This window comes from Gallinula chloropus, assembly GCF_964237585.1.
Source record: "Gallinula chloropus genome assembly, chromosome: 5".
Classification (NCBI taxonomy): Eukaryota; Metazoa; Chordata; class Aves; order Gruiformes; family Rallidae; genus Gallinula; species Gallinula chloropus.
The window spans coordinates 19,957,028-20,016,490 of record NC_140090.1 but is presented as its reverse complement, the minus strand read 5'-3'; the positions used below and the strand labels follow the sequence as shown (position 1 = coordinate 20,016,490).

The 59,463-nt window shown below is 35.5% G+C and overlaps 1 protein-coding gene across 7 annotated transcripts; it reads right to left on the bottom strand.

Annotated features, from left to right (window-relative positions):
* Window positions 1-3,987: 3,987 nt before the first annotated feature.
* Window positions 3,988-57,994, bottom strand: LOC311192036 (sodium channel protein type 2 subunit alpha; the record flags this gene model as incomplete). 7 transcript variants are annotated; one of them, XM_084264417.1, is made up of 26 exons in its annotated part: window positions 3,988-5,183; window positions 6,451-6,721; window positions 7,705-7,829; window positions 8,909-9,050; window positions 10,051-10,104; window positions 10,635-10,916; window positions 15,514-15,636; window positions 17,671-17,844; window positions 18,748-18,902; window positions 19,232-19,352; window positions 29,630-30,109; window positions 31,672-32,028; window positions 33,639-33,812; window positions 34,737-34,975; window positions 36,444-36,576; window positions 37,574-37,954; window positions 41,159-41,449; window positions 43,213-43,419; window positions 44,234-44,375; window positions 44,942-45,005; window positions 48,356-48,628; window positions 49,713-49,804; window positions 50,307-50,435; window positions 52,104-52,184; window positions 54,763-54,914; window positions 57,720-57,986. In XM_084264417.1, the coding sequence occupies 26 exons, from the start codon at window positions 57,984-57,986 to the stop codon at window positions 3,988-3,990; spliced, it is 6,105 nt and encodes a 2,034-aa protein (XP_084120543.1). The 7 variants fall into 7 exon arrangements, with proteins under 7 accessions (XP_084120543.1, XP_084120544.1, XP_084120546.1 ...); XM_084264418.1 differs by having other exon boundaries at window positions 37,607-37,954; XM_084264420.1 differs by having other exon boundaries at window positions 37,658-37,954.
* Window positions 57,995-59,463: the final 1,469 nt, after the last annotated feature.

Sequence of the window (59,463 nt, the reverse complement as noted above, 5' to 3'; positions counted from 1 at the left end):
CTCCGTCGCCGCTTGCAGTGGTGAAGAAAACTGACAAAACTCGTTTTCAACGTATTTGCAGGTGTTTTTACTAAATAGACAGATATGTAACAAAAACCCGGGCGGGGGGGTGGTGGGGGTGTGAGATACCCAAGCAAAACCATACGTGCTTGTCTGAGGTATTGAAATTACTTGTGTTGGTCTTCTGTTAAGTATAGATCCCTGTGAGAAGCGCATCGATTATTTTCTGAATGGTCTAATTCCTACAAACAGACGTACCTGCATTTTCCTTCAAACCTTTCCCTCCACAAAACCAACCAAACAGCCTTAACTTCGGTCCTTCAGTTACAGAATTTCAGATTCTCTCGTCTCTTCCTACCTTAGACCCTATCCTGAAACTCTTCCTTGTCCCAGACAGAGATAAAAAAATCTAAGGGTGGCCTAAAGGTATGTTACATCAGTATATTACTACTTAGCTTCGGAGTTCAGAATCCGAACAGACCGTTAGTGGTGGAGGACTCTGGAGAAGTGCACCATCCTGCAGCTCCCTTCAGAAGTGTTTCTCCTGGTCTGTGGTCCACACCCAGAGCCAGGACTTGCACATAACATACATGATTCGGTACATCTAGTTCTCCTGATTACAGAGGTCTATATCTGGCCATAATGGTGATTAGAGTTGGTACATATTTGCCTTAGCTTTTAGTTGTTCGGTGTATCCTGCCTTCAAGGCATCCCTTTACATTTATGACATAGACAAATTCTTTTTAGAAACAGTGTGCAGATGTGATTGTTACCTAAAAGTTTGGCTCTGCTGCTTTCAGTGTCACAAGTGCTGTTTTATTCAGAAACAATTTTAGCATGTTTTAGGGGATCACAGATGACTTTGCAACAATGTAAATGAAATCTCACTTTAATGCATTGAGAAGATAGTAATACATTATAGTCAAGAAAGCCCAATGACAATTTCTTGTCCTTCCATTTTTAAGGAAACCACTTTCTGTCTCAAAGTGTAAGAAGCACTGCTAGGGGAAAGAGAAATACTTTGATATCAGGCATTTTTCCAACATACTTCCAAGCATCTCATGAGAGATTCTGTAAAGTGGAGATAGATAAGGTAATTTGCATGACAAGACTGACACAATAAATATTTATATTATTTCAAAATTCTTCTCAGTTCCAATGCCTGTTCTACACCTACCTCTTGTCTTCTGGTATCAGCCCTTCCATGGGCATGTATGCATCGCTCTGATTATGCCAGCTCCTTGACAGTGAAAAGTACTGTCTGTAAATTCACCATAAAAGTTTAAAATTATAGCCTTTTTCATACAATAATTGCAGTCAGCACCCTAAGATTATAAAGCCCTATGCATGTGATGCTTTACCAAAACTTCCATGCCTTCAACTCCTCATATCTTAAAACAAAATAATAAATGTTAGAAATTGTGCAGTAAACATTTTTTTTTCTTACAACACAAAGATAATTCTTCAAATGCAAAATACCATTGAAATTGTGCATACTGGCTTGCAGCCTTGCCTGATAATTTCTTTAGCTTCTTCTCTAGTTGTCTTAGAATACCTGGCATATAAAAGGGGTATAAAGCATAATCGCATAAACATTATCCTCCTATCTGTTAGTTTTAAATAGGATCAAATAACCTGCAGACTATAAGTGCAAATCATATTAAAGATCTTTCTGAAAGCATATGGCTTCAATTTTTTTTTCATTTTCTGCAAATCTCATTATTATAATGAGTTTTAATCACTACTCCTTAATATCTAACACTTCATATGCTCCTGTATTCATGGCACCTCTTCCTTGCCAATAGCTTTTAGTGATGAAAACAAAGACAGAACAATTAAATACAATAAAAAATGAAGTCTTTATTCTTTTGGCTCAACTGTAATGTGGTTTACTGTTCTTTATGGTAATAGCATTTTCCTGCATGCAGTTCACCGACACACAAGTCAATATTTTTGTAAAAGGAGGAGTCAACATTGAATTTTTCCTTGTGTAAGAAACATAAAATGTCCTGATGTGATCGATTATACAAGTTTGCTATTTAATTCCTGTGGAAAAAAACATTGTGGATCCCATATTATATTTAGAACAGTTCTAGTGCAGCATGAATTGACAAGAATAAGAATAGTCTATGTAAACAAACACTGGTAAAGATTTCATGAATAAAAAGACTACCTTGAAACTTCTGATGCAGGCAGTGCTAGAATTTTAAACAAATCTTCCCCACCACATTTCGATTACAAGTTATATCTATTTGGAAGCAAGTGCATTTTGGACTCAGTTTGAAACTTATTTCACATTAAAATGTGTGCAAAAATACAGTACTAATAAAAAAGCAGAAACCTAAAGCTACCCCGTTCTTTCCTTTGTTTCTTATTTTGTGAAGTTCTTGAATTAAAAAGTGCTATGGATAGAAAGTAACAAAAGTGACAGTGACAGCAACCTGAAGATAATTCTCATTTCTTATTTTATGTACAAAACGCTGAAAAATAAAATAAAATGGTATTTTTTACAATATTTATATTTTCTTAGAAAATTCTATCCATGTATTTTTCAACAGATTAAGCAGTTTGCAACATATCCTGTACAGCCTGACGACACACCGTACAGCAGTCACTTAAAATTTTAGAATGCAAAGCAAAAAGTCCTTAAATAGCTGCAAACTATTGCTCGATGTCATGAAAGAATGATGACCGATTGAACAATTTGTTTCACTTAACCACTGAGATATGGCTTCCCATATTAGACTTTTAACAGTGGAAGGAGTAAAATTACAGCAGCAAAGGCAAGATAAACATGCATCAGTGATAGCTTCCAAACTATCTATAATGGTACAGAATACTTTATATCAGCTGTTGAAAGCTTGCAAACTACACTTACTGTGGTACATATTTGATGCAATAAATATTGTGCACAGGTCATTATTTGTTTGCTCAAACATGCACCACGGGATAAAATAACTATTTACATAGACGGTACTTTTTTAATCAACACATACAATGTCAACCTTGCTGAGAGCAGAAGATGGCTAAACGATACTGCAGGGTGAAGCAGAACAACTTCATAATCTTTAAGTTTTGCGGGTTTTTGGTAAATTCAATTTCCCAAGTTCAGGTAAGAGGATTTCTATAGAAGAATACTTCAAGCTGGACTCTGTGTCCCTCGGTAACTTTTTTATGCAGAGTTCATTCAACTACAGTTAAACGATGTATGAAAAAATAAAACATCTGTTCTATTATTGTAGACTCTATGGGACTTTACAGGCACATTAAGATTTGTCTGGATGAGCTGTTAGATGGATACTGTTATTAAGCACCGCAAAATAGAGAGCCACCCTGAAACATGGAAGTAGTCAGACTCTGCTGCTTTGTGCGATGTCATGTTTTTCCATGCATGAACTACCAGTGCAGCATGCCTTCATGCAAATCACTTCTGTCTGTACAGAATAGAGAATCCGAGAGTAGAACACCTGGTCCTCATACCCCCTTCCCCAACATAAAACCCATTTACAAAAATAGTCACATATAATAGTAAACAACCTGTGAATTAAAAAATGATAAGTTCACCAACACTGATTTTTGTAAAAATATGGCAAATGTGGCTGTTGAAATGCAAACAGTGGATACAATTTTTGTACTGCGTGTTTCATGTTAAACACAGAGATTTGTAGGTTCGCACCTTTTTTCTTTTCCCAACTGGTCCCTACAGTCTGATTGGCCATTTTATCTTCTCTTCAGCAGTGTCAGCTGGTAATAAAAACAACAACCTCCTGTCAAGATGTTACCCTGTTTTACAGAGCTGCAGTTTGATGACGAGGGGTCACTGTCTTGTTATAGGCACTGACCTTTTTCATATATATATAATTATATATATATATATTTATATACGTAAAAACTGTCAGTTTGGCATGTACCTCCTGCAGGAGTCCCGTTGACACAAATACATACTTTTTCAGGCTGTAAACAGTTTATCATAAATAGAATTCTATGTTACTTTTTACTTTCCCTGCTGTCTTTACCTTTATCTTCTTTTTCTGATTTGTCTTTTTCATATTTATCCTTATCTGGCTTTGTTACACTATCATAGGATGGTGGGGAGGTTGTGGAGGGGGTCATATCTGTTTTTTCTGGAGTGGAGTTCTCATTTAGTTTATCCATGATCATATCTTCTTTCATGGGAAGATCATCCTCATCTTTACCTTTATCCTGATTAAATATACATGAAACTTTTTTGACTTTTTGCCTTAAAAGGTGACGTCTGAAGGCACGCTGAATAATGACAGCAGATACCTCCTCCTGCTTTCGTTTTAATGTGGTTGTAATTGGTTCATAAGAGACTTTTGAAGGATTGGCTGCCATAAACCGATCTTCCATCTGTATTCTGAGGGCATCCATCTCCCCACTTTCCCCCAAAACGCGCTTTGTGAAAGCAAACAAGATGTCAAGGCAGTGAATTCTGTCACCGCTTACCATGGGCAGATCCATTGCAATCAGCTGGACTTTGTTTGGTTTTGCTATAAGAAGAGGAGGATCTAATGAAGCTGCAAAATCAGACAGCTTACTGAACTCTATGAATTGTGTTGCATCAGGGTCAAACTTCTCCCAGACCTCATAGAACATCTCAAAGTCATCCTCACTCAAGGGTTCAGCGCTTTCTTCAGTAGCAACACTGAAGTTCTCCAAAATCACAGCAATGTACATGTTCACCACTACCAGAAACGATATGATAATGTAGCTGACAAAGAAGAAAATCCCAACGGAAGGGTTGCCGCAGTCACCTTTCACTGAGCTCCCCGGATGATCTTTATGAGGATCACAGTCTGGCTCCCCACTGTTAAGAATCGGGGCCAGCAAACCATCCCAGCCAGCAGAAGTGGTGATCTGAAATAGGCAGATCATGCTGTTGCCAAAGGTTTCAAAGTTGAACATGTCATCAATCCCAACTTCCCTCTTAACATAGGCAAAGTTGGACATGCCAAATATCGCATAGATGAACATGACCAGGAACAGCAGCAGCCCAATGTTGAACAAGGCAGGAAGAGACATCATCAAAGCAAAAAGCAGCGTGCGGATCCCCTTCGCGCCTTTAATGAGACGCAGGATTCGGCCGATTCTGGCAAGTCGGATGACTCTGAATAATGTGGGGGATACAAAGTATTTCTCAATCATCTCAGCTAAGAACATACCTGTTGAAAAACAAGTTAAATTAGTAAAGAGTGCTATTACATTTAAAAAACACTGCTAAAGTTTTAGCCTACAAACACTGTTGAACTTTAAGAAAATTAGGATATTTGAACAGCTTTTAGAGATTAGTCATTCATTCAGTTGGCTTTACAAAACCTTTTCTGTTTGGTATGATTTGGAAACCTGTAAATCCTGATAGAAATTCTGAAAAAATTTGCACTAGAATGAAAAACTGCATCAATGACATTTCTATGTATTAATTGTATGACTACATATGCAGACACACAAATATATATTGGTCTTTTCCAAGACAAACAGATAACTAGTGTGTGTAGACTAGCAAATGCTGAATGCAGAAGAACAGTTTTCTGTTTAACTGTAACAAAAATAATCTCAGTTTATCTGAAGAAAGGTTGTGTTTATAGTAGCAATAAATGTCACGTAATCAAGTTACGGTGTTCAATGAAAATATGCATATTTGAAGAGAACTGCAACTTCTTAATAACACATGAAATAACATGATCACAAGTTTAGTATTAATGAGACAGCAATTCCAAACATCTGATAATAGAAGGGCTTCTTAGAACTGAGTACAGTTGAACCTTGTATTATGTGCCTCAAAGCAGAAAAACAACTACATCCTATTTCCATACAAAAATGGCAAAAGCAATTTGCATATTAAGGAGTTCTGAGACACCATAATGACAGAATTTCTACTCAGGTTCTTTCAGGTTTTCTGCTCTACATAAAGCAAAGACTATCTGAGCCATATATTTATTACTACATGTGCTTCAACTCTGCTTCTTGAGTTGCTCACTCTGGCTCAGGCATAAGACCTCTCAGGATCAGACAAAACTCTGAACTAAGCTGAGGATTTTCTCTTGTTCTCTGGGGTGCTTCCCTGCCAGCCTAAGAAAAGTCCCACACAGATCCTGCTCTTGGATTTTGGATTGCTGGACTCTCCTCCTGCAACTGCCACTGTTTGTTTATATCAAAATTGCCTTTCTTTCTATGGTAAAGAATTTCTAAAAAATTCAGAATAAAGATGTAATTTCAACTAATAGAAAACTGAGAGTGAAAACTACTGCTAAAAAAATGTCTTCCCACACTGTTCAGTTATTTTAAGGATAATATGAAATCAGAGGAAACTAAAACTGTGGTCAGACTTTCCAGTGACAAAGCCGACCCAAACTATAAACAGACTTTACATGCCAAACATGTTTCAGTTTTCACAGGATTAGCCATTTCATAAAAATGAATTGCTCTTACCTACTATGGAGAGAATCACAACCACAAAATCAAAAATGTTCCAGCCTATAGTGAAGTAGTAATGGCGAAGTGAAATCAATTTCAAGACACATTCTCCAGTGAAAAGTACAATAAACACCAGGTTAATCCAATACAAAATGTTTTCCATGTCTTCACTCTGGTCATCAGTTTCTACCATCATTGTGACCATGTTAAGGCAGATAAGTATCATGATACTGATATCAAACGCTTGTTTTGTTACAAAATCAAAGACCATGCCTTGGAATTTGTTCTGTGGGGAGAACAAAGATTCATTACAATATGCACTGGGGAAAATTTCTTTTTCAAAAATGGCTACTAATTATTTCAATGTAGTATGAAGGAGATTTAATGTCTTCCATGAAGTCTTCTGTTGGCATGGGTTTGCCAGTTTGTACATGTAAACACAAATTAACTAGAAATGCAACTACTGTTTTTATAAGCATTAAATGGATGATTTCAAAATATGCACAGTGTGCTTTTTTTGAAGTTGCGAAGGAGACTTTGCCCCATTTCACTGTAGCTTGTTGTGCCTCAGACTGAATGCTTAAATGAATGCTTAGCTTGGCAAAATTTGAAAAGAACTATGTAGGGGAAGGGTATGTAAACAGGCCAGAAAACTTCTGAAGTTCCGTGTTTTCTTGCCACCAAAGTTAACTTTAAAACAGTATCTTCCATTTTTCAGTTGAGAATTCACTGATGGCTGGACCACTGAGCATATTCCACAACCCAAAGCAGAACTGAAGAGTTGGAATGACTCTCTCCTCAGCCAACCCCTGCTCTGCACTGGTTAGGCAGCCCATCTCAGGAGAGCAAACCATTGTATGGATTGTGCACCAGGAATGTGAGAGGCAAAAGGCCTTTTATTCAGGCAATGATATGGTAACTTGTCCCCATACAGCAGTTTCAGATTATTGAAAAATCCTGTGCCTGAAGACTTTCAAATATTTTGGGAAATACATTGTCACATATAATTGTTCTAGTCAAACCAATGTTGTGAAAAAATGGGACATAAAATGTCATTGCCATCAGCAGACAGAAAGTGAGAGGGGAAAAAAGGAAAGGGAAGAGTCCTCCATATTTGGATAACAAAAGAGAAAATAAATTGCATTTTGAGACAAATAAGGCTTTTATTACCCATTTTTTAGCTTGCAACTTAATTCAGCCTAAGGCATAATTGAAACAACCCCTTTTTAAAATAACAGTTAATATAACAGAAAAGTTTTTTATTCTTACTGCTGGTCGAGGTATAGGCTTTTGTGGTTTCTTTGAACCCAATTTTTTCATTGCATTGTAGTATTTCTTCTGTTCCTCTGTCATAAAAATGTCTTGACCTCCAAAGTAAACCAAAGCGACAAAAACTGGTTACAATCACTTATCTCTATTGAGTACTTATAAAAAAAGATAATAATCACTCTTGTGCCTGTTCTCATCTGTGGGAAAAGTTAGTACAGACATAAAAGTCTCCATTTACCGTGATTACTAGTACTTTGGTAACAGAAGAATTGCTTTACGTATTCCACTCTTAATGTTTAGGGTGTTTTTTGATAGGCTTTTCAACTTGCAGTTTGTGGTACACCTCTGCTTTTCATTAGGGAGAGGGGAGGTACAAAGGAAGGAGAGGTACTTTTTCTTTGTTCTACTAAATTTGATCAGTGATTACAGAGGCACAAACTGTAAAATATTCCAATCCCCTTCCCATGTTTTTTCTCTAGAGTAAATTTTTGGCAGAATTTCAGGACCGACATCTATGATATCAAAGGAGAATTAGAAGGTATCCAGACATTCATATTTTACAACCTCCTCTTCTCCCTCCACTGGGGCAGGACTTGCAGCAGAAGATCCTGGAACAGCTATATGGAACGAGTAGAAATAAAACCCAATTTCTCTCCATTTCAACCCATTTCAGCCCATGGATGCAACAGCAGTTCCACCACTCCGGTAACAATTTGTGTGGCTAGATACTTCAGTTAAATCCTGCAGCTGAAACACTGATACCTTTTGAGACAGTGTTGACATAATATGAAGACTAAAGAGAGTACAAAAGATAATACAAGATAAATTTAGATAATACAATGTTTATTATTAGAGTTCAGAAATCTAAACTGCTGAGTTCTGAGACGTAAAGGCAGTATAGATGAGGGCCCATACAGCTACATTTAGCTATTTTGATGGTTAGCCTTTTTATGAGTCTATTACAGACTCGAGCCCCAAATCCACATCTTCACAGAGATGATACTGAATATTTTGCTAACCATGGACAGGCATACCCTTGTCCATCCAACCCTCATCGAGCCAAACTGTAAGCTTTAATAATTTAATATATTTAATATGCAGAGCACATATTAATTTATCTTGATATGAAAACATGACATTTTATGAGTATGTGGACCAAAAATAAGCTTTTCTCTTTTTTTTTAAGCTTTCAGTTCAGAAATACTTATCTTCTTTTTCTGCTGGTTGAAGTTGTCTATGATGACACCAATGAAAAGATTCAAGGTAAAGAATGATCCAAAGATGATAAAGATGACAAAGTAAAGATACATGTACAGGTTATCTTCATACTTAGGCTGATCCAAAACCTGCAAAAAAAGGCATAGAAACTAAGCCTTAGTTTAACTGTGATCACAGAATCAAATATTTGCTGAACAGAATTTAGGGCACTATCCCTCGGATCTTCGCTTTTTAAAGTCAAGTTCCCACATACCCATCCCACTGACCTTCAGTCTTAAAAAATATAACTGGCCTATATAAGAGCAGAATAAGTACTGAAGGTGGAATTGATTTAAACTAGTACAGTAGCATCTGTCTGAGTCTATGGACAACCAGAAACACCAGCTCATAAAGCTGTAAAGTTTTCTGTGTATTTCATGGGGGGCCCCTGATGTGGACTTGTGGAGCTTTCACTGCTATAGACACATAAGAAACTGCCCTGAATTATGAGAGAGGCAACCAAGCTGTGTTTAGAGTAAGCATATTTTCTTGGTACAGCTATGCACATTTACTGTATTACAGCAGGCCTCCTGGTGTGAATATAGTTTAGCAAGAAAGCTGGAGCTTTACCAGTACAGTTTATTCAGTTGTCTAATTAGAACTAGAGGGCAACTTGCACCAAGGGAGCAAGCGAAAGGCCAAAGGGTATGAAAATGGACAGGTCAAGTTAAGAATAGGAACCGTGTCCTGAAGAAAGGAGTCAGGCAGCTTGGCAGAGCACAGTGAAAGTCTCGACTTCAAAAAAAGAAGAGATTAGTGTTACAAAAAAATCATCTCTGAGCTTTGTATCAGTGCCTGTTTTCAAATGCAAATAATACCTCAATGCACATAATGAGAGGAGGAAAAGGCATTTCATGGCAATAGTAAAGTCTGTTGTGGAATTGAGAAATTTCGGTCCAAATGCACCATAGAGAACAAGGAATCTTTTAGGACTGCTTCTCTGATTTCTTTGTCTCTTTTATTTTGTTCTTTAACAATGCTATAACTTCTCCTTATTCTCACATTTTTACTGTTATTTCTGAAAGATTACATTCTTAAATCTTGGACCTGATACAGTCAAAACAACTGGAGTCAAGGGACTGTACTTACATTACGAGAATCCACAGCTGCATACATGATATCCATCCATCCTTTAAATGTAGCCTATAAACAGAACACTGGTGTTTACCTCATGCTTTTCCTGGAAAATGGTTTGTCAGAACCATTATTTGAGAGCTGAAAACTAAGTGTCTTTAACTCTCATCACAAATGCTGGGACACTGTGATGCTCATAGGTGACTCTTGCCTTCTATTGTATGTTTTATTCATACACAAGAATTTCAGGGAAATGCTAGTATCTGACTACAAATGACACAGAATCTATTAAGAACTTGAGTAACATGATATAAAACTTATTTTCTGTGTGTGAGCAAAGTAGATGTACTTGATATAGATTCAATGCAGTGAAAGTGAATTAGGTTTGAATTACGTATTTTTTCTCACAGTCAGTGTAGCCTCTACGCTCTGTATTATTTCACAGAGTCATGAATTTAACCCATATTTTATAATTCCAAACCAAGAAGTGAGAGGCAAGCTTTCTAGATTAAAGAAACAATGAAAAGTTACTTTTAACTGGTACAAGGAAACAACAGAGACCTAGAAAGAGATAAAGAAATTAAGGAGTGGTGACTTACCACTTGAAGCAGAGAAAGATAACCAAGGCCTACGTTATCAAAGTTAACCTTCACATTCTTCCATCGGGCAGTTTCATTATTTTTTATGAGCTCCTCACATTGACTGTAGTTGTTGATTTGGCTGATATCAAATCTTTCATCAGTTGTAGTGTTAACACAGTAGTAAAATTTTCCAGCAAATAGATTTACTCCCATAATACTGAAGATCAGCCAGAATATAAGGCAAACAAGAAGCACATTCATGATGGATGGAATTGCTCCTAAGAGAGCATTTACAACCACCTAGAGAACAAATAAAACCAGAGACAGTGTAACAACACAGCCACTAGTATCTTACAAATGCTTCATCAGCCTTTCTTAAATGTAACACAATTTTAATTCAATTAGCTGTGTTACACCTTTATAATTGTTGAAAGTAACAAGAAAAGCAATATAGAGGAAAGATAAAAGGCATTTTGAATGAAAAACATACAAACAGTAGCAAATGGTAGCTTTAAAGAATGAGACAAAGGAATAACAGGTATAATTAACCAAAAAAAAATCCAGAAAAATTCAGCATTTATTATTTCTTTTTAGAATATTTACTTAATGTATGTCTGCAAAAACATATCCATAATATTTCTAATGACTGATTGGATCAATAGCCTTCTTCAATTACATTTTTACTGGACAGACAATCCAAATTGATATTACTGAGAAAATTTTTAATTAAAAATAATTTTCAGACTTCTTTTAAGTAAAAGAATACTCGGGGATGTATGCATTTTCATTTGGATGGTTGTGTATATACAAATCAGAAAAGCAGATGTGTTCAAACCAGGAAGCCAGCTGAGTATCTGACTGGAGAAAAGCTGGTAGTGTTCAGGCAAGTGGCAGATAAAACTTGAAGAAGGGACTTAGTTCCCAAATTAATTTTGGGGAAAATCAGGCTTTAGGAAAGAAAATACAAAAATGAGTTCATGTATGATGATGAACAATGATTAAAAACATGTCAGAATAAAAATACAATAATAAAGAAAATAAAATTAGGGAGAAAGTAGGTCCATTATGAATGAGAATGATTTATTTAATGATGAAATGTCTGATCAGCTAAATTGGTTAACTATTTTAGATTTGTTTGTAAGTCTAACAATATAAATGTTTAACTATGGAGCACTGCTGCCAATTTTGCTTAAACAACTGAATCAGATCCTTAAAACCTAATAAAGACTTTGTTTAAAAAATGCAGAACATTAGGTGTTATGTAGATGAGATTATAAACAATTAATTTAGTTTAATGATGTAGATACTGCAGAAGGTCCTCTAGCACACTGCTATTTGTTTCCATTTGAAATACAAATATGCAGCTTAAGCCTGTAAAATATTTCGGCATTACATATATATCTACAATTAATAGACTCCACAAAATCAATTACTCGTAAAATTGCTCATCTAGATAGATCACCTTTAATTCCTTGCCATTTTACAGAATAGAAAATAAAACCTTTGAATTTTCAAGCAGGTGCTGAACCACCATGTATACCATATAGTAGACTTGGTCTGAAGGAAAGGAGAAACAATTGGTTTACTTTCAGAGCTCCATTCCTGCCAAAAGAACACCTCTTTGGGGTGATACATACTTTGGACAATATTTGAGAACCTATAGAATGAAATTGTTGTTACGTTAAATTTAGGACCTGGCCCAAAAGAGGTTCATTTAAATGGAAATTACTCTATGACTCTATTAAAGCACAGAATGTTGGATTAAGCCCAAAGCTCCCATGCTTTTTTTCCCCCACACATAGTTTAAATCACATTGCAATAACTATTTATTTCTAATGGTGAAATAAAATTTTAAAATCAAAATAGTTTCTTACCGAAACTAAAAATCCCCTTAGCAATAGCTATTATAAAGCAATGAACAAAAATCACATAGCATTTTATCACTTGTACGCTGGGCAGAGAGGATTCCCTAACAAATGGATAAAACTCTTCTGACCCTGTCAACAGTGCTGCCTTATATTGACAGACCTGTACTCTCAGCTGTCTCAATGACATGACAGTAGAAGGCCATGAGCAGTAGTTTGACCTAAACAGATGAATCATTTCATAATAATAATCCTGAATTAATTTAAATTGGAAATTCATTAACTCACTGATTTCAGTGGGGTGTTCAGCAGGAATAATAAATGGCGACTCTTTTTTTCCTGCTTTGGGAATATTTTCCAAATACAAGTTAGTTATTATTTTTATATTTTTTTTATTTGAAGTTATCTCAATTCTCCTACTTAAAAATATATGTAGATTTATTAAATGTAATAACATAATTCTTCAAGAACAATTATTGAGATATGAAGGGATAGTCAATGAAGTGAAAGTCTTTGTCCTCGAGCTTTCAGTCTCATTATACCAGAGAACTCTGTTCCTCTTCCCACTACAGCTGCAGGTCGAGTCATGATGTTCTTTCTTTAATTGCTGGCTTTCTACGGCTGCCCTAATTTCTCCACTTTTTGTCTGAGTCCTAAAATATATCAGGACCAGCTTGTAATGGGAATCATTTGAAGACAATAAAAACATACTGCTGAGCATCACTGAAAACGCTTATCCAGACCCCTCCTAGCTTCCTTTGGTAGCATGTGCCCAGCACCCTATAGTAGTGAGTGATGCTGCTTGGGACAGAGCACAGGCAGATTAATTATACTCCCATAGGCTACTTTCATGAAGTAGTAAGCGCAATTTAAACACTACTCCCCCTAGCAATAGCAGTGGTGGGAAGATGCAGGGGAAACATCATGTTTTCCATGGGGGCAATATTTGCCATTAATAATTAGTTTGGGCAGGCATAAGTCCTGATGCTAGAGAACGCTATGGTGGATTAAATATTTTAGATGTATCGACTGGAATTTCTTGCTTGAATAAGGGAAGTAAAATGCTCCCTGGAAATAATTTTAAATGCCTATGCAAATATGTACACCATGCTATTTTGTCATATATTCAGTTCACTGATGTTAAACACCAATGAAATGACTATGTTATGAACAGACATCTTGAATTTCCATGTATGAGACCTTAAAATCCTCTCATAATATTTTCTTCTCCAATTTGAACTACTGTATCTTTAAAGACATTAAGCTTGAAATATACTTTAAATAAAGCAAAATTCATTATAACTATAGGAAAATTTCCTAATTACCTAACTACTAGTAATATAGGTCACATTTCCAGACTGTAGTTAACTTCATCACGACTTTTTTTTTAAATATCTTTTGCTAAAGTCATAAATCTCCTTCTTATCTGGGTATTTTACAGAGATACCATTAGCAGATCGAGATCAAATTAGCAGTAGGTAAATTTTAGAGCAACATGGAAGTTATGGGATTGACATAGGGATTGACAATTACTTCATGACAAAGTGATTGTTTCTACACTGCCACATTAAATTGCAATTTAAGCAATTTATTATGCACATTTGTAATATTTTGTATTCATTTTTTCTAATAAGTATCATTAAAAAAACGCTATTGTGTTTTTAGTGAAATACTACTGAGGTTTTAGATAGGCCTTGTATCTGATTTAAGCATCCCAAATTTTCAAATTTACTTTAGCAAATTCCTAGAAATTTGTTGAAGGCAAGGAAGTGGTATTTTCTGTTTCAACTTCTAACCTTTCATTAATATGTTTCTTTTTCAGTTGATGTCTTTTACATTCCACACACATAGATCATCACATTTTCTTCAGAAGCTCATAAATTTATTGACTTACAAATCTGCTAATCAGTTTATAACCTGGGATGCAAAAGATAGTGATTGCAATAGGGTTTCAGCTCAGGTGAATCTACTGATTAGATCTACAGCAGTTTGTCCAAGGCAGACAGATGGACCCTGAAGGTGTAAGTCAGACATAATTTTGTGTCTGGATCTAGAAATATCTACCATCTCTAGTTGTTGACTAATGGCCCTAAGAGAAATGTTTCTGGAGCTTTCATGTTTAGCAGAATATGTAAGTGTCCATTTCAATGCACTAAAGGGGGGATCTAAACAAATCAAAATGACCTTGTGTTGGAACAGACTGAGAGAACCCAGTTGGAAAGCTGAGGGGTCCCAGCTGTGCTAAGTGATATTGCGATGACAAACAGCTGGGGACAGTGATGTCTCAAATATTCCCAACTCTCAGCAAATTCTTCTGATAAGTTTTCAGGATTTTTAGTGGTCTATAGATTATAATCAACATTTTTAAATCAATATGGAAAGCAGCAAACAACCAATTTCAGCCAGAAATCATAAAGCGAGCTCCATCTTTGATATATTAGAAAAGTTGTTTTAAATAGAACGCAATAGTTCTAATCTGAACGTATTTACTTATTGACATAGGAATTTATTACAAAACTTTTAAACTGTAACAGAAATTCCCAATTAATATAAACAGAATAGTAGGTTAAAAGATATCTGATAGACTGTTCTTGACATTCTATACTTGTATGAAATACATGTGTGTACATATACATGTGTATATATGCACACACTTTTATGAAGAAGTATTTAAAAAAGAAAACAAAAAACCCCAAAAGAAACTGTTCTGACTACAGCAGGATTTATTTGTGTAGGATAAATTCAGTTTTGTAGTAACATTGCATAGATCCATGCAGTTGATAAATCCTTGGGCCCTCCAGGAAAACGTGGAATATGATGAAAGGCCAAGGAGCTTAAATAAGTGTAACAATGTGTGCAATAACACATGAACTCATATAAGCAGATGAAGCCTTTTGCTTATATGTTAGTGATAAATGTAAAATATATAGGATGAGAGTGTAGCATTTCTGCATGGATTTGTCGTTGATTATTCTGCATGCACTGTTTCTGTGAATGCATGCATTGCTTCAGATTCTTTCATTTTGTCTTACCCTCATCCCTTCAAATCGCGACAAGGCTCTTAGAGGTCTCAAAGCTCTTAGTGTCCTAAGGGATTTAATCGCACCAAGTTCTGAGTAGCCCAAGGCATTAGCTGTTAAGCTAACCAAAGAGACCTACACAAAAACAGAAAGGCAATATTGCTCATTCATCTTGAATATCCTTTGGATACATATAGTGGGAATGATGTGTGCCCTGAACTTCTCAAGAAGATTCAAGGCTGGACCTCTTTCTCCAGGAATCCTTCTATAATGCAGAAAGATCTTTCAAGTCAGACAAAGTAGAATAATAGTATATTCTAGATACCTGTTGATGAAATCATGTTGGTAGAATGGTATAAAAATGCCTTCTAAATTCATAAACCAGTCAGCATTTTGTGGTATTTAAAGAAAAATGAAATCACATGCAAAAAGAAAACTCCCCAAAGCTGGGTAAATCGGAATGGTCAATTTAGGTCAGGACTTCTTGTGATGTCTTCAGAACTTGATAAGAATGTAAAAGCTCTCAAAAACCACATCCAGACCTGGCCTTTGGTCAAAAGTAACTTTCTAGTGTCCAGAAAATCTTACTCAATAGCCATAGCTACCAGTGCTGTTCAGATTTAACCAGACTAGTCAAGACTGATAACCAAGTGTTTGTTAGACAATGGTAGAAGCTTCATTGTTAGGAATATCCACACTTCATTACATTCCCTGTGACTCCTTTAACCACTTCATCAATTCTGGCTTGCACAATGCTGGTCTGGTCTGCAGGCAGATGAGTAAATAAACTAGAATAGCTGTAAAATAAATAATACAATTATCTTTCATCAATAATCCTTAAAAATATATTTATAGCAAACCATTGGGATGGACTGGCCCTAATAAGGAATAAAAAATCCAAACCATCTTCTATTTCCCTCCATTTAATGCTTTTCCTTTCCACCCTTCCTGTTCTCTCTTATTTCTTCCATTTCCAAATTAATCTTTTCAATTTGTTATCTCAATCCTCTAACGTGTTTTTTTTAAAAAAAAGCTTCAGAGATTAATTCTTTCCTTGAAAAAATTCCACCATGAAAAACTACCAAAGTTACTTACAAAGTTCACAAAAGTAACTGAACTAAATATTGTGAAATAAGAACTAAGTATTTCTTGATAAATACAATAAATATAAATTGACAGTGTAAAGTACTGTCCACCAAGTCTCTGTAAAGCTCTACTGGTCGTGGTATTTTACACATCTGATGATTGAGCCAATAAATATTTTACAAGCATGCAGGCTCAACCCCAGAATACTAAGTGTGCATATAGTCATGTTTTATTATAGGATCTGCAATGCTGGTATGGATTTAAAAGTTACACCATTTTCCAAGTAAAGACTTCATGGTCTATTCCAGACACAGTCTTAGCTTGCATTGCATGGGAATTACATATGTGGAACTGAGAGATGCCTTATTAGCATAGCTAGATAGTCAGGCTAATGGGGTTGGAAGGGAAATTAATGCCTGCTTTATGGTTAAAGATCTGTAGACTTCCATTTATGCTACCTAGTACTGTCCGTACACTGTTGAGCATATTGACTTGAAATTACCATGCACTTCTCACTAGGTCTCCTCCAGACGATGTGTATCTGCTCCTTGGTGGTGCAGCCTTCCAAAAATCATTTGAGAACCCATTCTAAGGGAGCTCATCTACCGTTCTCCAAGTGCCGTGCTAAGGTCTCCCATGTGATGCAGTGAAAAGTGCAAGAGTACTGAACAGTACAATGGAGCTGAGAGTTCCTAGAAGAATTTTCTTTTCATGTTAAACAGAGTGAGTGACAGGAAACTTACAGTAATTGATTAGAATGTTAGCAACCATTAAAGAAATCGCTTTGAAATAATTCTGTATATAGCAGAAAGTGAAGATGATGAACAGCATCCTTTCCACATCACCAAAGAAAAAGGTAAAAATAATTTCAATAAACCATCACAACTTCATAAAACTAGAGAATCAACAACAAAATCTCTGAAGTATATCTAAATATTTTTTCTTTCCTGAACAGAATTATAGACCATACCACAGGAACAGTTTTAAAATAGTTTCCACCAACTAGAGCAGAAAGCCTATCCTGAAAACCTAATATTCTGACTGTTAGAGCCTGTCGTACAGGACATGAAAAAAAATACATACATCAACAATCAGGAAGTCCAGCCAGCACCACGCATTAGTGAAATAGGTTTGAAAGCCATAAGCCACCCATTTTAAAAGCATTTCCAGAATGAAGATATAAGTAAAAACTTTGTCAGCATATTCCAGCATGGTCTTGATAGTTTTACGTTGCTCTATGTATATATCTTCAAATGCCTGTAAAAAAGATTTTTGAAGATGTAATTAAATGTCTTCACAATTTGCAGTGTGGTATATAGTAGCTGTGAAAGAATTTGAATTGGAAAGAAAGATGTGATGACTAGGCATATATCCTTCCCTCAAGCACAACTTTTACTTTCATTCCAAACTGTAGTCTTTTCATAAAGCTGGATCCAAACACAGCATTCAACTTTTAGCTGAGCTGAACAGTGATCCACAAAACTTAGTGCAATACCATTCTCCAAATCTCATTCAAATTCATTTTCATGGATAGGAATGCCTTATTGAGATAAGGATTTCCTTTGTTGTAGCTACAACTTCATATCAAAATTATCCAAGGGATGTAAAATTTATTCTGTGATACAGAATTTCTGAGGATCTAATAACTGCAACCAAACTATAGACACTAGCCCACAAAGCAAGCCTGAACAGAGATTAATAACTTTCTTTTCAAAGGACAATACCTACATTGACAGCGAATCACTCGGTGCATCTGATTTAATATCAATCTGGTAAAATACTTGATGCAATCACATTGGCACCTTACATCTCAGTTTGACAATTCAGGTTGCTGTTGAAATGTTCCCACCTCAGCTGTGGTTTATTTTAAATGTGTATAAGACCAAAAAAGCTATTATCATCAATATGAAAACATATGAATACCAGCCTAATATATCATAGCTATATTAATACTGCATTTTGACCTTGTAAAATAATTTGTTTCATAGCCTGTAAGCAAACTCTTATGTATCCTACAATACATGCCAAATACTTGTTGATACATATTGACATGAGAACATCTATGAAATGGATACACTGGTATATTACCTGCAGCAATATAATTGTAATTCTAAACACTGGCAGTTTAAAATAGACACAATAGTTCCACATTGAATTTACCAGAGCACCGCTGCTGAGAAGAATCATGAAGACAATGAAGGTCTCAAACCAGTTGTGTTCAACAATCTTATAGCAGGTTTTCCTAAGATTCCACCAGATTTTCCCTTTCCCATCTTCTACACTGACTTGACAGCATTTAAATCTCCGCACACAGCCTAAGTGTGATAATAAATTTTGAGATGTCATAATAAGGTAAATATTTGTTAAGAATTACAATGAACAGAAGTAATTTGGCTTACTTCAGTGCTACTGCAATAGATGCTTGCAAATAAGTTCTCTCCTGCTTGAGGATTTGGGGTTTTTTTGCAAAATATGAGGTTAAAGCTTTCTAACTCCTGCAATACCTTCCAAGGAGAGACAGCGAGCAGGAGAATACATTTATGGCAGTACCTCTGAAGGAGTTACTAATATAAACAAAAAATACAAGCAGCCCAAATCAACACAGTTAGGTCTAATCATCTTGTACATAGTTTGCTTTGCTTACCTTCTGTAAAACAAGCCTCTGGCTCCAGAGATTCTTCAGGTTCTGCTTCTGGCTGTTCCCCTTCTGGAGGCAGTCCGATATCAACTGTGCTGCCTTCTGATGAACTGGATGCATTTAATTTCTGCAAATTAAACCCCACATAATTATTTATTTTTTAATATTATTTATTTTTATTAGTTCATGTTTGAAATGCATATCAAAATACTTTGCATGTATTCCGTGCTCTGACATTAAAATAATTTCTTATCTACAATCTATAATGCTAAATTGCTCTACTACAGGTAAGGTCACAAGATTAGAAACTACATAATGTGCATTTTCATACAAGGAATTGCTGAAATTTATTAGACTACTATTCTGAGCCACACATAAAAATTCTGAAATTAAATTTCAGTAAGTTAGGAATGGGTGTATTCCACGTTTTGTACTGTTTAATTATTCCAATCATGTGGCTGCATTTCAGATTACACTTCAGACAGTGTGTGTTAATAAAAATGATTTTCCAACATCATGACCAAACCAACAGCAAGCTGCACAGATGTATTTTCATGTCTCAAGTAAATATTATTCTATCGTATGTAAAATCTGAAAAGTTGGAATATAACTTTTTATTACCATTGACATGAAAACACATGTTATGAGTTGCATAGGATAGTTGAATTTTCTTTATTTCCAAAAGAGCAGCACATTACTTTGAGAGCAGTAGCTGACATTTTGCATTCTCACTTGCCAATGCATTTTTCTGATTTCATTGTGCATTTTGAAACTACTTATTACTTTGGTACAGTACACATACATGTCCAATCACTATAAAAACAAAACAAAAAACCCCAAACCAAACCAAATCTTTATCTTTGGAAGACTAAAGTAAAAACAAATGCTTTTAAAACATTGTCCTCATAAAAGCAATACTGCACCAATGAATTGTACTGATAATATAATCCAAATGTTCAAAATTATTCCTTTACACCTTTACATTTTATTGTCAACAGACAAATATGAGTACTATAATAAGTAAAAGTAGTTTGATCATGGCATTCTATGACTCTTCTAATGTTATCACTATGTGGAGTATAACATCAGTAAAATGGCTGCATAGATAAGTAGCTAATTTTATAAAGGGAATGATGTAAGCAGATTTAGAATACAGTCTATAGGGAGATGATGATTAGAGAGAGAGAGATGGTCCATAGTAACATTAAAGGTATATCTTTGCTGAGACTTAAAACTTAAGTTAGAGGCATTATTCCTTTAAAACCTGTTTGGGAATCTCAAAATTATATACCTTTTTTTTTTTAGAGGAAATGCAAACAGTATCAATGTCAATTCAGAAAGTACCATATGACTGTACTGAAATTTCACAGAGCAGACAATGTTAAGTATGTTCTTCAAACAGAAGTTTAATTCCTTTTTCCTTCATTCTGATTTTATTGAATCACACTGACAATATATCATATTGTGATTTTGACACAGGCTTAACAGATTTTTGTGCACCATGGTACACTATAGCCCCCATTTTAGAGGACGACCAAGCAAATGGAAACATTTATCACAGGGTGTAATTTCAATGATATCTGTGCATCCACTTTTATGTTTCTTTGAAAATCCCACCTTACATATTCATGTCTCATGCTTGTGCATGAGCTTTAGCATCTATGAGGTTAGATGCAACATACAGCACACATTTATGCAGACTATTATTGACAAATTTCCAATTGCAACCTATTCAAATGATAGACAATGCATGACAGTTTGGGCATTGTGGAATACTGCCTCTAAAATGGAGAAAGTGTGGGACAAATACTGTAGTCCTTAAGTAAGTACCACAGCATTTAAACATCAGTGGAAGTCATTCAGTTTGAGGAAAGGCCATCAATACCACAAATGCAAGGTACATTCCAAAGGAATTTATATAGTTGTTAAAAATTAACATTTATAAGTAACAGTAAATAATTTTTAAACTGAAAAGTAACTATTTGTATTAGGTAGTTTTCTTAAAATATTGCTTGCATCATTCCGATCTGGACAGCATTTCTAGCAGAATGCTGTAGTAGTAGCAGAGCAAACAAAAGTTATGAACTGGTTAAACCTTGAAAGACCTACTGTCCATTCTTTTAGAGGAAAATTAAGAGCTTGGTAACTCAGATATTGCACAGGTAGTTTAATCAGCACACGTTAATTTTAAGGGACAGTGAATTCCTATCATTGAAATTGCGTAAGACTAAGAGCTCAAGATGGGAGATTAGGGAGATCCACTATAATGAGAGATCAAAAAGATCAGGTAGAAAAGGTAGAAAATGGTACAGTAGAATTGTCAATTATCAGGAATGTCAGAAAGCAATCTTTCTTTATGTGGGGCAGTATGTCTGCTGGTTGTATCTCACAAGTCTCTTCTCACTGAAAATCTGGTATGCTTCTTTTAAAGAGCTGTAATAATAATCACAGGAATTAAGCTAAACAGAAAAATCCTAAATTGAATCAATGACAGCTAATACTTAAAACACAAGCAAATCCCTTATTGCACTGAGGATGCAGTTACTCTTCTGTTGTTGATGGAACAGATTACTTCCTTAGCATGCCACTCTATTGTACCTGAATTTCAACAAAAACCAATCAGTATATGAAGAAGCATATTATAAAAAAATTATTCAAGAAATTAAATCTGTAATGATTCAGCATCATTGGTGGAAGAAAATTTTTTTTTTTAAATCTTCAACAGAAATAATGACTTTTTTTGTTTCTTGGTTACTTTTAACATTGACTTTATTGTATAGCATTCTATACAATAATTATAAACTTTACTGTGCATTACAAACAGCTAGGAAGTTTTTGTGATAGAGGATCTTAAGATTTTACCAAATCAATTAAGTTGAGTATGCTAGGAAAACTTTTCAGTAACAGTCAAATATTTCCATAGCAAACTTCTGCTCTGGTATAAAGCAACTGTCCCAGAGATGTTGTACTGATTTCTATGTATTCAACACAATATCACCCAGGAACAGACCATGTTATTACTGATTATTTTTTTTCCATACGCCTTAAAACATAGGAAGACTTTGTACCACTTACTGTGACTTGCCAGTGTTCACACATGTGGAATCCAGCTGGATAGCTAGACTAGCCCTAACTGCAGACTTGGATATGTTAGGTATGTCGCCTATGTCCCAGTTCTTTACCTTAACAAGTTACCTTTGTACCTGATAAAGTCTTCTGCTCACCAGCATTACAAAAACTGGATTTAGGCAATGCTATATACTTAACATGTTTACAGCTTTTTTTAAAAAATGAACCTGTAGAAACAAGATAACCATCAAACACAAATGTTATCTTTGGTGTAACACTGAGTCCATTGTAAGTCTTTTTATACCACAGCTCTAGGTTTGAAAAGTATTCAGTCACCCAGGTTATAAAAGATTTATCAGGGTCAAGTATTAGACATTCTTCAAGAGTTATGATGCTAGCTTTTTTCTGAATAGTATGCTAAAGAAATTATTCTCAGAGAAATGTACTGTTCCAAACCTCAGAATACATATACTCCATCTCCTTTACACAGAAGACAGAAAGGGGACAAAAGTACTTACAAGGTTCTAAAGCAGCAGTATGCTGATTATCATTGAGACATATATATCTTTTATGTCACATCTACCAGCAGCCTTGCCAGTCATGCTTTAGTCAGCAATACAATCCAGTATGAGATACAGATTTTAGTTTAGCTTTCAAGGTAGAAACTGAAAGTGGAAAGCAGCTTGCCTATCAGAGCAGCATTGCAAAAAGCAGCAGCCAAGATTAGGTCAGGAAGTTTTTGATGTAATTACTTTCTGAACCTCCACAACATCTCATAGATTCATACAATTCTGCTTCACTTACAGCCAGGCCACTTTGAGCTTCTAACATTTCTTTCTTTGTTTCCAAGATGATTATCTGAGAGTAGCTGAACAGCTCTTAGTTTAACATTTTTAACAAAGCCTGAAATTTCATGATTGGCTAGTAGGTGACTAATAGCTGTTGATACCATGATTTTAGGAACAGAAGGAGCAAAGAGCTGAACAAACATAAGCAGGAAGATGGCACCAAGAGAAACCATTTTGGTTTTGCTTTTAATTTCCTTTCTCCGAAATACCTGTGAAAATGTTGAATGATGAAAATTCTATTTTCTTAGTACTGTGTGGATGTCAGTATGAAAATGAGATGTTCTATGATATAAATGGCAATATTATATCCAAACTTTTCCACTCTTTTTCAATGCAGTTATATCATCTATAAAACTGACCAAGTAGTAAATATCATGGTAGCTCCACTGGTATAATTAAGAGGAATCGGGATGTCACTCCTGCTAGTGCTTATACAGTTAGGCATAACAACTCTTCAAAAAAACAGAACATTGTAAATTAAAGCAAAACAATTTTGTGATGATTATTGTTTACAAATACTGCAAAAACCCAGGATCCCTAAATGATAATTCACTCTGTCCTTTACTGCTATTCATAATTCCTTTGACCTACTTATTTATGGACATCTAATAAGTGAAAGTATTTGCAAGAATGTTGGATGGAAGCAAAAGCATTGTAAGTAGCAGTGGAAATATTTGCAAAAGCACTCCCACTGGAAACTACTTAAAAAGGCTCTTTAATTCACACAAGCAGTAGTAAAATGATATTTCTGAAACAGAGCAAAGGATTGCTCTTTGTACAGATAATTAAGTAAATTCAATTTAAATTAACAATTCAATATCATTCACTATGAATCACAATATGCCAATACAATGTGACTAATTCAGAAATAATCCAAAACCTAAATTCTTCAGAATAATGAATATTTTGAAATCAAAATAGAGTTTATCAGATGAATTATTCCTTACAAAGTATAAGACCAAAAGCTATGTAATAAATATGTTATAACTCCTGTGATATATCAATCTGAATGCAGGATCATATACCTAAGGTGTTGCATTATGACAATGTTCAATATATGAGATGTAAACCGTACTGAAGCTGTGGACGTTTTGGTCCAAAAGCAGTAGCTTATTTGCTAGACTGCTGAACTTTATTTATTACTGATGAGAATAAGATTAAGTTTCTCAGGGCAGATAATTTTAGATGTTGGGGAAGGTAGTCAATTTGTGGGCATAAATTAAAGAGCTATGGTAAGACTGAATTGGGCCAGACCTTGCTATCAGTTTTCTCTTTGCACCTCTACACTTAGTAAGTGTGGGTGTAAGTAAGAGCAGAACTGATCTCTGAATGTTTTACAAGCCAAATACCAGCTTTGTATGAGCATTTTTAACCAAATGATGGTCACATGCTTTGACTCTTGAAATTAAATTAATTTCATGCTTAAAGGTGCTTCAAGTACTGCGTATTAGTCTCCAAAATAACTAAATGCTTATACAAGTACTGAAGAAAAGCATTTCTAAGGAAAAAAAAATATGAAAAAATAAAAACATGACTACCATGAGTTTGCAAGCTACCTCCACTGTAAGCCAAAATACAATAGTATGAAAGTTTTAGAAAACAGCTACCAGCTTTTCATTATCAACATCATTTTCAGGTGGATTTATATAAGCTTGTGATTAGAAACATAGCTTACGAGTTACATGGTCTGTCTTCCTACAGAAGGAAAGAAAACCCTTGAAAAACAGAATCCTGAAAACTTTACCATCAAGATTGGGACAGGTACATGGCATGCACTGCAAAACACTACTAAAATATCATGGAAAGTACAGCATCCGAAATACTGGGGCTGCCCACCTCGTCTGACCATGCTGGGATGCGAGTCCCGTGACTCAGCAGAGAGCAGCTGTGCATGTTTGTACTTTATTGCAATGAATGGTACAGGATCATAGCTGAAGAGCATGCAGGCCAGTCAATATCCGTTAAAAAGTGATTATAGAGTATATACATATAGATGTATAACTTGCTTAGATAACCTGTGTAAAATTGGTGACACGATGCTCTGCCTCGCTAAAAGGCACCAGAGCTGCCCGCTTGACTGATCCAGCTTGGTTCTACTCCTGTGAGAAGTAAGAATGGTAGGAAAGGAAGTTCAGGACACAGCACCTCTGCTTTTTTTTTTGCACTGAATACTGCTTAAAGTAAAATATACATTATTATGGTGTCTGCAACAGCATTAGGAGATCCCATATTTTTCAAGGCATTTAAAAATATCTTGTAGCTTGGTATATCTTGGTGTAATTGCTAGCCTAGAAGTTACACTTCACATAAAATCTAATTATCACATAGCTATGCATGCAATAGAAAATTTTCTGTATAAACCATTCCCGTAGTAATTAAGGACCTAAAAAGGAAAAATTATTTTCTAGTTTCTATGCTGAATAGGAGTTATGCAGCTCAGATCCATGGACCTTAACTGACTCAGAACAGTGGTCCCACACTTGCTAATGGCCCTACTTCCATGTTAAAGTTTTAATAAGGATTTGTTCTCTATTCCCTTATTACACTGTATTTCCACCCCCTACCATTCTTATGGACACAACGTTCCCATAATGAATTTTTAATGAATATTTTTTTTTCCCATAATGAATATTTTAAGTTTCAGGCAATTTTCTAGAAAATTCTTTGTAAATTCACAGCTACTAGCATGTACAATATGGTATGTATTGTTAATAGAAAGGCATAGTGTAATAATATTTCTATTAAAATGCTGGGAAATATGTATGTTACAGTAAAGAATTCACCAAACATGAATATACTTAATTGAAACTTGCTAATAAATAATAATTACTTTATAGAAATTCAGGTTGTTACCTTATATCACAGTGAAAACGTGTATGCACGTGTATACATAGAGAAAAGCAGAAGCACACAGACACTCATTGGCATCTGGCTATCCTGTGCAGTGTTCTCACAAGCACATGGATGCTTAGGCTGCCATTTATTTGAGATACTGCTAACTGAGTGTGGTTTGGGGGCAGTTTCTAACCTCAGTCCTTTTAATTTCTGGCATAAACAACAAAGTGACTGGCAGAACAACACTTGGCAACAGCAGAATCATATAAATGGGAAAATACAAGGGGACAAAAATGCAAGATGCATTGTGGCATGGCAAAAATGGATGCCTTGAACAAAACCCTGGTTTTAGTCACTATTTTAATTTTTAAGATGCCTTCGTTTGCTATGGATCATTTTCGTGAAAAAAGCATTAGTCTTGTGACTAATAGGCCATCACTCTTCTCTGTATCAAAATCCATGGTGGGTAAGAATTATCTAGGGACGAGTAGGGCCTAGGGTTAAGATTAAAAGACATGTAGCTTTGTGATTAAAATCTATTTGAAATTTAAGCAGTTTAGCAAGAAATATACTCCCAATGTCTTTGCTTAACTCCTGTGTCATGAAAGGTGTCTGGAATTTGCAAACATTTCCTTTCAATATCTCATCTTTAGCTTCTGCAGGAGTGAGAAAATTTGGTTCTGAATATGTTCAGAGCCTCAGGTCCGATCAGGCAAAACTGCTTGGCACTAGCTCATTCCTGATTGAATATGCCTTATTCTTATCACCAGATCAATTTTCAGTTCCTGAAACATGATTAACACACACATTTACAGGATTAAGTGCCTCCAAAAATGCAATGAGGACTTTGTTTTCTTTTTTAATATTGTTTCTGGAGGAGAAAGCCTTTCTTTTATTGTGGAAGCTTAACGACTAAAGATCATGTCTCAGATGTGGGATAAGCTGCTTAAAAAATTGCCCTATAGGAATTCAAACCAGTATTTTTGTCACTTTGTACAATAACCCAGTTGCTGTCCTTCCACTGGGAAAAGGAATGATTTGGCTAATGAAGAGAGTCTGCAGTCATACCATCCTATTATACAATGAAGAAATAGCTGCACCACTGTCATTGTGGCCTTTCTCAGTCCTGCTAACCACCAACCCATAGGTGTGAAAGACGTACATCCTCCATCTCTTCTACTGGCATACTGATCTTGTGCAGTAAATAGTTAAAGATTGAGCAGGTTACAGAAAGAAGAAGGGAGAATTCTGGTGATCAGAGAATTAATATGGGAAATTCAGGTTTTGGACCCTATTTCAAGGAAGTTTCTGCATTTCAGCCACTGACTACCGACTATAAAGAGATCTTATATCAGGGAAAGATTTAGTTTTCAGAACAGATGCCTTAATTATCAGGCACTACCAAACACCACGTTCCTTCTTCCTACCACTGTTCAGTGAATCACAAATTATTTTCCAGTTTTAGCAAAAGAAATGGAGAATACTCAACTAGTACACAACAGTACTGTGATTACCTTGTTAGACTTCAGCAGCTAACAAACCTAATGATCACTAGAGAAAATACTTGAATGACTTTTCCGGTCATTTTAATGGCATATGGTATTTAAATTAGTAGAATCCAATTACACTTCCAAATTACTTTTTGTGGAGAAGTTGCCAAAGCTGTAATCTATTCTGATAACAGTTAATATGTACATAACTTCATAACTTCTAAGAAAGAAAAAACGGGAAAAGTACATAGGACAGTTATCATGGCTTAATACTACCATAAGTACTGGTAGTATCAGAATCAGTACATTATCAGAATTAATCTGAAATAGGTGGGAGCATAAAATAAGTGAAGAAAAAAGACTTTTCTTCTTCTGAACCTTCTGGTCACACTGGGACTTCACACACAACATCTGTGTCAGAAGATTTTCTTTTAGTGTCATTCATGCAGTAATATCACCTGAAGCATCACTGCAGAATAAACTTAACAGTATCTTCTTCACACTGTCCAAGTGAGGCATTTACAATGCTTTATGAAAAATGTTAGGTTTATGTTGCCCAACTGATAAAAATACTATACTAACTTTACAGGCAATACAGAATGACAGGTATTTGATATTCCACCAAGACAGCAGTAAATATTTTGTGATATTTGTTCTCAAACTTTCAGCACATCTTCTGAGTATCACTAGAACAAATGCAGAAGGACCAGGCCTATCCCAAGAAACTACACGATTTACATATTATTTACAAAAATAACCTGTGCTATTCCTGTCATATAAAGTCATTATGGATTATTTTACTGATATCTGTCCAGATAGAATTTGATGGAATTTGACCAGATTAGCAGTAAAATTTGTTGCTCCTTTGACAGCAATGTTTTGAAACAGTTGACAATGGGACAATAGAACAATAGGACAGAAGAACAATGGAAGGACAAAACAATGCACTAGCCCTATATGACGTAAAGGTCCCTGAAGAAGATTCTCTTTCTTATCCTATATACAAAGGTAGAATAGAATCAACTAAAATCATGCATTCAGACAAAGAAACTTGCATATAAACTCTCTCTTCATTATACAGAAATGTAGTATTTTTAAAAGAACAATTAAGACCTTTCTGATAAGAAACAAGAAAAAAAGACAAAATGTGTAATGCAGTACAAAAAAGGGATTCAGAGGGAGATCTACTAGAATCTTACCCATACGTATACCCTCAGATTCAACAATGAGGAAATCACTTGGAAAAATTCTATGTTAATTTATGTCCCCACTGTAGCACGCAGTACTATTCAAACCTACCCATGCTAATGCTGAATGAACTAGCATTGGTGCTAAGCATAGCACAGACTTACTCCACGTGAGGTGGTGTGCCTCCACGATGTACAACTGTGCAGTACAGAGCACTGTACTACTACACAGTAGTAACGGCTTTGGCATCCACTGTAATGTACTAAGTGCTAGCTCAGATTTGTCTATTTGGCACATTGTGCCAGAAAGAAGTACATTTTATTATGGTGACAATAGGCAACAGATTCTAATATCTTAAAGCTTTGAAAATGACAATGGGTAGCCAGACAAAAGGATCTTATTTTAATATATAAAGCCATTAATGCACTTCTTCAGTGGTTCCACTACCAGATGGATTGTTAGTGATTTAGTGAGGCTGGTCCAGTATTCAAATGCACTTATGATGTATCAAGATGTATTTTGACTATGTCAAAAAGGTTAAAAGCATCAGAATTAACCGTCAACTTGACAGGAGGCACTCCAGAAAGCAGAGAGAAGAGTAAACAAACTACACTGATGAAATAAGAATGCAGAAACGTGCACAACCCCCTCCCCCCAAATCCCCTCGTAAGACTTTCGATATCCAGAGCTATTAAATTGGCTCATTTTCTTGTTAATGATTTAACTAAAATAGAATAGAAAAAAAGTATTAATTTTCCAAAATATCATTGCATGCACCTTAATTATTACTGTAAATGCAATATTGTCCCACATTCTCATTCAAAACTCGCAACCTTATATCAATTCACCCTGAGGACTGTGACGAGTTTGTATATGCTGTTATACAGGAATTAAAAGGAGATCTGAATTCAACACTAGGATCCTCCAAAAAAACAAAAAGCATCAGAGTATTTTAAATGCAAAACTAGTCTTACCTCTTTGCTTTCTTCTAAGTCTGACTCGCTGCTGAACTCCTCTGTGTTTAAATTTTCAAAATCTGATTCCCCGACAGCAATGGGCACTGTCACAGTGAGGCTTGGGTTGTTTATGAATGACATATAATCACTTTCATCAACAACATATTTTTCCACGCTGCTGCCTATGCCACTGGTAGTTCCATTCCCTTCCTTAAGATAGGCAAGGTTTTTACCTATTTCTACTATTGTGTGGTTGGAAATACAGCTGTCTTTTTTGTTGTTTAGGTCTTCAAGAGGTTTGATTTCATCTAAAACTTTCTGCTTTCTAACAAAGGCTTTTTGGATGAATTCACGCACTTTTCTCTTCACATAATCTATGCCTTTCTGAATCCTTGCCACAGCAATCTGGAGATTGTTCATTTCATTATCATCGTCTGTAGCAGCAAGGTTGTCTGAGCTAAATGAGCTCAGCAGCAAGGCCAAAAAGAGGTTGAGTACCTAAAAGACAGTAAGGAGAAAACATACTGGATCTCTTATTATAAAATCATAAAAGTAATTTCATTATGGGTTGTTCAATACGATGTATTCCTTATTTCACAATTAGCACTTCATATTATTTCTAGTCAATAATCCCTGCCCACCATATTTTATTATAACTTGCCAAAAATACTTTTAGCTCCCTTAACTTGACTAATATAGGTGAAAATCTGAGCTGTTTCTTGACTTTCTCCTCCACATTGCAGGTCTGCTCCTGAAAATGGAGAAGGAAGCAGAATACAACATGAAGTAGCAATTTATGCAAGCTATAACCTCCGTAGTGTTTATCAGAAAGGGGAATGCAGGCAGACTCCTCTTCTACAGTTACTAGATCAGAGTTTCACTGTCTAATTCAGAATACAACAAACCTCTATTTGCCAGGAATATATAATTCTATTTTTCTTTTGGGCAGGAAAACTAGTTAAGAGAAAAAGAGTCCACAGATGTCATACACCCCAAGTTTAGGAAACTATTTCAGACTTTCTTGCATAACATTTTACAAACATTACAAGAGAAATTTGGACTACATATAATTATGACAGAAGATGCATAAAAGTTATTAAAAAATCATATTTAAATTATATTATAAATTTTTCCTGTTCAAACTCACAAAATATTTCAGAAGGTATACCACAGGAGTCTTTGTTAGTATGGTTAAACTTGATTTTATGCCTGTGGATAAGTATGTTTATAAAATTCATTGATGATACAAAAAAAAAGAAGGGATGATAGCACTCAGAAAGAACTACAAGTAGACATAATCATGGTAAATTGGTGAAATTATTCAAAATCAACACAGCATTATATTCTGAAGTACTATTGTGGAAATGTTGGCTATGGGAAATAAAAAGTACATACACAGAAGGTATGAAAACTGGAAAGATGGAAGCAACGCAGAAAAGGACATATAGGCTGCACCACGAAAGCAATGTGTCATCTGGGGATGTACCATAAGGAATATTAGTTGTAAGGAATGGAAGTATAATTATTCCACATTATTTGGTACTTGAGTCTCTATCAAAAACGCTGCTTGGTAAGAATTCAGAGACCAGCAGCAAAAGGGTTAAGTAGCTTAGAAATCATCATCCATGAGAAAATTTTAGCAGCTAGGCTTATTTTGTTTCAGAAAGAAAAGACTCTACGTGGAAACAGTAAACCTTTAAGTATTACAAATGCTGTCATGAAGACCAACTGTTTTCCATCATTATTGAGATCAGTCAGTCCAATTAGTTGCAAGCAGTGATTTAAGTTAGATTTTTTTAAAAGGTGTTTTTAACTGTAACCCTAATTCAGCACTAATCTTACTAAAGAGGTTATAAATTTACTGAAGATTTAAAAGGTAGACAAACATTTTTCATAAATCATAGTTATGAAATAAATACATATTTGAAACTGGTTAAGAGAAAGGGCAAATTAATGACATGATCTCCTGAAGGCTTTCTCCAGTCTTCATCTCTGATTACTAAATCTTGAAAACCAGGAGATATTTTTTACTAATTTAAAAATCCCCACTGATTACGTACCACTAGGTTTCCAATCACCATGACCATCATGAAGACTGTAAGGCACATGGTTTGGCCTGCAACCTCCATGCAGTCCCACATGGTTTCTATCCATTCTCCACACAGCACTCGAAATACAATCAGGAAAGAGTGGAAAAAGTCATGCATGTGCCAGCGTGGGAGTTCACAATCGCTAGAAATCTTGCAGACACATTCCTTGTAGCTTTTCCCAAAGAGCTGCATCCCAACCACAGCAAAAATGAACACAATGATGGCCAGCACCAGGGTCAGATTACCCAGAGCTCCCACAGAGTTGCCAATAATCTTAATCAGCATATTTAGTGTTGGCCAAGATTTTGCCAGTTTGAAAACTCGAAGCTGAAAAAGAGAATAATAGTATACTGTTATTCATGTTACTAATAGTAATGAAACTGTTGTTATACATTTCATATTTTGGTTACTCTGTCTCATGTAACCTTCAGTAACTGTAGTCAGAAAATTTACATTTCCAGTTCTTGTACAATACAAGACATCAGCAATCTTAAGTCCTGGTTCAAGTCACAAGAAATCAAAACTACTGCCTCTATGCTCATTTGAATTACACTGCAATTCAGAACTTGCTTTTTTTGATGACTTTAGATATCGATAAACAAATTGTACTTATTGGACAAGTTGGACAAAGCAGTCTTTCTCCTTCAGTTAACTCTAGGAGAACATTACTAAAAATAAACCAGTGCATATGATGTGATCAGTTCAGCAGGATTTTAAGTGTATGGACACTTCCAGATCTTCATCTGAACTGACAGAGAGATGGAATAGTTTTCCTAGAAATGAGCTAGAACTGTTAATGACAGGCATACAAGTTACTCACAAGTATCTTTAACAATACCTTCTCTGTCATTTAAATTATGTGTAATGTGTCTTACAAACCCTGTCATACAACACTGAGAAAGACAGACATAGGAAAATGTTATGTTAAAGTACAACTTGAAACAGACAGAAATGAAATTATTTGGAAAGATACTGCAAGTGTTCAGAAAATTGAAAGGGGAGAATACTAAAAGAAATCTAAATCTAAACATTATTTCATGGGATGAGAAATAAGTAAAAATATATAGATGTGAAGTTAAAACCAGAATTCTATTACTGAGGGACAAATCAATCCAGATGGATATTAGATTTTAGGGACAATGCAATACAATGCCATACAGAGAAACAGCAAAGGGGTGAATCTAAATTACCTCATTTTTAAAGGGGGTTTATTTAACTAACTTAAAGTGGTTGTTGTTTTATTTAAGACAATGGTTGAGCTTGATGACTAGGAAGTCTGGCTGCATGTCTCTTAGTGTATAAGCCTTTTCAGAAGAGGACTTGAACATCAAGTTGCATGCTAGCCTAGTCTTTAGCAAGACCAAGGTTCTTCCAAGTTTCTACTCATGACAGAGATATCTAATAACAGAGATACTGCAGGGACTTCCAAACAGAGAAACTGTTAGACAGTGGTAGTAATTCAAAACCCCTACCCAAAGAAAAATCCTAACACTGCTCTCTTCTAAAAATAACTGTGTAAGCAAACTGGCAATGGAAGTCTATTGGCTAATACCGTCAATAAACTTTCATTAACTAATCCATTATTAGGCAAGCAATTTACTAATTTCAGTCATAGGTAGTAAGGTCCCATGGCTCTTGCATTTTTTTATTCCCTCATCTAGGGAACAAAAGACTAAGAGGTAACTTCTGTTAAAAATGTTAATCCTTAAAGCACACTCACTGCAAGAACAAAATTTATGCTGACAATGCCTTTAAGAAGAAGTAGGCATTACTAAGATAACAGGGAAAACACATGACATGATAGATATATGCCAATATGTAAATTCTTAAAATATTTTCTGTCTTAGCCAAATGTATAATGTACAAACAGAAAAATGCACAACATACATGAACAAAACCAAAAATACAACATAGAAACATTTATTTAGTATATTTACCAATCGGAATGAACGAAGGACAGATAATCCTTCTACATTTGCAAGGCCAAGCTCCATTAAACTAAGACTCACAATAAAACCATCAAAAATATTCCAGCCCTCTTGGAAATAATAATAAGGATCCATGGCAATTATCTTTAGAAACATTTCTGCTGTGAAAATTCCAGTGAACACCTGCAAGGAAAATACAGTTTCTTACTCTAGGTTAATGTGAAAATATTAAAAAAATAAAACTAACAGTATCAACTTTTGGTAAGTTCATCAGCAAGCAATCCATGATACATTTGAATAGCTTCTCTATATTGCTGTACATTTGGGTTAGGAATTGAATTCAGATTTGAAGCTCACATATGCATCACAATGTTTGGTTTTCAAAGAAAAAGAGGCAAATGGAAAATACATTATTTTTATCTAGCCTGCTAAAATCCATGTATAGATACTGATACACAGAATCTCTTCTGATTTTAATGCTCAGTTTGTCCTTAGATCTCATTTTTGCCCTTGGGACATCTTTTTGCTTCTAGGGAAAAAGATAAGTTTGTGAGCAGGAAAAGTATTTTATTAAGATAAAAAATTATACTAAAAGTTTAGCAGAACTATTCAGCTTCAGGATGGCCTGTGGAAGGCACTGTCATGCCATTTCACCATTTCACGTGGAGTTGCAGTACATCTGCCATGCTTACTGCGTCTCTGTCTACAATTTCCTGAACACTCAGGACCTGAGAAGGTGCTAGTGAGGAGTGGAACAGGTACAGGATTGGAACTCAAAGTTCTTGTGAATTATAAATAACCATCCAAGGAAAAATATTAGATTAATTAATTTAACCAGCTTTAATGACAGAAGCTGAAGGTTTTCAAAATCAAAATGCACACTGACTCAATAAATCTTACTATCTTTTGCTTCATAAAGCAAGTGTGGCAAAACCCACAAATGTCAACACAGAGGGATTTGGTACAGTTTCACTTTAAATTTAACCATCCTAAGCCTATATGTATCCAGTCAGCTTTTTTTTTTTTTTTTTTTTTTAACATATGTAAGTTACAGATTTATTTAAGCAAAATGCATTTCACATACATGGTACATCATGAAAGACTTACAAGGTTTCCTACTGAAAGCACACCGCTAAACTGCTCAGTCATTGGATAGTGCTCCATGGCCATGAACAGGGTGTTTAAAACAATGCAGATAGTAATGGCCAGATCAACAAACGGGTCCATCACAATCAAATTTACAATATGTTTGACTTTCAGCCAGGGAGTGCAGCAGTCCCAAATCAAGCAAGTATTAGCAAATTTATACCAGCATGGAGGGCATTTCTGCCTGGATTCTTCCAGTTCTAGAGAGAAAAATGAAAACAACATTTTAAACATAGTTCTCTACTCCAATATGCCCTGGACATTTCCTTGAGGCCTAAATGCTGTTTTCTAAGGTAACAAGGCTACTGTCAGTCAAAAGAAACAACAATTAAAACTAATCTGTCCTGCTATGTTTTAAATTTGATGTAAAAGAATCTAAATATTCAATAGATCAAATAACCATTTGCAAGCAAACACTACATAGGATACAAAACATAAATTTGTCTTAGAAATCTGGCGTACAAGCTGGGTGATGAGTGGATTGAGAGCAGCCCTGCTGAGAAAGACTTGGGGGTACCGGTGGATGGAAAACTGATTATGAGCTGGCAACATAAGCTCGCAGCACAGAAAGCCAGTCTCATCTTGGGCCAGCAGATCAAGTGAAGTGATTTTCCCCATTTACTTTGCTCTTGTGAGACCCCACCTGTAGTACTGTGTTCAGCTCTAGGGTCCTCAGCATAAGACTTTGACCTGTTAGAGGCTTGTATTATCTGCTGTGCCTGTTCAGCCTGGAGAAGGCCTAATAAGGGAGACATTATGGAAGCCTTCCTGTACCTAAAGGGGCCTACAGGAAAGCTGGAGAGGGACTTGATCGGGGACTGTAATGATATGATGTGGGGTAACAGTTTTAAACTGAAAGAGGATAGATTTAGATTAGATTAAAGTCTTTACTATGAGAGTGGTGAGGCACTGGCACAGGTTGCCCAGAGAAGCTGTCGGCCCACTTTGGGCAACCTGGTGGAGGGTGTCCCTGCATATGGCAAGGAGGTGGAACTAGGTGATCTTTAAGGTCCCTTCCAGCTGAGGCCTTTTGATGATTCTATACATAGAATTAATAAAATATTTAAGTTCCTCATTAAAGATAAATATTTAGAACAAACCTGAAGTCAAACAACTATTTAGACAGCATTAGGCTCCAGATGTGCAAAACTGGTCATTATTACCTTCCTATTTGCTATTTTGGGCACAGTCATTTCAGCCTCAAAATAATGTTTTGCCCTTACAAGTAGTTGCCTAATTCCATGATTCAGATCTATTGCATTTACAGAAAGAACAGTCTGATCCTTCCTTTTGAAACATCATTGTTAGAATGGGATTATGCTACTGCAAGAAACATAGCCATTTCACAGTAATCTGAAAAGAGTTTTTTACCCCAAAACATAACCTCTCTACAGAAAACCTGCATTCATCAATTGCTTTCTGTTTGCATTTAACTTGTAAGTTTGCTGCTTCCACCTTGAAACTATTAATATATTGAAAGCTTGACTGCTGTTCCAAACATATCAGCTGATCTTTAAAATAAAATAAAAATAATACCTTTACATACAAATCTCATCTTGTCTGCACCATTTAGGCAGAAATAACTGCCTTAAAACACCACTACTAATTAATGTATCATGCGTTTAGTAGCACTTCATGGCACTGACACACAAAAATTGTGTTACATACCTTCCATTGTATTTGTAAGCATGCTGGCTATACTCATTGCTCTTTGTCTTGCACTAGGATCTGTTAGGTAGTCCATAGGAACATGATAAGAACTGGACCTTCTTTTTCTTAAATCAGTTTCTGTAGTAGTGCCCTGAAAATAAAACACTGATAAAATAGCCTATTGATTGCTCATTTAATAAGATTAACACTGTAAATTATTGTTGCTGTATGTAGGTTTAAAACACTCTGCTGTCTGGCACCATGCTCCACTTGTGTCATGGTTTTGAAAGAGACTAATAAGCTTGTACATAGCTAATTGTCAAGTAAATCAGTGGGACTACTCTTGTGCTTAGAGCATACGTTTTTAAGTATTTTGTTGAAACACGGCTGAGACATTAAAACAGATTTTAGACTATAAAAATTTTTAGACGATAAAAAGTTCCGTACTGCTTGTCAATGAGCTTTGCTGTAAATGTATTTCTAATTAAGCAGTAAAGGCTTTTTCTAAACATGAAAATGCACAGCCCACACAGATAGCAGTAGAAGCACAAAGAGTGTGTTTTCTTAAGATAACTCTTAATTTAGAATAAATTATCAATTTCCTAGAAGATGTTTAAAAAAAAAATAAAATATTTAAGAATGTTGACATGTCAAAAAAAACCCCAACCTAGAAATATTATCTATGTTACAGGAAGACTAAACCCAACTCATGTAAGTTGCACTATCAGTGTTACATCAAAAGTTTCATATATGATCAGTGGGAAGTTAAATGCTCATTTAATATATTCCATTAAGTAAATAGATTTTTTTTAATTTTTTATATTCCGCCTGATAAAAAAAAAGAACTTTCCATTTAAGTCATCAGTTAGCATAATTGTGTGAGACTACACATACTAGATTTTTTCAATGGTTTACTATGCTATTCCATAAATTCCCAGTAAATTGGCATAGATTTTCACATATTTAGTTAACTTAGTTAGAGCTGGACAATTTCCGTTTCTACTTTAGCTTATAACTGGAATACATGAAAAGAGCATTCACAGCTTGACCATAAGGGAAATCATTCCCAAGTGATTAAATTCTGCATTAACAGTAGCTGATCATACAGGGAGATGACATCATGCCTGAGCTATTGCAGACTTTCTTACATTGCTAGCAGTGGCTGCTTTATCAATCATCACCTCTGGCAGAAGTTGTCCAGTAGGTGACGTCAGAGCTGGTGGCCCACCGACTAAAGAAACTACTCCATTGCAATCCACAGTGCTGTGCATCTTCCCATTTGCTGGAAGTGCAGGTACTGTCCTGGATGACCTACTGGCCTGACTAATGTTACTGTTGCGCCGTTCACCATGTCTATGAGGAACAAAGAGAGAATCTCTTCTGCTCTCATTGTCTTCAAAAGTGCTGTGCTCATCATCAGCAAAGTCATTTTCTGATCCTACATCCTTTGCTCGACCTCTGAAGCTGAAAAGACTTGTTCTGCTATTGCGCCTTGGGGAAAACAGGGAGCCTCGAATGCTCAGCAAAGACTGCAGGCAAATAAAAACAATGATTATCAGATGAAAATCCTTTTAAATATGTTTCCATACAGAGGAAAAAACCACAGTGTTAATCTGTCTTAAAGGGTAAGGTCATCTACAAAGAAATGAACTGGTACAGCCCCCTCCCACCCTGCAATACATTCCCTTTTGGGTACTAAACAAAAGAGCACGTAAGTGACAGACAAAGACTAGTTGTTTAACTACTTTGGATATATGAAATCAATTGATTTAATTAGAGTAAAAGAAACTGCTTGACAGAATTGTTTCCTCTGCCATTCTGCATGTTTTGTTACCAACTGTTCATAAACTGAGTAAGCACATCTAGACACTATTTACCCCAGGTTGGCATCAGTCTAACAGGCTGAGTAAATAAAAATTTAGGCAAATTTCCTGTGACTCAGTCTGCACAAAGAGGTAGCTCCGAAATACCGCCTACTTTTAAAAAAGAAATACTTTTTCAGGTACTAAATAAGCAGGCCACAATAAGGTTTTTATTTGTTTTTAAAAGTATTAGTTATCCTGAATATGCAAAGATAGGCCTGTAATTTGTAGTAAATGAACAGTCTTGCTAATCTTCATCATTTTACTCATGTGAGTAAATGTTCTGTTATGGGAGGATCTTTTCAGGATCAGAGTCCAAACAATGCTCCAATCTTGCAAAAGATTATACATGTTCCTAACTAGTTCATATGCAAGTGATTCTTGTGATTCCATTGTTCAGCATTAGCACCTGATTTCCCCCAAGACCTCTATGAACAGCAGAGATCGTACATAACAAAGCAGTGTCTTTGTTTCTCTTCTGCAACTTATCTTTATGGACCTGAGCCCCATTGTTCTAGGTACTGCAAAATGCAGAACAAAAAGGCACTCTGCAAAGAACTTATTATCTAAATGTAACACAACAGATGGATACAAAAAGAGAGAGAATACAAGGAGGCAAAATTGATGGGTATGATAAACAGTGGTCTTAGCTCACCTGAAGTCACTTCCCTGTCAAGCTTTCTGTAGGCAGCATGGTAAAAGAGAGTTTTAAAGAGGGATTTGAGGAAAGCAATGACGTGTTCTGTGGAAACTCATGGGAGCTTCTTCCAAGCATGAGGGGCAGCATACCAGAAAGAGCTCAAAGAAACTAGTTTGAAAATTTAACAGGAGGTTATGGAGGCTGGCATGGGTCAGTCAAAACTAGGACTTGACTTGTTTACTGTAAGTAGACAAGGTGGGTTGGGAGGAACTTTAGGCACAGTATGTTTAATGGCATTAAAAATATCTCAGGTAGGTATGTTTACTAGCAGATTAGGTAAAAGCAATGAGATAGGTTAGTGCTGTTTGCAACAACATTCTTGATGAATACAGCTGTAATTGGGACATGGGAAGAGATCCGAGTTAAAAATGATTCACAGTTGTGGGTCCAGAGTAGAGTTTAAAAAACAAAAAAGAAAAAAAAGAAAAAGAAAGAGAAGGGAACTAGCAAAAAGATTTGTGGAAATCCCTTAGAAAACTGTCCAAGGGGTACAAAGATCTTCTAAACCCAACTAAACCAGGAAAATTGAGAGGAGACAAAATCATGAATGTTAGAAAGAGTAAGTTCTCAAGAAGAACATAATGGTCATTTACAGTGAAGGCACATGAAATGTCAAGGAAAATGTCAAAGATGATATATAAACCTGGATTTGTCTAGGAAAAGGTTATTAAAAACTGGTGAGTGCAATTTCTGTTCAGTGTCTAAAACTGAGTGCAAAGGAACAAGGTTTAGAAAACCAGAGGGCAGGAGATTACTAGACTGTCATAGTAAACAGCTGTAAATGAATCTGGAGATGAAAAGGTAAGATAAGCAAGTTGTATGAGGAAATGCTTCATTTCTTACAAGATGGATGAACTGAGCTGCAGTTGAATAAGGCTGCAGTTTGAATGAAGACACAAGCAAGAATATGCACCTAAGGGATGAGTCTTCAACATGAAGTTGAAGTTGATGGCTAGAGGTGTGAAAATTTTTATAAGGAACAGGATGAATCACGAACTAACTAAATTCAGCAATGAAGTCTTACAGAGGTTAGTTAGACAGTTAACAACATGAAACAGTGGCAGACCAAGGAGGGGGGTGTAAAAAAAAAAATATGCAGTGCTATTAAAAAAGGAAGTATGTTGGGAAGTAAGTGGAAGGAGGAATTAACTTGGCAGAAATAGGAATCTAGAAACATATTCCCACAATGGTCTTATCTAAGGGGGAAAGTGCTTAATAAGGAAAGATTTGATTAAGAGGTCTGAGCTTCTTTGAGAATGGGAGCTGGAGAACGTGAATACATGAAGATAATAGGAATGTTTATGATCTATCTAGGGATGAAACAGGCTTTTAGAGACAGTAATAGAAGAGGATTAAAAAGGAAGGAATGTGTTTAGTGATAGTGACTAAAAAGAGGGAGAAGGTATGTCATGAAGACCAGGAAGAATCAAGAAGGGGGATAAAAGGAAGAAGCATACTGAGGCACACAAAAGGCAGAAAAAGGACAAAAAATGAATGCGAGATACAGACTTGAAATGCTGAGGGGAGAGTTGTAGGTGGGCAAATGAAGAGGAGCTCTGACAGCTGTAGAAGGGATAATGTAACAAAACTATCAAATGAAATAAATGTCTGGATGGGAGATGCAGATGGCACTGTGAGTCACTGGTGTTTTAATGTAAGAGAACACATGCAAGGACACATTGCCACACATATTTCCACCTTCTTTAAGATAACACAATTAATGGTCTAGCATCAATTAATTTTTCAAATTTCATATTAACATTTATGCATTATATACTGGGGGTTTGCATCCCAAATTTGGTAGATTTCTTTTTTAAAACATGAAATTCCTTTGTACGTTTGCATCAAATTTTGTAGTCACTGATCATGCTGAATACATCCATCTTGATGGGGAGATAGGTCCATTTTTATTAAGAAACTTGAAATACAACTCATTTTAATTAATACATATTATTTTGAATTTTCACACATAAATTCATAAGAAAAACAAAATCTCTCAAATTCTTACAGTTTCATCTTTGGCTGCAAGTATTAGCTTGGTAATATTTTGATTTAAGATATTAAAGAATCTGTGCTATCTTTACCAAGAATTGAACAAACTACTTTACAGGGTTTTGTTTATATGATGAGTAGACAACAAAGGTGTTTAAGAGGTAATAATACCATGGTACCTGGTGTGGGGAAGAGAATCTCTTTTCGTACGTCAGTCTATTCCCCTCAATGGAAAATCGGAAACCTTTCCTTTTGATGCTGTCCTCTGATTCAGATTTGTGAAATTCTTCCCCATCCTTCTCCTCGCCTTCAGATTGTTCTTTTTGCTTTTTTTTCTTTCTTCTATTCCTCCTCTCTTTAGCACTCTTTGAGCTCAGTTTTGATGCCTCAGAAGAACTTTCGGAGAATCCACCTATTCCACCTACTCCACTATAATCTCTTGAGTCAGCTGCTGCAGCTGCTGCTGCTGCCTATATGTACAAGCACATATACAATTTACAACATTTATACAAACACACAGCACTCCCCATTTTAAATTTATTGCCATTCTTAAAAAAATAATTACTTTGAAGTAGAAGCAATGACCCCACTTCACTGAACCCAGCACATCATAACCATAATTTGTGAAATACCACAGGAACCATAACTTGCCACTGGTCCTTAAGCCAGGAGTTAGAGCAGCCCAAGGGAAAACTGCTGTCAGAGAACCAAGTTGAAAAGCATCTGTTTTAAGGAGGGAGCTGGGCTTGTTCAGCCTGGAGAAGAGAAGGCTGCAGGGAGACTTCATTACAGCCTTCCAGTACCTGAAGGGAGCTTATAAACAGGAGGGGATTCAACTTTTAAAAGGCTAGACAATGGAATGGATTAAAACTAAAGGAAGGAAGGTTTAGATTAGATATTAGGGGGAAGTTTTTTACAGAAAGAGTGGTGAGGTGCTGGAACAGGCTGCCCAGAGAGGTGGTGGATGCCCCGTCCCTGAAAGTGTTCAAGGCCAGGTTGGATGGGGCCCTGGGCAACCTTGTGTAGATACAGGCCTGAGGTTGGTGGCCCTGCCTGTGGCAGGGAGGTTGGAGCTCTATGATCCTTGGGGTCCCTTCCAACCCACGCCATTCTATGATTCTGTGATTCTAAATAGGAGCAATATGTTGCAACAAATTTTTCACCTGAAATACTACACAAAAGTAAGGAACCATGGCTCCAAGAACAGGAAAAATCCATGTTAACAGGAAGCAATATTTTCCAACACCATTTTGCTGGACTTTGAATCCTTTCTAGTGTATTAAAGATCTGGTGTAACACTGTTTATCTCTGTTTTGCAAATAATAATCAGACATCTGTGTTAAAATGCAGGCTATAGAGACCTGTTGTTGTTTGAAGTTTTATACATTTGTGGAGCATTTGATTTAACATTTATTTACATTTGTGGCTAAAAAACCCCAAACCCAAACAGATACCAACTAACCAACCAAACAAAAATCCCCTATTGCTGACTTTAGTCATGTGCTTACATGGAAGACACAGTTCAACTTCTGCTCTATGCAGCCGTTATCAATTATCCTTTTAAAGATTTCAGAGTTTTCAAAAACATGAGAATTAATTTCAAAGCAGTATGCAATCATGGTGTCCATACCAAAGAAGCATTTTCTCCAGTTTCTCCACTTTTTCCTGTTTTATTTTAAAGTGGAACATTATGGCTTTCTGCTGTGAGAGCTGAGGAAGGAGTAGAAAAAGCCAAACATTGCTGAAGCTAAGTATTTCTCCCACAGCATCTACAGTAGTTTTGCTTTTGTTACTTAAATTGACAGAATTCCTGGAGGCTTTTTTCCCCACACAGGATTACAAAATGGTTGAGGAACCTCTGGAGGTAACATTGTGTCCAACTCACCAGCAGAAACCTCAGCTTGCCCAGGATTACGTCCAGTTGGTTTTTGATTACCTCCAAGGACAATAATTCCACAAGCCTTCTGAGCAACTTAAGTACTCAGTAAAAAAGTTAATTTTCAACTCCAATTTGAAAATCCAGTATTTTAGCTCAGTGGTTATGATTTTTTGTCACAAATTAACAGGTTCACTCAAGCCAGTAGCAACAGTACAATGGAAAACACGGAAGATTGCAGAATGAAGGTATTTATAAGACTGAAAGTAATATATTCTTAGGACTAGGGGAGTAAAAGTATTCTCACAAAGCATCCAATCACAGTCATGAATGGAAGAAGGAATTTTACAGGGATACCTGAGCTTCTTCCTGTTGCTTTTTCAGTTGTTCCAGCATTTGTTGAAATTCTGCTTCTTTCTGTTCTGCTTCTTCCATAGTTGCTTGATTCTGTTCTTCATAGGCCATGGCAACCACAGCCAGGATCAAGTTAATCAGGTAGAAAGAACCCAGGAAAATGACCAAAACAAAAAATATCATGTATGTCTTCCCAGCAGCACGCAGTGTCTGGAGGAAAAGAGAAAATATGTATTTTTAGCAGACTTTTAGACACTGTTGCATAACACAGTAGCATCTATGTTATAATCTAGAAATACAGTATAAGATTGCTTTGTATTAGCACAAAATTATTTAGTTTCTTTTTCCATATACAAATGGCATTATATCCTGGCGACATGTGCAAAAATTCAAGGTTTTAGTCTAAAGATAAGTAAGATTTGGCAGCTCGAATACTTCAGAACTTCTATCAGTGAGAATCTGTAGTAGCAGTTGCTGTCCCCACTATACATCTATATTATAGCCTTTAAATCTAACAGTAGTGGGGCCATTAACCAACATCTTACCTTCTGGTCTCATCAGTCCCAAACTACAATGCCACGAAGACAGTGCAATATATGAAATGTCATGCTGCACAACATCACTGTCCTTCAGGTTAAGAGTACGTGTAGTTCAGGGACAAGATGTAACCTTTTTAAAGACAATATATTTGTACTAGACTGCAGATCAATTTAACTAGCATCTATTCACAGCATGTTTGGGTAAGAAGCTTTAACAACTTAAGTTCATTAACTCATTTGTGAAAAGAAACAATAATGCTTAACCCCCTTCACAGAATAGCAGCTATTTCTTATTACGTATTTCAGTAGAATATGGGTACCTAAATCATGAACAAGGGCTCTTTTGTTTTAGACAGCTTACATATATGAAATAAAAGATGATTTCTGTCCCAGGGGCCTTAGGGACAAGTGAATGAAAATAACTGTGCAAGTGCTATGTAGTAATGGTATTGGTGATGGTGCTGTTTATTTTAATAAGTCCTCACCAGCTGGTAAAGATTCTCCCAAAAGTCCTGAGTCATCAACCGAAACAGTGACAAGAATGCCCAACTGAATGTATCAAAACTTGTGTAGCCATAGTTGGGGTTTCTACCAGCTTTCACACATATATATCCTTCTGGACATTGACTACAAAAGAAGAGGAAATGCTATTTTTAACAACTACTCTAAATTACGATATGCTATAGTAAATCACAAAATCGTTCAGGAGTACCAGTTGCTAACAAAATTATGAACAAGTAAAATTTTAGTCTACATACCTAAGATAAAAATATGTATCTTACTAGTTTTCAATTTTTAATTCCATTTCCTAATGATATTTAGATGCTTTAATAATACAACCAATAGTAATCTACCCTTCCCCACAATTTTTCAGATCAACAAATCTGCACCAGGACAAGAGAAGAATGTCAACTAACATGGCAGGAGATAAACAGTTGTCAGCAAGCTGGCAGCAACATTTATGCACATAGCATTCATGTAGTTACCTTTATAAAATTAGCCTAAGATGTTGACAAAATTGCCTGTGTAATCTCAAATCACATAGATGGTTATATTAGGTACGGTTTCAATTGCTAAACATCGGTAATTTGCAACTCTGGTACAGTTGATACTAAGGTTGACCAACTGAGCTGTTCTAAGTAGCTAATTATTTTTTCTTGATGCATAATGAAAAATTATGACTGTTTTCTTACCCTGCATCTGAGCTATTGCCACATAGCAGAGCATCATTTTGTCCTTCCAAGAAATAGAAATGACCTATTTAAAAAAAATAAATGAAAACAGTGATGAGGAAGACATAATTTGTACCTAATGGAAACTGAGCAATGATATAGACTTTTACACCTTAAAAAAATAAGCAAAGCTAACAAACAGTTATCCTGAAATATATAATGATTAGGAATTTAAAACAGCCATGGAAAATACTGTTTTGACAGGAAAATTACTTGCTGTAGAACCTTGACGTAGGCCCTTCTTTAGAAAACAGAAAGGTAGTTGTGTAGCTAATTCTCACTTACCTACCAAATGAATCAAATGCAACAGGTGGAATACCAAATTGTGCATGTCAGCAAGTAAGTGAACAAATACTGGGAAAATGAGGCGAAGGATAAAGGTGATTCCCTCCCTTTGTTTATGGATTTTTATATATACCATTTAGTGTTATTAATTTATAATTATTCATTACATACTATTTTATGCAAACTTTACTTCAAAAGTACTGAAATTTTTTCAAGAACGAAAGCATAATACACAAAAAGAAATCACTTGCTTTTGTTGTATGTGACAAAAAATTACTACACAAAATTCTACAGCAGAGGAATGTACTTGAAGTATCTGTATGTATTTTTTTTATTAGGCTGCCTATTAAAATAAGGTAAAATATAATTTAAAGGAATGGAAGTCTTAAGAGCTCGCTGGCACACTCTTTTCTTTACTCTGCTTTGAGGCAGAAAGGGAAACTAACTTGCCATCAATTCCTAGTTCAATATCATTAAGGTAAAATGGGAATCTCTAGTGGAGATTTTTGGGTCAGGTGGCATATTAAGATAAAGTTGCCAAAATTAGGTATGTTCTGGCTGTTCCCAGGAAACAGATGGTTCCTTGAAATTCACTGCCAGCTGGCACAGACTAGCTTAGCTGGCACAAACTACTGAGGGCTAATGCTAAAGAGACAAGCAGGGAATTGCAACCAGCTCTTATTGACTGCTTCTACTCTGTCACCACCAGTATATGATGTGAACAGAATAAAATCTGTTTATTTTAATGACAGAGAGGGATTATGTGCATCACTTATGCATCTGCAGTCTATTCTAAGATATCAGATAAGAAAACAGTGGATTTTCAGACACTGATACTCACAGAGTCTAACCCCTAACTTCAAAAGCTTAAAGCTGCAGATACCCTCCAAACTGGATTTTCAGAATTATCAGTGCATCTAATTCATATTCTTATGTGGCACAGCTCCTACTCTGTTATGCAGAGGATCCAGTTAAACCATCCAGTCAGCTCAACTCTTAGCTCACAATTTTGGAAAACATCTATATAAGACTTTTTTTCAATACAAATAAGATAATGATAAAGGAATAAAAATAGTCAATATGAGTTTGTAAAACAATATGCTACATATGAAACTATTCCTGTCTCCTGCCAACTTAATAACAGGACAACAGTCCTGGATACAAGTCCTACATGACAATTTCATACATAAATAAAGCAGATCTATTCTGTCTGGAATCATCACATAACAGTTGAAAAAAGATTCTGAGAGCAGTCGCTAGTGGCCCAATGTCAATTCATAAGGGCATCTTTCTGAAGATCCTCCAGGGATCTGTACTATACACAGTTTTCATAACAAGCTTCATTACCAACTCAAAACATGAAATAATGGAAAAAATGCACCAAGTATTCTGAAGACATCAATCCAGGAAAGAAGATGATTGAAATTTAGAATGACCTTTACCAACTGACAAGCTGGTCCAAAAGCTATTGGATTTATTTCAGCAGAGACAAGTGGAAAATGCTACAGCTGACAAGGCAAAATCAAATACGTAAATGCAAAACAGATAGGATCTGGCCACAGCCACTGCTGCACCAAAAGATACAGTGACTGTCACGAACTGCAAGTTGACTGTGAATCAACATTAGGTGCTGATAGAAAAATGATGTAATTTTTAAATGTGTTAATAGGAATGCTGTATTTATGGCACATTAGGTAATTACTTCTAATTTGTACCCTTATTAGAGCAGTAAGTACCAGATTGGAGCATCTCAGTTGAAAAAAACCCCAAAACAACAGCCTCACAAACATTAAAAAAATCAAAAAAGAGAACCCAAAATCCTAGACCAAATGGAAAGAGTTCAAAACCAGTAAAAACATGTGAAAATAGGTATAGAAAATGCAAAACAGGAAATAGGATTACTTGGTTTAGAAAGGATGAAAAAGTTTCAAAATATCAAAAAGACTAATACAAAGTAGTCAAAAATTATCTTATTTCTATGTCCATGGAAGAGCTAGTAACATTTTCCACCTGAAATTAGGAAAATTTAGGTCAGGCGTTTAGAAAAAACTTTCTATTTGTGGGATATAGAGCCAGAAGCAGCTAAAGGGGAATGTAATGTGTTCTGCAGATCTTTTTAATAGGTTATCATCTGAAATCTTCTCCAAGATGACATTTCTATGATACTACATGCATGCTAAGACGGTAAGTATATTAAAAGATTATAAGGAAATGAGACTTGGATCCAAAAGCATTTAGCTGTTAAACGGAGGTTTCCTAAACATCAGCAATAGAGGCATCATTTACAACATTTATACAGACTATTAAAAAACCGTAAGATTATGCCTAATTACAGTTAAAACCCTAAATAGGAGGGAGCAACTAATGCTATTTACCATCACGAAAAAGAGAATAGCAATCTACTACATACGGGTTCAGAGTTGTCCTATTTGGATTTTAAAACAATTTTTGTTAACATAGTAACCAAACTCTCTGAAATGATGAAAATACTGCAATATGAGGTACATGGGAGAAGACCCAAGGTAATTTCTTGATTTTCCACAGATAAGAAACAAAGTAAAAATATAGATAATGCAGAATCTAGTTTGGGTTTTGCTAGAATAAGCAGCATGGGATAAATCACCAGTACACTCATAATGGCATGTCTATGCTCTGCAGCAAGGGAGTATGGTACAGAGACACTCACCAAGTTTCAGAAGAAACAACACAGCTGCATTTACCTGCTATGGCAGTATTCCTGAGCTAACTGATATTGAAATGTGGATTTATGATACTGGACATAATCTTGTAATGATGTAACGTATGATTTCAGATCCCATATTAGGATTGTCACACTATTTCAGGAAGCTTGAAATTCTGGTTTGTGCTGCAATGTGGATTTACTCTAAATAGATATATTGGTACCCAGTATAATATTAGTAGTATGTTAAAATACATTATGACTGTTTCTTTATTTGCTAACCAAAATGAGTGCTTTTATGTATTTTGGCATTAAATCATTTTGAATGAAATGAAAAGATGCTGATCCTTTTGTATCTGTTTAAAAAGGTCCACAAAACCAATGCAGTAGATGATATAATTAACTCTTACTTTTGTCTTCGATGTACTCATCCCAGTTAAATGTTGTCATTGTTGTATTAATAAATGTACCATTTTCACCTATAGAGCTATTAAAGTAGGAAATAACAGTTGTTTCAAAAGTAGAATTGTCTGGAGGCCACTGCAGGCATTTATTCCTCAGGTTGCCCATGAACAACTGCAGCCCTATTAGCGCAAATACACTCAGACAAAACACAGTCAGGATCATAACGTCTGAGAGCTTCTTCACAGACTGAATTAGGGCTCCTACAATAGTCTTCAAGCCTGCAAAGAGAGAATATTTTTATTATGATGTTAAACAGATACTAAATACACACATTATGTTTCCTGATAAGATAAAGATTTCATGCAAAATGACAACTAAATGAGCCTAATATTTGTGATACAATAATTTTCATGAAAAGCCTTAATACTTGTGAATATGAATGAAAAGTTGTAAGTTTATGCTTATTTTATAGTGTTCAGAAATAAAAATTAGGTAATACCAAACACATTGCTTATGCCAAAACCAAGTGATTTTATTATTCATGCTATATCTCAACCCTACATTGAAAAGCATCGTTTGATTTTGCTGATGCTTCTTGCCCAAACCTTTCTTATATGAACCTTTTCAAAAGTATTCTGCATTAGCAACCCATTAGAAAGACATTATAAGTGCATATTTGAATGATAGTATAATAATCTTCTTACAATAGAAGGGGGGTGATGGTTTGGAGAAGAAAGACATCTTTAAAACAATACCCCATGCATGGCCCATGCTATCCTTTAGAGTTTAATTTTTACATGACTTAAAACTGAATTAAGTTGTTATATCAAGTGCCTGCAATAAATGATAAAATTTGCATCAGTATGAAAGCTTAAAATTAACTTATAATTAAAACATGTAAAGGAAAGCTTGATGTCATAAGATGCAAATCACATAGGCTGTTTACTGCAAATATCTCATGCAAGAATTTGTTAAACTCAAAGGCTGATTTTTTTGAGAAGAAAATACAACTAATATAACAAAAGCAAGAATCAATTTGAATAAAATTACATGTCCTGATTCCTGCTTTTTTATTTTGTTAATAATGTGTAGCAAACAAGGCTTATGTTTAAAAAAACGTGAGTACGGCCTTTGTAGAACAAAAGTCAGCCTCAGTGTTTAACCTAGCTCTCACCTGGAATGACTGATATTGTTTTCAAAGCTCGGAGAACTCTGAATGTTCTCAACGCTGAGACATTGCCCAGGTCCACAAACTCTGTCACATATCTGTAATAGGGGAGTTCACACACAAACACAATGACAGCACACAAATAACAGTTGGAGAAATGAGGGGCCTAACACCTTACACCAACTACTTCTTACCTGGGATTACAGAAATAGTTTTCAAAGCTCTCAATACTCTGAAAGTTCGAAGAGCTGAAACATTGCCTAGGTTTACAAATTCTGTTACATACCTGTAGGATTAAATCACAGTTACTCAGAATTGAGGCAGATTTTATCCTATTTGTTTGGGTCTTTGATCAAGACCGCTTCACGGTTCACTGTATTTTGCCTGTGTTATAAATAACCTCTGACCATAAAATCAAATAAAGTTTTGGGGTTTTTTAAATAAACCACATTGACTTGATGGTTGAAACCTAATTTGGTCAGTTTATAGGAGGAAGTCAAAAGGATTCCTTTAATTCTGGTATCCAGAAAGGAGACAGGATATGAACAGTTCAGGCTGATGGCATTCACAATCCTAATGGGCTGGCACACCATGCTGGCTTCTGCATCACATGCTTAGTTAGAAATACTAAAATGTGTAAAAGAGGTAGAAGAAACATATTGAAACCGCAGGAAGTCCAGGCTCCAAATGTTCTGGCTGACAAAATATGAGGCAATTTTTAGTCACTAGCTTCATGCTATCAGAAAGATTATTTTTTTAATTAAAAAAAAAAAAAATAGAAGACTTACGCAAATGTAATGACAGTGAAATCCAGCCAGTTCCATGGGTCTCGAAGAAAAGTAAAATCTTCTAAGCAGAAGCCCCTTGCAAGAATTTTAATAAGTGATTCAAAGGTATAAATTCCAGTGAAAGTGTATCTAAGGAAAACAGGCAAGAGAGTTTATAGAAACACACATGTGTTAGCCTTACACACTAGACTCTAGTTGCTTTACTCTCATTTTCTTCTCTACAAATGGCATAAGAATTCAATGGAAGTTAGAACCAACTTGATGCACCTACTGAATTTATACCACTGGAAGGAGGAATCAAATTATGATTGAAAGACTAAATGACAACCCATATCTTAAGTTCAAATTCTGTACTCACTACCAATGAGACAGTTCCAAATTTCCCAGTTACTTCATGGGTGTATGCTTATGCCAAATCTGAACCCATGTTGTAACAAAGCACAGGGATGGATTTCAGAAGTTGCTTCCAGATTAAAAATTTCTTTCTTCATGTTACTTTCATGCTGAAATATTGCTTAGGACCACGAGCTGGCAATGTGTCAACTCTCATCAGTCCTTACTGACTTTGTTACAGATTAGGTGTGTTCACTACCTCACCTTCAGCAAGACAGGCACAGTACTGGAATGAAACAAGTGTTTTCAGATGTAAAATCCTGCGCAAGAACAATGACAAATATTTTAAAATGCCAATACAATTCAGCTACTCATTTGATTAAAAATTGTGGTTAAAGTGGAAAAAGTAAAAATATTTAATTCTGAGTAATTTCAATTTTCTATCTCCAAATAATGTAATCTTGAAATTTAGTTTCATTGCTGTCTTTAATAGAAAAGAATTCAAATTAAAGTGCTTAAAAGGTTTCAGACTTGAGCCAACCTGAAACCAATTTTCCAATGTGAATTTTTGAGTTCAGATACTAAAAAGTTTTTCCTGCACAACTTTATTCAACAGATGAGGACTTCTGTTGTATATGTAAATGGCACAATATAATGATATGAATATTAAAGCTAGCTATCTTTATTCATAATATTTACTATATGGTAGACATCCTGAATACTTATATGTTCACATTGAACTCAAAATAAAAATGCTTCCATTGACTGTAATAGCCCTGTGATTTTATTTTTGATTACTGAAGTTTAAACAGGTACGTATCATGCAAAGCAGTTAGGAATGAAGAAGCAGCAGAAGCATAAAATTCTATTGCAAAAATGAAGCATCATGAAGAGCCGTGTTTCACACTATGATCTACGGCATTGGAACTATCACATAACCCACAGCTATTGTATATCAGCACCAAGTAGTTGACTTTATTTTGGACCTCTTCCTATGGGAAGATTAGCCAACCACTTAAACATTTAATAGCTTATTTTGCATAAAAGCTTTCCATTATTAGATTGTCTTTGGTAAAGGAAAGCTGCACTATGGTGAATGCACCCATCCATTCAGTGATTCCTTTATCTGTAATGGTTACTGCAACAGAGATGGAAGAGTGTATTTCCCTGTGGTTTAGCACAGACATAATGTAGAATGCAGTGGAAACTACTTATAATCTGCTTTTTTGCATGGTCATAAAGATTAGCATATATTCTTACATTCCCAATGTAATACTGAGTAACTTGTAATGAGGGTGTAAAATATAGGTATTTAGTATTACACAAGAAATTAGCATCAGAATAGTTGAAAGGATATGCCAACAAAGTAGATGCTGCCAGTGGGTGCCATCCTAATACAAAATAATTTACAGCAGTTTATTTCAAATTACTGAATATTATTAAAATAAAATCCATTTAACTTACTCTACATTCTTTGTCCAGTCTGGAGGGTTACTCATAGTCATAAATACACAGTTGGTCAAAATAGTGCACATGATAAGCATGCTGAATAATGTAGGTTAAGAGTTAAGGAAAGTAAGCCAGAAAATCTCATAAAAAGAGTACCAAATAACATGCTGTTTTTGGCAGATTTCCACTATCAGGAGCCATTTATCCTTCCACTGCTAACACTCAGGGAAAAGCCCTGAATATGTTGAAGCGTCCACAGTCACTACTTTCTAGCTAAAAGAGAACAATCACATACTGAAAAAAACAGAAAATCTGAAAGATGAAAAAAAAAAAGACAATCCTTAGCTTTAAGAAGACCTTAGATGATTTTTTTCTTTTGAATAAAAATGTGAAAGTTTAATGTAGAATCTTCTAATTTAATAGGAATACAGAAAAAACATTTGTTTGGGATGATGTAGACAATCCTCATCTACTTTATGCATGCAAAACAGTGAAAAATACTTCACTTCTTTTATGTTTCACCATAACATTTCTATATATCAACATATTTGCTTATCATTATGATACATGTATATTTAAAGCCAGTTATCACATAGTAGGATAAAGGATAGAGAAATTTTAGGGAGAATTTATTTTATTACTGTTTGGTTCATATATTAGAAATTATATTTATAATATATTCTATAATATAAATGTTCTTGGAAATGAAGACACAAAATATTCTAAAAAAAAATAAATCTAAAAGAATTCCAGAACAGGTCTAGGCCACAAATAATTTCATCCAGTTTAACAGAACTGCTCTGTATCTACAACCTCTCACACTGGAACTGATGACATTCTTAGAAATGGAAATAGAACAGCAGCATGAAAACCACAGCAATGATGTACAACATGCCCACATGATGGCACCATCACCTAAACCGAGAAGGGACAAAGCTCCGTTTTCAGAAGAGCTTTAGCTTCTGTAACTAAGAGGTTCACACAGTACTACTAAATAGAAATCCGAGTATAATGGGGTAGAAAGTACTGTGAAGTTCCCCTCACGAAGGTTTCTTTCATGTCTACATTAGTGAAAAAAACATGTCATGACAGTAAATACCTCTCTCATCTGAACTGTCAAACAACTGGGGCATTACATTCAACAATCCTTTGAATTTTCTGCTCAGTAAATGTATTTCAAATCCTTCACTCAGAATCTGGCTTCTCTGTAATTCCTATATGAATTGAGCAGAAAAAGTATTTTATATATATATATATATATATATATATATATATATATAAAGTATATATATATATATATAAAGTATATATATATAAAGTATTTTATATATATATATATATATATAAATAAAATATAAAATAATGTCTTATAAGTGTGTTTCACAAGCCTGTATTTTACATAGGCTTTCAAAATCCTTTTTGATGAAACATCTGGTCAGAGTTTCAAATCCTCACTATTTTGTCATCAGTGGAGAAATAGCTAGAATATACATTTCCACAATTTTAAGGAATGTTTTTTAACATTCTGGCTTTGGTGACACTAGCTCTTCACCACCACCCGAGTCCCACAATCTTCCACTCTTCCCTCTGTAATACACTAGGGACATTATTTATAGTGATACCTGCAGCAAGCAAATACAAAATGACCTATGTATTGTTATGATTGATTCTGAAGTAATTTGTAGGCTAGCCATTGATAACAACTTCCAATACATAACAACCATCATCATTATCAGGCTTCCCTTATACCAAGATTGAAAAATACTCTTTGAAGATTTATTTTACATGATCTTAGGATCCCCATATATAGTGCTATACAGATAACTATTTCCAATGTGCTTATGTTAGAGTCTTGTAAAATTTAAGTGTGCAAACATTTGCATTTGTTCCTTAAGTAATCTTGCTGAATCCAATGCCCTCATTACTCGTACCAGCATTTGGGATCAGACCAGTGGGATCAGTCAGCTATCAAATCACCAAAAAAGACAAAATACTAGTTAAATCATTATGATTATTTAGCTTTGCAAGTCTCTACATGCAATGTGGAAATCTCATGACCTACTTGAAGACTGAAATTAAAACATCTGCAGGATTGTGAGTACATAATACAATATTGATCACAAAATAAAACAGACACGTAAGATACGTATAGGACTGAGAATGTATAGCAAAACAAGAAATCTAAGCTGTTTTATCAGCCTTCCCTTTGGCAACTGTGATCTGAATCAGAAAACGAAAAGGAATAATGAAGCCATATTTTTGCTAAATATTCATGCAAGCACAAACCTGGGATCAAAGATTTGATTTTTTCATACACAGTGTCAGTGAAGAACTGAGACTTTTGTGAGCAATATACCTGTAGTTTATGAAAAACATGGAGGAGGGGAAAAGATTTTTAAAAATGTGATTACAGGAAAACTAAGAGGGAAGAGAAAAAAATAGGTGGGGAAAATAAGAAGACACAGGAAGACACTGTAAAGGATGATGACTGGTTGTCTGGCTTCTGACATTACTACATGAAGTTCTAGCAATGAACACAAATGTAAAAAGGGACTAAGAAAAAGAACAGAAGACAGAAAATAGTAGAGAGATGAGAAACAAAGCACTGTAGATCATATTGATCTTGGGACATGTGCCAGAGAATGATTTAACTACTAAGTAACGTCTCATTCACTATAGTTTCAGATTAACCACTTGAAAAGGATATGAATGTACCAAAATCTTAATAGCTATTTTTCTAAGAGGATTGAAAGGAGTTAACATGTACAGGGCAGAGGTGGCACTGAATCGGAAGATTGCCTTCCCTTTATTCAATACTATAAAGGTCTGGAAAAAGAAACACAGAATTAAAAGTAGCATTTGAAAGATACCAAGTTAGAAACAAGTTACATATTCAAACACATAATGATTTTCCTTTCATCATTAATCCTATTTGGTCAAACTCTTCTTCCATTTACACCTCCCCCAGAATCACAGGTCCCTTGTCCAGTTGACACACAGTAGAGCTCAGGCAAATTACTATAACTGCATGAACGCCTTTGATTAAAGTTTATTTAGCAATCAGAAGTAATCTTGATATTGCTTGCTAGAAAACAAAGGCAGGTGTCTAAGGTAAAAATCTATGCAATATTTGAAGAATTAGTATAGTTTTTGTACTTATGTATTGGAGGTACATAACTTTAAAAAATGAGAGCCATTAAAACATCAACATTCCCTGATCAAATAATGAGCATTATCACATCAAAGTACTAAGACAACAGTACTACAAAGTGATCTAAATTCAAGAGTGATCTTCATGAAAATAAAATTGACTGTCCAATAACCATTTTTTTCAACATTACACTAATATACTGAATAGTTTTTGCTGTACTTTAAGAGTAATATACTGTTTCTCTTTTCAACTATTTCTTGTGAGAGTTTCATACCTGCAAATCTGGGAAATAAAGAAGAATAAAGCATTTATTTAGCATGCTGTACATTTTTAGATTATTTAAATTTTCATCCATTTGAGGAAATTCCCATCTGTTTCTATCATTTTCTTTCTACACATGGGTGAAAGTTCATGCTCACTGAAGGCAAGTGGATTTAGCTATCATTGAGGCTGCCTTAAAAAGCCCAAGGGGAACAGGAGCCATGCAAACCTGGAGCACAGCCAGTAGCCATGACCTGCCTCAGCTGGAATCAGAGGGCAGCATTTGTAAAAACTATGCTCTACTTTCTGAGCAGGTGTGCCAAATAACAGCAGCTGAAATCCAGAAAACACAATGCCTCCTGCTACCCAAAATCACAAATTTCAGAGCCTCCAAACAGAATGTATTTGCAAGCCCAGATTCCTGTTGATCCTCAAGCCGTACTTTGGTCCTTTATTGTAGAGGAGAAAGAATTGATCTGTAACGTACCAATTTTTGTACCATTGCTTTTCACTCTATAACTGCTCTTGGAGTTCAAGAATAGGCCCTCAAATCAGAGTTTTTTCAAGCTTTCTATTCCATTTACTCTGATGAAGCATCATTTGTGCAGTGCTGAATCATCAAGTCACATTAAAATGCTAAAGTGGAGCCTGACCTAAACAAGGATGTTCAAAGATATGCAAAGAATACCAGTTAAAATAATAGGAGAAATTATGATTTGCAAGGTTTCATCTCCTACTAGAATCCACTATGTTTCTGGAAAAGATCAAGACAACTGCTATTTCTCAATCAGGAACTAGCAATTCAGCAGGATTTTACTTCACATCCGCACTTAATTGCTGAACTACTTTTCTAGTTTCCGAAGCATAATATGTGTGCTGACTTTGGGATTTCCAGCACTGAATTTAGATTTTTACTACTGCAGAATCAGGAAAGAAGGGAGGGAAGGGATCAGCATTTTGACCCAAATTTCATTTGCATTACTTCCAGACTTCAATAGGGTAAATCACTTGAGTAAAGGTAGCGGAACACAATATTTAATTGAAAACCTTGTTTTCAAATTTAACTCATGATTCTCCATAGCAGAATTTGACTTTTAGAAATTCTGAAATGAATGTTGAAGGTACAGGTGATTTTTTTTAAAGCTGTTCTGTTTAGTTTATCATGGTATGCCTATATTGTTATTGTTTCAACATTTTAGTTATTTCCTACAGGAAATATCTTCATTTGCCTTTTTTTTTTACTTTGTTCAAGTTTAACTCCTAACAAATCTTGGGTGTTTTCTTCCTTTTTCTTTGAACTAGATTTTTTCTTTAATGTTTGTTTCTTTAAACTCACTTGTTCTTTTTAACTAGCTAATTTCCATAGGAAAGGAAAGAAAGCATGAGAAAAAAAAAAGGAAGGCAGAATAATGATGGTGCAGTAAATATGATGCCAAAATCTGAGGGACTGAATTCTGGAAGAAATTCAAGGCCATATGGTCAAAAATCTAAAGTTCAGCACCTTTGTGCTTGGCCATGACATTTAATACTGTCAAACAAAATGAAAATATGCATGTGGGGGGTTTTTTTGGTTGGTTATTTTTTAAAATTAACATATCCATAAAATAGTTTTTAAATTACATAACATTCTGTCAGCTCTCTAAAAGGAATTCCTACCTCCTTTTTATTTATGTCGGTCCTTTAAACACCTACTCTTTGATAACAATCTAAATCAGATATATGATGCCTCTATAGGGTACGAAATGGAAGAAGATGATCTTCAGCATATCTTGAAAAATCACCTATTCATAGTTTCCTTTTCTTCCCAGCAAGAAGTGAATGCAACATTGGCTTTCCATATTATAGTGAAGAAAGCTAATGAGAAAGGGTCTAGCTACCTTTGAGGGGGCTTTCATAGTGTAGGTCTGCTCCTTTAGCATCTATAATACAGCAATTAATTAATAAAATAATAAATCTAAAGATAACCACTGGGCTACTTCTTCAATTCTCCTGCTTGTAAGACACTGACAGTTAAAAATTTCAGTAAAATACCAGGTATATTAAAATACACCCCACAAATTTTCATTATAAACTTCTGTTCTTACAATTGAGATTTCTGCCAATTAAATCAGCTGCTGTAGGAATATACGGTTCATAAAGACTGGATATACTATGCCTGAGAGAGGATTCCTTGTATTTTAATCTTCTTAAAGTCTGACAGAAATAAACAACACACTCACTTTTTTATTGATATAGTATGGGTCCAGGTCTTCCAAGGGCTCGGACACCATTCCTGGAGGTATGTCGCCGTAAATAAACGGCAGTGTCTTTCCTGCCTCCAAGTCGCTATTTGGCTTTGGGCCATCTTCATCATCATCATCTTTGCGTTCTTGTTTGGATTTTTTAGCTTTTTCTTCATTGACACGCTGTTCAATAGCTGCAAGTGATTCTCTTGTGAAATAGCGGAAGCTGTCAGGTCCTGGTGGTACCAGCACTGATTGTGCCATCTTTTCATCCTGCACCTCTTAATTACTGTTTAGCCTCCCTCATAAAAAAGTGCTAAAAATATAAAAAGAGAAAAAATATTTAAGGCAACAAATAGCTAGAAACAATGTAAAGGAACATACCTTAATAGAATTTTCTGTGAAACACCTTCTTAAATTCGGTAATTATCATCCAAAAGGAGGCTGCTGTGAAACAAATTTTTCACTTCTTTTAATTACAAGACATACCATTTTCCTTTGCAGCTGGCCTCTTAGAGTTGTCTTGAAGGTATTAATTCTTAAAATACATAGTTTAAAATTCACTTGGTGCTTGTGATGATAGATTGCCAATTCTACAGGCTGTATAAAAAAAGGTCACATACAACACAGTAACACCTGTTTGCCTTAGCAAGGGTAATGCCATCCATTCCAGTGAATAAAGTAGCAGATATTTTCCACCACATTCAGTGTTATGAATCAACAGTTCTGAAGTATTTCTGGTTTGGTGTTGAAAAATGAGACTCCAGACAATTTACCTCTTATTATCCCAAAACCTGCACCTTGGATGGACCACTCTTCTATCTCTAAGGACCAGAAATGACTTCTAGAATCCACTACTGCCATGTAGGGCCAGAGGAATCAGTTGAAAGCAATGTGCAATGCTCCTTCACTTCAGGTACAAATATGCTGCCTTTGCAGAGCTGCCAGCTCAGGAAACAAGATTCAGGCGTAAGCACCTGTATTCGGATCCCCTGCCTGGCAACACACTGTGCACTGGAAGAATTGCTGAATTAAACAAAAACGATCTTTAATCATTACATACTGTACTTAAATCTCCTACGACTGATACCATATCAATTGTATCTTTCACAATTTTCACTAACAAGAGCAGAACCATCTCTTCTTAATGTCTCCAGAGTTCAGTTAAAAAGTGGGAAATATCCCCAATGCAAACACTTTGATCTGAAATCATAAATGGGATCTCTGCCGTAGCCTTCAAGAATTTTTCTCAAGGATCCTTCTCCTGAGTAAGCACATGAAAACATAGCAAATGCAAAAGAAAACGAACAACTTCTGAGTAAGACAGCATACCCCAGAACCAATTATCAAATTAAAACCGTACAATACTTAGAATACAATGAGCATGATCCCATTTTACTGCTGCACTAAATACACATCATATTGCTGCACAGCTGCAAGAAACTGCATTTTTGAAGCCTGCTAAATAAACTGCCACACGATGCCTTCTCCCCCTTTTCAACCATATGCGCATAGCCATTTACACCTACACAGCCATCCACACACACACAGCCCAACTCCTGCAGGTCCCCCTGAGCATGCTCTTCCACTGCGGGCAAATGCACCTGGTGCATTCTGTCATGGACGGTCTCGAGCAAACTGCTGCTGGAACCTGTGCTGGCTAGTAGCAGCACAAGGGTTAATTAGCAAAATGAAAGTGGCCCTACTGCAGAATCCTGTTAGATTTTACTGTTAATTACAA